Below are 72,089 nucleotides of genomic sequence, written 5' to 3'. Positions count from 1 at the left end.
GAAGACTGGCACAGATGTTAGCTCAGGGCAAATCTTCCAACCAATTGGCAAGCTAAGAGAATCAGATAGAGACCACCAAGATCCTCATTCTGCAGTTTTGGGACATTCCTGGGTTTACGCATGCACCCTAATACCCAGAAGTTGTCTGAAGGTTACCCTAGCCCCATCAGCAGAATAAAAATCATACCCAGGGGTGGAGAGCTAGCATACTAATGATACATGCATCTCATGTAGTAGCATGCTACGTGACAGCACAGGCGCAAGCACAACCCCACCTCGACATGCCATGACAAGGCCCTCCTCCCCAGCCTTGGCCTAATAAAAGCCCCACAGTCCTATTCCCTAACTAGCTGGTCACCCCTTTCCTTTCCTCACTGGCTCCCTTGTGCCTCTCCTGTGAACAAGCTAACAAACTTTTACTTTTCTACTCCCCTTTGTTGCCTCTCTTGATTTCCATCCTGGGGACAACAAGAACCCAATGAGCAGGTAACAGAATGAATTATTGACACACACACAAAAAGATGAATCAAAATAATTACACCAAGTAAAAGAAAGCTACATAAAAAAGAGTACATGCTGTTTGATTCCATTTATACAAAAATTCAGAAAATGCATACCAATCTGTAGTGACAGAAAGCAGAATAATAGCTGCCTGTAGATGTACAGGAATGGAAGGAGGGGAGAGAGGGACAGATTTTAAAAGGGCACCAGGAACCATACAGAGGGTGATGGATATGGTCATTATCTTGATTGTGGTCATTGTTTCATGAGTCATATGACATGTGTCAAAATTTATCAAATTATACTGTTACTATATATATAGCTTATTATATGTCAATTATATCCCATAAAGCTGTTCTTTAAAAAATAGAAAGAAAGAGACCCTAGCCTCAGATATGTCCTGGTGAAACCAGATTGAAATTACAATTTGATAATGCAGCACAGAAAAAACTCAATAGCTATTTTGTAATCGTTATTTCAATGTAGCGTCACTGACTGTAACACATTCTGATTTTAGAAAACGCCTCCATTAGACCTCTTTCTGTAAAAGACTTTTTTGAAAATGGTTCTTCTTGCTTATATCTAGAGAGGTCAAGTTAAATTGAACTGAAACCAAAGGTTTCCATGTCTATCTTCAAACTCAGAATCAACCAGGTTATAATTGATCCCAGCCATTCTATTTCAGAGAAGTCACTTAGTCCCTCTGAAGCCTACTGAGATGCAAATTAACCAGCTCTTTTCAAGAGTGCTCATTATACTGGTTTGTCAGCTTCAGGTGCTTTATTAACAATTTCTTAGACTGACCCTTCTCAGGCTCCCAGAATCTAAGAGGAAAAAAATATAGAAATAAGAAAAGGATTTTAAATTTCTCATATCTCAGCGTCAATTAAGGAAAATGTCATGGTACTTAACTCTGAATGTTTTGAGAAGTCTTGAATAGATTCAGTATCAAAACAAATTATTAATTTGAAAGTAAAGAAATTCATGGGTATAAAATCATTGACAATTGCATTACGCTGTTTACACACTGCTCTTGTGTTTCGTCCCTTATTCCTCCATCTGGTCCTTTTTACACTATCCTCACAACCCTATCCCATTACACGATTCTCTGCTGTGGTCACAATCATGGTTCAAAACAACGTGAACTCCACTATCCCCCAAGGCATAGACTGTCAAATCCTGCTGAAGAAGAAAGTCTGGAAAAGACAGGTCAAATTGTTCAAGAAACGATACAGGAAAGGAGGGCATTTGTAATATTTGCAAAGATCTGATAAAATGTAATATTTATGTTATATAAAGTACTAATATTTGGAAGCAAATAGAAGATAGAGTATAACAATCTGTTCATGCATTGGTCAGGCAAATTATTCACTTTCAATAGACAAAGTCCTTTGCCTATTCAAAAAGCAGATTGACAGAAAAATCAATGCTTGCAATTCAGAATGTCTGTCCATGGGATTTTTATCTCATATTTTGTCTAATATTTTATTTTATTTTATTTTGGGGGAGATTAGCCCTGAGCTAACATCTGCCGCCAATCCTCCTCTTTTTGCTGAGGAAGACTGGCCCTGAGCTAACATCCATGCCCATCTTCCTCTACTTTATATGTGGGATGCCTACCACAGCATGGCTTGACAACGGTGCCATGTCTGCACCCAGGATCCGAACCAGCGAACCCCAGGCCACCAAAGTGGAACATGCGAACTTAACCACTGCACCACCAGGCCGGCCCCTTGAGATCTACCACTTTTATTAAACCAAAATCTAACAGCTGTCCTAGAATCTTCCCATTGTTAAAACACCCACATTCATTTTATGAGCAAGTTTTGCCAACTTTACGCCCACATTGTATCCCAAATCAATTGATTTTACTCCATCTTATTTCTACCACTCTGTCTAGGCCACTGTCATCAATCACATGGATTACTCTAGTAACTCTTTCCCACCCCAAATACTTTCTTCACCCAGGAGCCAAAGTAATCCGGCTAAATGTAAATCAGGTTACATCACTCACCTTTTTAAAGCTCTCTAGTATCTTAGAATAAACTCCAGTTTGTTATTCTCACTTAAAAAGAGAATCATGATCTGGTCTCTGTTTACCTCCTAGGACTTCCCTTTCTATCACATGCGCCAATCATACTGTTCTTTCTACTACCTACCACATAAAGTTTGCTCTCTCCATAGGGTCTTAATTTTTAACCAGAGAGAACAGGTCTACTAGCTGTTCTGTCTGATCAGAAACTTTTTATGCCTAATCTTTATATGTCAGGGTCTGCATGCCATTCAGATCTTAGCTTAAATATGACCTCTTCCAAGGGCCTTTGCTATCCTAGTCTCAAGGAGCCTCCAAACCACTGTCTATCACCCTATTTCAATTCTCTACACAGCACTCACAGTTGTCTAATATTTTTCTTGTTTATTTATCTTTATTTTCTGTTTCTTCTATTTGCCTACACATTCAATGAGAATTTGACTGTCTTGATGAATGGCATAACCTCAGAACATAGAACAGTCCAGAGTATAGAATGGTACTCAATAAATATTTATTGAATAAATGAGTGGTCAGCTGCTCTTCAGAATGATACTGCAGGATTCTTGAATGTATACAATAATCATCCAAAACACCCTACAACTTTGTCTCTGTAGCTGCTTTGAAGGTTCCCCAGATTAATCAAAGGAATGGACAAAGGCAATTGTGTGCAATTCTTTATTTCTTTTTACTCTTGAGTAAATGCTTTGCAACATACAAGAAGAGTATGTTTGATATTTGACCCTCAGGAGCACCTGATTAGAATCCACTACTATCTGACTCACTAACTTAGTCACTAATGGCTTTTGGCAACACAGCCAAGAGTCCTAAAAAATCAGGAAATTATCCCCATCACATTTGAATATTCATGAGCTGCTCATGGAAGGAACTATGAGTGGTGAATACCATTAAAAGAACTTTCTGTACAAAAACACAGGCAAGGACGGTAACAATTCCAAAATGGAATGAAAAGGTTTAACTATCCTGACTTCCTCCAACAGCCATTTCTCCTAGAATTTTTTGACTGTGATACTATATTAATAAGCTTGAGGTAAATGAGGGAACAAAAAACCAAAACCTCCCAGTTACACTGAATTCTACATAGTTGCATAGATTTGTTCATTTAGAAAACTACACGGAATCAGCAGATTTTTTTTTCCTGGGGATAAACTATGACAAATTTCAACAATGCAAAAGATAACAGTCATGCTACCCTCTCTGATAATCACTGAGCTCTTCTCAGGCTATGCAGACTATAAGGAAAACTTGGAAGACCAGGAAAGAATTAACCATTAATGTATTTGAACTACAAGATCTATAGTCATTCAAATTAGCAGGATATATCTTTTGAGGAACAGCTGGCAGTTTTTAACTGGGGATTAGTTCAGAAGTACAGAGTTGAATATACCTTAGTTTTATTGGTCCTTTTCTGATTGATAAATAATTTCCTATCTCTGGTCACTCCATTTTGTCTTGATGAAGGGCATCATGGGGTATTTTACTCCTAACTGAGTCACCATCTCAAGTAATAAAAGATTCTAGGATATTTATTTGTTTATAGGCTCAAATTATTATTTAAAGACTTTTTGCTTTCTCAGCCAGTCAGTTATTATTCGCTATCCTGCTGATGTTTTTGGAAATGAATCACTATTCTCTTTTGGCCTTCCTGTTTTATTCTTAGCCTCTCTCCCCCTCTACCTTGAACAGTGACTTCTTCCTTTTTCTAATTCTCCATTCCCCTCACCCACGGGTGCAGATCTTCTTTTGCCAGAAAATTTGTGTACTGAGTAGCATTCTTTGTTTGTCACACAACTGCCAAGAGAAGAATGGAAATTTATTGGCAAGAAAGAATGTTAAAGCATCAATTTCTTGGAGGTTCCTGGATTATAAAGCTTAAGATACATGTAAAAAAAATAATTTGTTGCAAATTACAGTTATTAATTTAATTCCATACTCAAAGAAAGCAGTTTGAAATTTATGAATGACATTGAGTTCTTTTGACTAATTATCCAGTTAGAAATTTGTTCCCGGAAGAGCACTCGTTGGGTTGCAAATTATATTTGGCTTTCAGAGAGTAACAGTGAGTGTGCGTAGTTACATGTTTAAGGAAAAAAGTGAGGCAGCTGGACCGCCTGCTACTTAACAATGGCCAGGCTCTGTGTCTCTATTCAAAAGCACTAGTTGACAGGAAAGGCCTCATTGTCACAATTGCTCATGGTTGGTAGTATTTTTCTAACAAAGTTAGCTTTTCACCTGAGGGTGTCTTATTTCACACAAAGAGCAATGACTCACAGGAACTGCGAAGAAAAGGAAAACTGACGAATTTCCTGAATGCCTCTGCCTATTGCTCATATAATTAGCATTCTGGTATATACATCCTTTTATTTTCAGATGACATTTTAGTGACAAGCATTATACAATGTTGGGTGGTCAAAAGGAGGTGGCTCTTAATCATGCTAAGAGTATAAGAGAATGAAATGCAAAGGCTTCGCAGTCAGTCTGGTTTGAAACTCAGCTCTGACCTATATTAACTATATGTGTAACTATATGTAGACATTTGGAAAATTACATAATCTGTGAGTTTTAGTTTCTTTATTAGTAAAACACGACTAGTAGTAAGAGTGTTTACTCTATTAGGTTCTTAGGATAAAATGAAATAATGCAAATAATCCATGTACGGCACTTTGCAGAGTTTTTAAATACATTACTACAACAATAAATTTTTTATATCATTATTATCTCCAAGAATGTTTACTAATAATTCAGCAAGCAACTTCATGCTATAAAAAAGGAAACTAAGTCCTAGAGGGTTAAATAATTTTCCCAGATAACATCTAGTTAGTAAGAATCAAGACCACAACCCACATTTCCAAATTCCAGAGCTGTATTCTTTTCATAGCTATGACTCCTCCCTTCTGTCATTGCTCCCATAAAGACAATTCTACTTCAGAGTTAGAATCATCATTTAATGACTACCTCATGTGGCTAGTGAAGGGGGATCATTCTGAGAAACAAAGAATGTGTTTACATATTGGAATCAGGAGACATAGATAATAAGTTTTGATGGTTAGAAGAACAGTTGTTCTAGAAAATCAAGATGATTTTAATGAGTCCCGTTCCTTTTTTGTTGTTGCTGTCTGTAAGGGAAGACGTGGAAATTGGAAATGGTTGTTATTTGTCACTGCAAGGATCAGATTTGTGAATACTTCTGGCATTATAGGAGATTGAGAATAAGAAGGAGTTTTGGTAGGATGAAAGAGTTCAGCTAGCTGGCAGTGTAGCTAGCAATAGTGTAATGTTGATTTAGTGATAATACACACAAAACTGAAAGGTCTAAATGGATGTTCCTGCAATGGTGTTCAAGCAAGTCAAGTAAAAACTGTAATGGATTTTATTGTGAGTGGCTTGATGTCAATGCGGTATCTTGAAGTGAAAGAAAGTAGAAGCAGCTCATAGACAGGGATATTGTTTATTGTCTTGTAGAGGGACATCTGTTAAGTTAATCTTTTCTCTTACCTCTCCTCACTTCCCCTTCCAACAAAAAAAAAAGAGTATTTCTAAAGGAAAGTCAAAGCACCTAGATTAGTATGGAGAAACAGTTCAAGTATAACCTGCCAACAGGAAAAATAACTGAGGAAACAACAGAAAAAGTAACCATCAGAAAGCCTTTGCAAGCAGCACAAAGAGATAGTATTTGAGTTTAGTGGTAGATAAAAAAGGAATCTGGTTAGAAAGCAAGAAAAACAAGCCATAGAGGCATGACAGGATAGTGAAGAGGAGAAAGTAAGGACTATGGAGAAAAAGTAAATCAAAAATAACTCTAGAGAGAAAGGAGAGTAGAAAGAAGCAGGAAAACACCCGGGTCAGGAGGCCATCCGTGAGTTCATCCTAGCGCGTCTTAACTCTAGTTATGGTAGCCCTCCTCCTACTAGGCAGCTTCTCTGCAAATACCCGAAATACCATGTAGCTATAACCTGTCTAACCGCTTGTTGTGGAGTTAACAAAATAGATGTTTTATTTATAAGAAAAATTACAACACTAAGTCAATAAATTTCATGTAGATGCTGAAATTCTTAATATCGCCCAAATCCCATTTTTTGGACATTATGAAAAAAGCAGAGGAGGAGAATTTTTCCGTATGGTCAGCTAAGCTATTCAGATCAACCATGTCACTTTACAGAAATACATAGATAGACCCCCCCCAAATTAATTACAAAAGAAAAACTTCCTAAAAGCGTTAAGAAATGACATGGCAGTCAGGAAGAACCAAGCCAAAAGTAAAGGGAAAACAAGGACCCAGACTGGTAAGCGAGCATTAAAGCCACTTTTGCCTGGAGAGTATTTGCTGGTACTATAAAATTAGATTCTTAATTGCCCCCATTTGATGAAGTGATAGAGGGAATTTAGAGTTTGGAACCAGCCCAAAGTGAGGAGTTTAACAGAGGGTCATCTCTATAATAAGCTGGGGCTCCCACAAAACTGCACCCTCAAGGTTGAGGAAAACCAGAAGCAAGAGAATTGTTACATGGAATTTGAGCCTAGGTTTGACTTTCTTGGATCAAGGAAGCTCAAAACGTAAACTTGGTTTAAATAGTTTCAAAGTGGTAATGCCCTCTGGTCCCTGACAGAAGCAAAGAATGTATTCTATGGAGGAAGCTCCCTTCATAATATACCTCAAATCGTTCTTGGATTTTTTCACACACAATATTTAACATTATTCAAAAATAATAGAGAAAACAGGAAACTTAAGTCCATAAGTTAAAACCAGAAGAAAACAGAAAGAGAAGTAGAACCAAAAAGACTTCAGACACTGGAATTATTAAAGACAGATGATAAAATAATCATGCATTAAGAAATGAATGTATTTGTTTAACAGTCTCCACATTCTAAGTAACTCATAACTATTATGAGAGCTCTTTTGTTTACCAAATTTAGGATAAAGGAAGAAGAAATTGACGAATCACAAAGGGAGATTCATCTTTCCTATGACAATCACATCTAAGTAGGATGTGTTAACATAAATGTATTTCAATGACTAAAACAATACTCTTGTTCCTGGACAAACATTGACACAGTAACTCAACAAATTAATTAGAAAAAAGCTTTGTATGATCAATAAGTTTCATTTATGGTATTTGTTGGGAGGAGGAGCTTTGAGGGTGTATTTATATAATGGATGAGCTTGGAAGAACGATCTCTGTTTCTATTAGTAAAAATTAATGATTGGTCAGATCCATATTGCTTAAGGCCAGCATGCTAGCAATGCCCTTCCCAGCCTACCTTAGTGAGTTTTCTAAGGGTCATCTTTAAAAAGTGCTTAAATAGAAACTGTAGGTAGGTATGGTAGGTATAGGGATCATCTTAGAATAAATACAGCACAGCTATAAGCATTTAGAGTTCCTCTTATTAAACAATGGATCTGACTATAAACATATAATGATAGCTCTCTCTGGGTTCATGCTTCTTATACTTTAATGTGCATATGAATCACCTGGTACCTTGTTAAACCACAGATTCTGATTCATCATGTCTGGGGTGGGCTTGACATTCTACATTATAACAAGCTCTGGGTGATGCTCATACTGGTGTTTTTGACTGAGAGGATCTAACGCAATGGTTCTTAAACTTAAGTATGCATTGAAGGAGGGCTTCTTAAAACACAGATTCCTGGACTCCACACCCAGAGTTCCTGATTCAGCAGTTCTAAGTTGGTGCCTGAAAATTTTCATTACTAAAAAATTCCCTGGTAATACTGATAATGCTGGTCCAGATGTTGGACTTTCAGAGACCCGCCAATCTAGTCTATAGGGTTTGGGAAAGGCAATAGAAAATGCCAAAGAACACAGGAGGAAAGAGCTTTGTTTATTTTGCAAGGCTTAAACCAATTAAGCTTCCCTGACAAGGCACCACAAAGAACCTGGACAAGAAAGCTCCTTTGGTTTTTTCTTAACAGCTAATTAGCTCTCTTGATTGCAAACATTCCATTGATACGGTGGGACTCAGCTTCTTGAACCCAGTTAGCAAAAGGATTCATCAGATGGGTATTGTCTGAAGTTTATCATTTTGTTATGACACACTAGGAACTTAATGTAATTCTATTCATATTATTTCAGATGAACAAAGAACTTAGAGGCATCTAGTAGCCATTTTTCAGAAAAGAAATTGAGAGCCAAGGAGGTTGCTCGAGATGACACAGTTACTGGCACAATTGAAATCAGAAAAGGCCTCTGACTCCAATGGTGTAAAATGGAATGTTACTCTCTAGTACATTATGATTCCACTCAAATTATTCCTCCTTGAAGAACATGTTCTTTGAGATGCAGGGAGACACTACGTGTTTGGGGGAGGAGAATTCGCTCAATGCTCTTTTGAATATAATCAGGCAGCAGATCAGGAATTATTTTCTGCCAGGGTATTTAACTCATCTCAACCAACAGCAAAAAAAAAGGTGAGGGAGGAAATTGGCTTTTACTGAGTGCCTATTATTTTCAGACACTGCTACATACTCTCTCACACATATTTATATTTTATCCTCATAATGTCCTTTAAAGATGAAGACCCTGGACCTCAAAATTAAAATCACTCTTCCAAACTTAAATACCTAAGAAATAGTGGAATTATTTATTCTATCTCTAAGGGCCAAGCTTTACCCACTGTGACACTCTCTTGGCAAGCAGAATATTGGAGGAGATAATGAAGTGATGCCAGAATAGAGAAGGGGTCCAATAATTTAGAAGAAAGATTGAGTTAGTTCATTTTATAGGATATACCACATAATGGTCTGCATCTTTATACTGCACCTGGGTTCATGTATTCAACTACCCACTAGATTGTCCTATGTGGACGCGCCACAGGCATGCTGAACCCAAAATGTATAAGCTGACACGATCTTTCCTTCAAAACTTGTTCCTTCTCTCTTAAGCCTTATTTTAGTAAATGGCAATATCCTTTTATGCAAGGCTGAAACCTGGGAGTCATCTTGATGCTTCCTTCTCCCACACCACTATATCCTCATCTAATGCTTTTCAATCTCTGCTTCTCACTACATCTTAAAAGATCTATTTCTGTCCATCTTACTTCCTTCACCAGAGTTCAGAAGTAATTAACTACCTGTCACCATGAATACTAGAATATTTTGCTAACTGACCTCTGGTTTCTAGTCTCACCTTCCTCTACAGTAATATGGGAATAGTTTCCCAAAAGTCACATGATCCCCTGTACCCCCGCCCCCACTTCTGCCCGAGGAGCATCTGATCACATTTCAAACACCGTCCAGAACACATTCCTCTTTTCACGGTCTTGTCGTTGCCTTTTTTCTCAGCCTTGTCTCTTCGCCACCAAGCTTACTGAACCACATGAGTGTCCTGAACACAACATGCTACTTCATGCTTTTGTACCTTGCCCAGGCTGCCTGAAAAAAATATGAAGTGTAATTTATAAGTCCTGGGCAAATGGCCTGTTACCCTCTGGAATAAATGGACACTAATCAGATGCAACATCAGAATCACTTGAAAGATTTCTTAAGAAAACTTTTAGTCTCCAATTGCCGCAAACTCTGGTCATGAATCCAAGCAGAAGTTCCCTAAGTGTCAGTTCTTTTATTTTTTTTTCCTTTCTCCTTTTTCTCTAATTAGGAAGATATCTGCAGCTGTGTCCTCAGACCTGGAACTGATACTAGGATTTCAATAGTTTAGAAGATCCTCAAAATCTGTGAGGATAGAAAATAAACACATATCAAGTGCCTACTATGGGCCAGGTACTCTAAATGCACAAAATCTAAAGGAGTACTTTGCAAATTTTTATACGCATGTGAATCACCTTCAGTCAGTTTGTGGTGGAGCTCAGATTTGGCTTTTCTATGACCTCCCAGATGATGTTATTGGTGCTGGTCCACAGAGTACAATTCAAGTAGCAAGATTCTGGTCTATTACAGCACATTTCCTGTTGATATGGCATTATGTTTGAAATCCCCACAATTATTATTCCTCTGCAAACACCCTGTGCAAGAGCTGAGCTGCAGCAGATGGCATGTTATGTCGCGTTTAGAGGTGAATCACTTACCAATTCAAGCACTGAGTAGAGACTAGGGCAAGCATTAATGGGATATGCACACTTTGATTGGAGGTGATAGGATGACAAAGTTGGTTCTCAGAGACAACAAGGAGGGCCTCAGATACAGACGCCTCATTCTGGGAGTCTGAGTCAAGGAAAAAGGGCCAGGAGCACCAAAAACCAACATCTTCACGGTCTTCATAAGTATATTTCGTGAACATTCATTACATGCCTCCAGATGCACTTTGCATTCAGTTAATAATGCACATACATCTTAGAAAATAACTACGTTGTCTATTTTTTAATGAGTCCAGGACAGGCTTTGACTAAAACATAGACGAATCATTTCCCTTTTCTGCTTCTATTTGGCACAGAAAACATTTATGATGCAAGATATTTACACAAAAAACAAACAAAAAGTATTCCCTGTCTACTAAGGTTGAGCCACTGACATAAGATATCTTTCTGCTTCAGGAATGCCTTTCATTCACTGAGCTGAGTCTAAGCCTGATGTGCTCCTTCCCAGACTTGCTGGATCAGGACTCCCCAGAGCAGACGGGTTGGCGATTTTTGCCCAAAGGCTAACATACTCTGATCCCAAGGAGACACCTTGTGCTTGAATGGCCTTTCATCTGAACTCAGAGTGGCCCGAGGCTGAGCTCTTTCTTCAGATGGCACTCTGCACTCCTCATTTTCAGTGAAACAGAAGAGCTGTGATGTGTGTGCCCCAGTCTAACAAAGACCACTATAAAGATGAATACATTCTAGGCCCTGCTATTTTTAAAAAGCATATGTAGACACGCTCAACATCCTTGTTAAGAGTTTCCAGAAAACTTCCTGGAAAATCAAAGACCACTGACAGGTACAGAGCCCTGGAGAAAAGCAATAAATTAATCTAGTGGCAGAGTGTCTTCTAAATGCATTTCCTGCCCTTTCAGCTACTCAACAAATATTCACCAAAGTCTAAGCCTGTGTAAGACACAAAATCTTTATTCGCATATTCATTTGCATACATCTCTCTCTAAAATCACAAAGTCTATATTTCTAACAATGCGTGCTCCTCTGTGTAGCATGTTTTATATTGAAAGACATAAGGATACCCATTAAAATTGAATTATTTGAAAACTACAAGATGAAATCAGCATTTTTAGTCTATGTTATATGACTAGAGACTGTCTCTTTGCAATCCAATTCTGGCTTCCCTGTCAGAACTCATATCTCAACGTGCATACTAACCCCTCCTATGATGTTGCAGCAATATTGAACTATCTGTTGTTTCTTGAGCATTTCAGGCAATTTTATACCTCTTTCCTTTTCGTACAACTCATTCCTTCTGCTTGGAATGTCTTTCTACATCATTTTCTCCTACTGAACTCCTATTCATCCTTCAAAGTCCAGTTCAAATATCACTTCCTCCTGGTACCTGTTTCTCCTCCAGAATTAATCACTTCATATTTGATCATAATGCTATACATTGTATGAGTTTTCTTTATAATATTTAACATACCTTACAATGTAGTTATTTGTTTGTTTTTTGAGTAACCATGGGTAGCTTATTTCTTTCATCTTTTTAACTTTCATGCCTAACAGAGTACTCAAAAAATGCTTGTAAAATTTTGAAATTGAATTGAAGGACCTAGTGGAAGCATCAGTAGAATTAGAGTGGAAAGAGATTTTAGCAATCTTGTAGTTCAATAGTTTAATTATACAGATAAGGAAACCAAGGTTTGGTGACTTGCTAACATCCATAGCTGGTTAGTGGCATAGTAAGAATTAGAATTTACTTCTAGGCCATCCCAGTGCAGCCACAAGTATTTTTTGAGCATGTAAACAAATGCAGGACTATCTATCTGTGAATCTATCTTATGAAGTGCCCCACAATTTCATGGATTTGGTGCTGTAATTAGTATCTTGCCTTATGTAAGCAATGATGTCCAAATTTTTCCCCATGTAACAAGAAGATGGCAACACTGATCTTAGTTTTCTCTTGAACAAATAGTGCCAGAAGTATATTCTATTGTACACCATGTCCCCACCTGATTTAAAGTGGCAAAACCCATAAACCCATGCATATATTCATTATGGACAATATTTTCCCTCTCTTTTTCAGTGCTGTGTAATTTGTCAATTCCATTTATCATAGGGTGACAAAATTTGCCCACATTGTAATTCCTAAGCTGTAGGGGTTTACAATAATGTTCCACTCGTAGTCCCTGACTCAGTGCCAGCAGAGCATGAAGAGAGGGATGATGCCAAAGGGCCACAGTCAGCAACGTTTTCCCTTTCCTTAAAGAGCCACAAGAGAGTAAAATGAAAGGGAAGTAAAGACAGAAGAGAGTAAAACGAAAGAGAAGAAGCTGGCAGCACACTTCCATTTGTTCTCCACTCCCCTCAGCAGAGGCAACATGGGACAACGATAAGCTACAACAGGCTGATAATCTAAAAAAATCAGAACACTGGCGCCCATACCTAGACTCTCTAGTCATGCACACAAGGCAGCTCCATGATTTTCCATTTTTCTCACTTATAAAATAGGAAAGTTGGACAATAATAATTCTAAAAGGCAGTGGAGTATGTAAGAGGCATTGTGCTAGGAGCTTTATACCTATTATTTCATTTAAAATAAAACCACCTGAGCCAGCCCTGATGGCCTAGTGGTTAAAGTTCTGCACTCTCACCATTTCAGCCACCCAGGCTCAGCTCATGGTTGTGGAACCTGTAGGGGAGGAAGACATTTCCTCTACCCGCTATGGGTTTTTCTGGCTGGAGCACGAATTAAATTCACATGAGACAGAATAACAGGAGAAAATTAAACAAAGCTTTATAGCGTGTATACATGGGAGAGGCTCAGGCAACCTGAGCAAAATGGCCGAAACCACCACCTTAAATATCATCTTCAGCTAAAGACAAAGGAGGATGTTGGGGGTGGGGGGAGTCAGTTACAAGAGGTTACCACACAAGTACAGTAAACAACATGCAGATTTAAGTCCTTGCCCTCTGCATTGATAAGAGTTTCTAGAAATAAGGTCATCCTCTCTTCTTCCTGTACAGAGAGGGAGACACCTTTACAAATGGAGATTTCCTTTACAATGTAAATGTCTCTTAACAAAGAGTAAGTAAATTCTACTTTTCAGAGTTGCTTTCCTGTCTGCAGTTTATTAAGCAACCAGCCCAAAATAATCCTCATGCCAAAGAGACATATCTTGGGGTGGCCAATTCTAGTCCCCCACACCTGGGTTCAGTTCCTGGTCGTGGAACCATCCCACCCATCTGTCAGTTGCCATGCTGTGGTGGCAGCTCACATAAAAGGAATAGGAGGACTCACAGCTATGATATATAACCACACACTGGGGCTTTGGGAGAAAAAAAAAGAAGGAAAAAAAGCAGAAGACTGTCAACAGATGTTAACTCAGAGTGAATATCTCCCTGCCAAAAAAAAAAGAATATATATATATATATATATATATATAACAACCTCCAGGAGTTCATATTATTGTCCCCTTTTTACTCATGTATGCTAAAGAAGTGCTAGAGATAGCACAGGTTTGTCTAAGTCCAAAACCTACATTCTTAACCACTATGCTAATCTAGCTCCAAAACTGTGTGATTTAATGGAACTTTGCAATCAGCCTGAATGTGTATTGTGAGTGACACAACAAAGATACTCAAGGAGTAGTCACCTTCTGCCCAGTACACCAGGTTTATACAGATGACACCAGACAAACACACTAAGTACAATGCAGGAATATGCACTGCCCAGAGCTCCATTTAACAGCATCTGACTACTTCTGAGACAAAGAAATGAGCTCCAAGTCTCCAGCAGAAAGTCATGTACTATGCAGGTGCAGTCTTCAGATGTCCACTTTCCCTTCTGTAAATCCCAATTTCATTTCAGAAATCAAGACAATCTACATAGTTCTACTCCAACACAAAGACGGAAGGATAAACACAAGCAGGCATCATTGCATGCCATTCTCATATAGAAGATGTAACATTTAAATGAAGAAGTATACAGACAGGGGACATTAGCATGCATTAAGCCTAAGATTTAGAGAGAAAGGGTACAACCTGAGATTGGTTTGAGTTTTAAAGATTTATATGTTTATCCAAGAAGTTTCTGCTTCTTTTCTAGAAGTATCCTTTATTCAATTTACAGATGTAACCAGTTATGTCATAGGTAGAAAGGAAGGGGTAAAAAAATAAATAAATAAAAAGAAAGAAAATCGGGAATTGGGAGCTGAGAATTCTTTTCTCTATTTTTGCCCAGATTTTTGGCTTCTGTGTAACCTCAGTTAAACCGTGTCTTTTCTCTGGACTTCATTTTCATTTATAAAATGAGGACGTTAGATTGGATTATTTCTAAAGCCTTTTCGATTTGTGCTAAAAGCAAATGCTCCATTCATGTGTTCAACAAACGCACTGCTAAGTTTATAATACTCAAGGCTGCCCACATACAGTGATTTATTGACTTATTCATTCAACAAATACTTACTGAGAGCCTATAAAATGCCAGAAACTGTTCTATATGATCAGAATACATCAGAGAACAAAACAGATAACTTACGCTTTGCTTTATGTGACTAACCTTTACTTTCAAGTGATGCACAGATAAAAGAATCCATGTACGTTACTTTGGGGAATCAAAATGTAACAAGTAAATCAGATGCGTCCCAAAGTATCTGGCACATTCTATCTTAGGAAACTGGTTTCAGGCTTACTGCTCCTCAATCTCCTGTCAATACCATGCTGATAGTCATGCTGCAATGTGTACCATCCTCAGGAACAAAACTTTTCTAATTCCCCTATGTCAGTAGTGCTTGAGGGCCCACTGTCTTGTTTGTAGTAGCTTTCTTGTTCATTGGCTGGCTCTGGGGTCATCTCTACCAGGGTCGCTTTAGGTTCTTTCTTTGTCCACTGTTATGGCTTTAATCAAGGTTTCCCTGGAACTTTGACAGCTCTCCTTTAAAACATTCTGTTATCATTTCTGATCACGTGGAGAGATCATTTACATCAGTCACTAGCTATGCAGTAGGAAAGGGAACCTTACAGAAAAGAAGTGATACATACCCTACTTAAGGGATCTTCTTTTACTTGATTTGCAGGGATCTTCCATCAAGAAGCAGAGTCAGTAACTCAATGTAAAATTTAGTGGTAGGCAATATGATGGTGGAAAGATTGGCTGGGAGATGGCCACTTCCTCATTGTGTAAACTTGGACAGAGCACTCAATCTCTGAGCACTTATCATAATGTCCTCAAGGTTTATCCATGTTGTCACAAATGGCAAGATATCATTCCTATTTAAGGCTGCATGATATTCCATTGTGTGTATGTGTGTATATATGCATATACACACTACATCTTCTTTATCCATTCATCCATTAACAGACACTTAGGGTGTTTCCATATTTTGGTGAATAATGCTGCAATAAACATGGGAGTGCAGATGTTTCCTCAATATGTTGATTTTATTTCCTTTGGCTATAAACCCAGAAGTGGGATTGCTGGATCATGTAATAGTTCTACTTTTAATTTTTTGAGGAACCTCCATACTGTTGTCTATAGCAGCTGCACAATTATACATTCCCACCAACAGTGTATGAGTATTCCCTTTCCTCCACATCCTCACCAACACGTTACCTTTTCTCTTTTTGATAATAACCATTCGAACAGGTGCGAGATGATATCTCATTGAGGTTTTGATTTACTTTTCCCTGATGATTAGTGATGGTGAGCACCTTTTCATCTACCTGTTGGCCACTTATATGTCTTCTTTTAAGAAATATCTATTCAGATCTTTAGCCCACTTTTTAATAGAGTTATTGGTTTTTTGCTATTGTTTGATTTCCTTATATGTATTGTATATTAATGCCTAATTGAATAAATGATTTGCAAATATTTCTCCCATTCTGTAGGTTGCCTTTTCATTCCATTGATTATTTCCTTTGCTTTGCAGAAGCTTTTTGCTTTGGCACAATCCCACTTGTCTACTTTTGCTTTTGTTGCCTGTGCTTTGGGGATCATATTTAAAAAATCATTGCCTAGACCAATGTCAAGAAGTGTTTTCCGTACGTTTTCTTCTAGTAGTTTTATAGTTTCTGGTATTACATTTAAGTCTTTGATCCATTTTTATTATTTTTGTGTGTGGTATAAGATAAGGGTCCAATTTCGTTTGCCTGCATGTGTATATCCAGTTTTCCCGACACCATTTGTTAAAGAGACTATCCTTTCTTTATTGTGTGTTCTTGGTAGCCTTATAAAAGATTGGTTGACCATACATGTGTCAATTTATTTCTGGGCTTTCAATTTTGTTCCATTGGTCTAGAGGTCTGTTTTTATGCCAGCATCATACTCTACGTTCCTGTAGGCATCATACTGCTGAGTCTTGATTTTTGCATTTTCTTTTTAACCCATTCAGCTACTCTGTGTCTTCTGACTGGAGAATTTAATCTATTTACAGTGAAAGTAATTATTGATAGGTAAGGATTTACTATTGCCATTTTGTTAGTTGTTTTCTGTTTTATAGTTCCTTTGCTCCTTTCTTCCTCTCATGCTGTCTTCCTTTATGGTTTGATGATTTTTTGTAGTGGTATGCTTTCCTTCCTTTCTATTTCTCTTTTCTATAACTACTTGAGATATTTTCTTTTGGCTACCATATGGTTTATACGAAACATCTATAGCTATAACAGTGTGTGTTAAGCTGATAATAGCTTCAATAGCATAAAAAACTCTACAATTTTACTTTCCCCCCAAATTTTACGTTATTGATGTCACAATTTACAACCTTTTATATTGCATATCCATTAACAAATTATTGCATCTATAGTTATTTTTCATATTTTTGTCTTTTAACTTTTATACTAGAGTTATCAGCTATTTGAACACCACCATTATAATATTAGAGTATTCTGAATTTGAGTTTATATTTACCTTTACCAGTGAGTTTATACTTTCATGTGTCTTTGTGTTATTAATTAGTGTTTCTTTTCAACTTGAAGAACTCCCTTTAGCATTTGTGGTAAGACAGGTCTAGCATTGATGAACTCCTTCTGCTTTTGATTGTCTGAGAAAATCTATATCTCTCCTTCATTTCTGAAGGACAGCTTTGCTGGATATAGTATCTTTGATTGGCAGGTTTTTTCTTTTAGCATTTTCATAGAGCATAAATTTCAAAATACAGTAAACCACTCCTTCTTGTTGGCTTCTTCCACTTTCTGTCCTAGCACTTTGTAATTTCTGTTTTGCAATGTAGAGTTGATTCAATTGTGAAAAATGACAAGTATTTCCAGTGTTAGCATAGGAGAGAGACAAATATTCTCAGCCGATAATTCTGAGAGCTCTTCTTTTTACAAGTTCCTAAATGCTCCAGCTTCTTTGTCAGACCAGAAGTGTCTATTTTATTTTTTTCTGATTTCAGGTAAAAATTTAAGTGGCTGCTGAGCCAGATTATGGGGCAGCTAAGCTAGATACTCTCAAGGGTATATTCAATCTGTTAATTGAATATTAATTAATGGCCTACTAATTAATTGGCCACCAAACATCACTATAAATGTAATGAGATGGAGAAGAATACATTTATCAGAAATTCTCTGAGCATGTCCTAAGTGTGGTTGAATGCAATTCTTTTTTATTGCCACTTAAACTGGAAGGAAGACGTTGGGCTGTGAGGCATGAAAACGGGCCCTTTAATACTTTGTAAGGATGCTATTATCTAGAGTCATCATTTGAATGAGCTGGTCGTATTGGTTTCCTAATGTTACTGGAAAAATTACCACAAACTTAATGGATTAAAACTACATAAATGTACTATATCCTACAGTTTGGAAGGTCAGAAGTCTAAAATGGGTCTCACTGGGCTAAACTCAAGGATGTCTGCAGGATTTTATTCTTTCTGGGGACTTTAGGAAAGAATTTGTTTCCTTGTTCTTTCCAGTTTCTAGATACACCTGCATTACTTGGCTTGTTGTCCATTTCTCACATCACTCTGACCTCTGCTTCCATCATCACATTTCCTTCTCTCACTCTGTCCTTTCAAGAACCCCTCCATCTTATGGGAAACTTTGTGCCTGCTGTGTAATCCAAGATAATCTCCCCATTTTAAAATCCCTAACTAAATCACATCTGCAAAGTACCTTTATCCATGTAAGGTAACAGAGTAACAGTTTCAGGGATTAGGAAGTGGATATCTTTGGGAGAATCATTATTCTGCCTATGGCGTGAGGTATATTATTCTGGAGAGAAAGGTATGCAGATTTACACGTTGGATCCGTGATTTATTAGCCATAGGATTTCAAATAGGTTGCTAAAATTATAAGCTTCTGCTTCCAAAGCTTTAAAATTGTGATTATAGTTGCAGTTACCTCAAAGAATGTTTGTGGGAATAAAATAGGCAACATACATAAAGGTAGTTGGACAATGCTTGACACACTAACTACACATAATTTGCTAACTAGTGTTTCTAAAATTTGAGTGATTAATGATGCTTTTTCAAGGGAAAAAATGGTCTCCTCAGTATTGATAAAATGTGTAAATTACATTGTTATTTAAATAAGTGCATCATAAAACTGGATAAACACCCTATTTTTATAGCTTTTCTACAAATATACAAAGCAAATTTACAAATTGAATAATCCAAATAAAAAGTTCACATAATTCAACTTATTGATACTAATTTAATTTTGGAGCTAATGTTATTTTAGTAGAAATAAATCACTTCCTGTAACCTGAATTGCATACTTGCTGCTGTGTGTTGGACCTTTTCGGTAAGGCATTCTTATTTACTATAGCTTTGTGCTGCCTGAAAACTTCCACCATCTTTCAACATTTAAACTATTTGAAAACTTTCATTAATAGGATGGCAAACTGTTATCACTTAGTCTTCACATGGTCAAATCAGATTATAAACATAAAAGCAAATGTAAGAGCTTAGTTCAAATGGCAGTGTTCAACTCCGAGAGCATCTACAACTATACTTTCCAGTACAGTAGCCATTAGCCACATGTGAATATTTAAATTGTGATTTAAATTTCTTTAAATAAAATAAAATAAAATAAAAAGTCTCAGTCCATCAGCCACATTAGTCCCATTTTGATACTTAATAGCCACATGTGGCTCATGGTTACCATATTGGACAGCATAAAATTGAACATTTTCATTATCATAGGAAGTTCTCTTGGACAGCACTGGTTTAGAATATATTTATATTTCTCTCTTTAGGTTATCATTAAAATAAAAACACAAAATTTTAAAAATTGTATAGAGGACTCTGTATCGTTAGAAGGCATCCATGAACCCTTAAGGGTTGAAAGACGTTATGGTAGATGGTAAGAGACACTATAGTAGATGGTAGGCCATGAGTAAAAGAATTATTCCTTTCTTGTTAACTGCTTTTCCCCTAGTCTTAGTGCTTAATAAATACTTGTTGAAAGATTGAATCACCAATTTAAAATGAAAGCTGTGTACATAAGTTACATTTTAAAGCAAGTTTTGTGATGGAGTAAACATACTAGGGATAGGAGATTGGAGATATATATATATATCTTTTGTTTATCAAACATTACATTAACAGATTTAAAATAAATACTTTTCATGCAACTCACTATTCCACCACTATGTTTATTATAAATAATGCTAAACTTGAAGAAAATCTGCCCTCTTGTGTAACTGAGTTAACTTCTGCAAACTCCACTTTTATTTGTGACATCGTACCTCATATTATTGTTAAAAGCAACTATACAAGAAATCGTTATGTAAATTTGAAAGCAAATAAAATTTCAAATATTGGTATGCTATTAATAATGCCCATCAATTATTAAGTGAAGATTATTTTGATTTATTTTTGTTACTGAATGGGCACTGTCACAACAACAAACTTCAAGATATCTAGAACATCATCGAAGGTTCCAAACATGTTTGTTATTCATGCTGATGGCTTTACATAACTACTATCCTCACTGAGTCAATATGTTTCTGTAAAGTTATATACAAATTGAAACTTTAAAAATTAAATTTTTTAAAATTACACTAGGATATTTGCTACGTTAAGGAACCCTAACTCTCTTTTGTTGTTGTAGTTGTTTTGTTTTCACACAGTGAAATCATTATGTGATTTAAAAAATTATTCCCATGTTGTCTGTGTTGTAAATTCACTTTTTTTAAAAAAAAACTATTATCCCTAAGACTATATTGACAACAGTCTAAACATTTCACCTGTATCTTATTGAATAAGCTTCAAATGTTGGCATTTAAAAATCCTCCTGTAATAGAAACAACTCTGATAGATTATTGATGCCCTTGGTGGAAAAATGAAATAAGCTTATCAATAATGAAATAGATGCATGCATTCTATTTTATGGAAAATAAGGTATTTTATTACTTGGTTGTTTGATTTACAAAAGTTACAGATTTTATTGGAAGTCTCATGAATGCACCTAATGAAATATAATGGAATATTTATATTTCTCTTGAGAATCCTCTAATATAATACATTTGCTTTTCTCTGAATTTGAAGGGAACAGCCTAAACCTGTGTTCTACCAAAATGCAAATGTAACATCGTATTTCTAGGAACCTATTCTCTCCAGCAGGAAATATAGAGTACAATAATTTAATTCATGCCGGAAAAGGATGCTTTCCATTAGCACAGATTTACTTGCAAAAACAGAATAAAGTATGGACTTAGAAGTAGTATCACTTCTCATCTTTTAAAAGATTCAATTTTTCTTATTTAGGCTGCAAGCACTTCTAATCAGTATACAAGAAATAGCTCTATTTCTCTTAAATGTATCAATATTGGCCAGACATAGTTTGATGTGAATTATCTTGAAAGATCAGTAAAGTGGGCATGACTGTGGACAAGAGCACATGGAATATATAAATACTTTTGAGAAACAATGACTCTTGAAGAGCTGGTATCTCACTCATCTTGGAATCTGGAGTAATGTTGATGTCCTTCCACAAAATGATATATGAAAGCAGATGACTGGCTGCCATGGGGATTTAAACAGCCTATGATAAATAAATATATATGTTCATATTTATATTTCTCTACTCTATAGTTCTCTTCTGAAAACAGAATTTGAATGAAGTTCTTCAAATCTTTCATGTTTTCATACATACATCCTTACTTTCTCACATAGTGCTATCTCTGAAAGGAATGCTCTCCTTCCTTCCTTACTCTTTTTTTGACACCTATCTGAATTATATTTTTCTGTTTTTTAAGGCTGAGCATCTGTGGGAAGCTTTCTCTAATATGAGGAATAAATGAATCTGGTTTATGAGTATTTTTTCAGGTGCATCAGTTTTCTTAAAAATTTGTCAGACAAATGTTTTTATTTTCTATAGTTAATATTATCAATGACCTATTTTATTGAATGATTACATATCAAAGACTCTCAAAGATTTACGGGAAGGTTTTTTTTGTTTAATCAAGTGCAGCAAGCGCACTTTCTATAGCAATAAAGTAAGTGGTTGAAGTTTGGACTCGTCTATTTTATACTTGCAGTAATTCATTGATTTAGTAGCAAATATTGTGATGTTTTAGAATTTTCTTTATTAGCAGGTCAATGTAAAACCTAGAAGAACATTAATAAAAAAGACAAAATGCAGTTATAAGGTCTTCTTATAATAATAGTCATTAGTCCAGTTTAGACTAACAATTATTTTATGCTTGGGACAACTATAGCATCTAGAAAAACCTTCTGAGACACAAATAAAAGATGTCATGTAACATTTACTATTCTTCAAAAATTTCATATGTGAAGTAATTGACATATTACCTTCCTGCAGTACTGAAAAAAAGAAAATAGTAGCAGTCTCAAGAAGACCTATTTTATATCAAGTGTAACACTTCTGGATGTAGACGACTCACCCTACACACAGCGTTTAAAGTTGCTAAAAGAGAAAGGCAGTTATTTGGACTAAGGTCTTAGTGCTCCCATTTTCACAACGTGCTTTGAGATTTATCCTTACACATTAACAATATCTCCCAAAGCAGAGATTTAATTATACTTTCCAAACACAGAAATAAATTTGCAAGCATACCTAAAACTATCATAAATAATTAAAATTAAATTTTATCCTTCAAAATAAATGAAGGAAGCAAATTTGTGTTGCTGTGTCTTGATTTAGTAACATGGAATTTTTTAATCACTCATTTGCTAATCAAAGAAATATTATACTCTTTTATGGGATATCCTTGGGTTCTAGTTTATTTCCTTATTTTAATAAGACAGGGTACATTTTTCATGAAATGTGATTTAAAATGGCATTACAATCAACAGATATTTATCAACTATTTACTGGGAGCATATCAAGCACAAGACTCATTACTCAAGCTTTACCATACTGCTTTCTAGACTGAATTAGCATCAGAATCTTGGGTGAATGTCATTGCACAGAGTTGGGCAAATGACTTAACGATGTTTCCTAGGACCCAATCTATTCCCATCTCCTCAAGTAGTCCCTGATGATTTTATTTATTTATTTTTTTGCCTAGGTACAGAGTACTTTATTCAGGGTACACGATAAGGAGGGCCCCCTAAGTCCCTCCACTTCTTCAATTGGTCTGGGTTGGAAACTGTGTCAAGGATGGGAAATTCTCAGTGTGGTGGGGGATCAAGTTAAGGCAAAGTCTTCCTAACAGCTGAGGGCCTCTCTCTTTCTCCCTTGCTCTCGCTGCAGCTGGTGATCCAGGGAACTCTAACTTCTGGAGGCCGTTTGGACCATAAGGTCCACCACCCTGTTGCTCTAGCCAAATTCACCGTCATTCCAAGAAAAGAGCTTGACAAAGCGGTTGTTGAGGGCAATTTCAGCCCCAGTATCAAAGACAGAAGAGTGAGTGCCACTCTTAAAGTCACAGGAGACAATTCAGTCCTCAGTATAACCCAGGATGCCCTTCAGGTGGTCCTCCAATGCATGCTTCACCACCTTCTTGATGTTATTGTATTTGGCAGCTTTCTCCAAACTGCAGACCAGATCCACAACTGATGCATTGGAGGTGGGGAAACAGAAGGCCACTCCAGTGAGCTTCCCATTTAGCTCAGGGATGACCTTGCCCACAACCTTGGCAGTGCCAGTAGAAGCAGGGTAGCCCCATGGCCATCACACCACAGCTTCCCAGAGGGACCATCCACGGTCTTCTGGGTGGCAGTGATGGCATGGACTATGGTCACGAATCCCTCTATCACGCCAAAGTTGTCATGGATGACCTTGGCCAAGGGGGCCAAGCAGTTGGTAGTGGAGGAGGCACTGCTGACAACCTTGAGGGAGTTGTCATACTTCTCATAGTTCATGCCCATCACAAACATGGGGCATCAGCAGAAGAGGCAGAGATGATGACCCTTTTGGCTCCACCCTTCAAGTGGGCCCCAGCCTTCTCCAAGCTAGTGAAGACACCAGTGGATTCAACAATATATTCAGCACCAGCATCACCCCATTTGATATTGGCAGGATCTCACTCCTTGAAGATGGAGACAAGCTTTCCATTGATGACAGGCTTCCAGTTCTCAACTTTGACTGTGCCATTGAACTTGCCATGAGTGGAATCATTCTGGAACATGTAGACTATGTAGTTGAGGCTAATGAAGGAGTCGTTGATGGTGACAATATCGACTTTGCCAGTTAAAAGCAGCCCTGGTGACCAAGTGCCCAAAACAGCAAAATGCATTTACTTCAGCCTTCACCATCATATCTCAGGGAAGTGGCTTGCACTGCACAAGAAGATGCAGCTGCTTGTCAAACAGGGAGGAGCAAAGAGCCCCAGCGACTTTAATTACTTTTCTCCTTCCAAACAGACATAAGTGATATTAAATCCTATGATATCTCCCAGCTCTTTTTTATTTATTCATTGGTTAAATAATTATGGAGGGCTACTGTGTGTTTGACACCATGTAAGACACAGAACATGTGACCTGCTGTCAAGTGTTTACACTATAAATAGTTTTTCACTGATAAATAATTTTAGCAACATGATAAATGCACTATCTTAGGTAGATTTACAGCAGTAACAACCCCAAACAACGTTTATTTCTCATTCACATTATATGTAGACAGCTGTGGGTTGGCTGCTGTGACTCGACTCTATGTGTATTCCCATTCCAGAATCCAGGCTTAAGAAACAGTTCCTGCGTAGAACCTGACATTCTCATGGCAGAGGGAAAAGAGCGAGAGTTAGCTGGGCAGTAGCTTTGGATGCTTCTGCTTGAATGTGATATACAGCTGATTCCCATTATTCATGATGGTTACGTTCTACAAGGTCACTGCTAACACTGAATTAGCAAATACTAATTTGCTATTTGTCAACCAAAATGCCATTTGCGTTATATAGTTTTGTTTGCTAAAGTCCTTGTAAAATAAACCAGTCTTATTATTATCGAAAACTTGTTCTTCCACGTAACCTTATCCTGCATACTTCTTAGCATGAATTTAAAAAGTTTTATTGCACATCTTTCTGATCTGGAGCACCTGCCTTACCTGCAAGTTTATTTTTCAAGGTGTGCCACCTTTTGAAACGTATGAGCCAGACAGCACCAGCTGAGAAGGATTTAATGTTTTCCTGACCCTGGTTAAAATGTGCCCTTTAACAAAGGCGTCCCTAATGGGGAAAGGGTTCCTACATATAATTGAGCCAGAAGGGGGGTCAAAAATCCTTATTTCTTAGAGGCAACAGCTCTCTCTTTCTCAATGAAAAATATCCAGAGATTCAATCACCTAGAGAAGCTTCTTCTCTAATGAACAAGTGTAGCTGAAGATTTAACGAATTGATGAATTATTGGTGCCCTTAACCTGTCTCCCAGTAGCTTCATTGTCTGAATTCAGCACAGTAAGAGAGATCCGGTTGGGATGGAGGGAAGAATATATGCATTCATGTTATTCCAGGTTATAAATAGTAGCTAATTTTAATTGAAATAATACTTTTGGTATTCACAGGATATATAGGCTTCTGAATGCTGCCCTGGTAACTCATTTATTGTTAATATACATGTTATAAAAATTTTTTTGACATCTTAATACAAGCCAATAATAAGTTGGAAACCATTAGGTTTATTAATGATTGCTTACACCAGGGATTGGCAAACTATTATCCATGAGGCAAATCCTGCCTGCCACTTGCTTTTGTAAATAAATTTTTATTGGAATACAGCCATGCTTTTTTGTTTATGTATCATCTATGGCTGCTTTCACACCACAACAGCAGAGTTGAGAAACTGCAACAGAGACCATATGGCCCACACCGCTGAAAATAGTTACTATCTGGATCTTTACAGAAAATGTTCATCAACCTCAGCCCTATACTTATGGAAGACATATAAAAAAAAAAGACAGTGAAATTATGAGCAACGAGGTTGGAAAAACTAATATCCTTCCACAGAAATTCTCATATTTCCAGAGCTTGCCTAGGTCAGTGGCGTTGAATGTAAGTTGATTACAAAGCTGCACAAGCAACTGGTGAAGGGCATTTGGGAGAAGCGAACATTCTACATTAAGGAAAGCATGTAATATTTTAGTAAAGTACTTTATATCAAATTGAGAAATAATATGTTTATGATTAGGTTAAGTGGAATCAAAATATTTTGATCAATCATATAGCACATTAATTACCATTGGTTCAACTATTTGACTTTGGTTCATTAGCACATAAAAAGATTATCAAGAGACTTACATTTCTGCTCCTGGAGGATTATGTGTAGAATTGTACACCTAAAAGAAGTGAAGTGTATTGTGCACAAATTATGTCTCAACAAAACTAATTTATTTTCCAAAAAGGATCCTATATCTGCATAGACAGTTTAAAATATAGTAATTAACATCAGTTTTATAAATAAGTTCTTCAATTGCCAGTAATATTGCTGTTTAAGTTAAGTGATAACAGGACCCATGATACTAGAGGACCAGAAGTAAAGATTCAGTTTCTCTCCACTTCAAAAGCAAATGTTGCCTAAAGAGCTGGTTACAAGATTTGTCAGTTGCACTGTAAGAATATCGCCACACCGCTTGGGAACAAGACATGCAGGAAAGCGCTGGCGGGGATACCTACCACACAGCAGAGAGAAGGAACTCCTTCAACCTACACACAGATTTTGGGGCTGCTTCTGGCTCCTTTAAGCTAGGAGATGTCCATTTCCGAGGACCCGGTCAGGTTTCATTTTTACTGCAATGAACCATCTGCTAACGAGTTTGCAGAGGTGGAGAACTGGAAATCTCACCAGCCTCTGCCTCTATCGCAGAGTACTCACATTCACGAGAGAAAAAAAATTCTGCCACTCACCAAAAAGCCACATTAGTTTAGGCCAGCTTGATAAGGGATCTTCCACTCACGGAGCACTGAATTCTCAAAAACAAAAGAAAGAGCACATTTTAGATTGAGTGTTGAACATCATATTAAATGATGTTGGCCAAAGGGAAACAAGTGCTTAGATATTTATGACATTAAATTCTTAGGTTACCAGGTTAAAAATAAGTCACCTTATGCATTTTCTGGACATAACACAAAGGAGGTTTTACTTTGAGTTAAATTTTCATTTATTAAAAGGTAATAGAGTATTTTTCAAACTACATATGGCAAGAAAGTCAGTTCTTTTTAAATAATATTCCAATCTATTATGGATTGATAATTCTGTAAAATACAAATAAAAATGAATTACTAGAAGAGTGAAGTGAAAGAAAAAACAACAACATAAAATATAAGCCTGTTTTTTTAGTACGAAATTCTACAGACATAAAATTACTCTGTCATACTGCTAGAAAAATTTCTAAAAGCTTATCTTAATTTCTGTAATTACCTGGTCACAAACCAGTCATATGGCGTTCTGGATGGGCACTAGTCAATAGACGACATTTTTGAGCTAATACATTTTCAAAATAAAATAAACTCAAAAACTTACAAATTTTTCTTAAAAATGGGCACTATCCCTACCAATCTTTGATTCCTGTTCCCCAGATTTAATCATCTTCAACTCTCTAAGCTGTTCCTTCTGATACTGACATTTATAAATTAAAATAATAATATGTATACATTACTATTTCTTGATTTTTTAAATATTAGACACCCTCAATTAACTTCATACTGTGAAATATGAGGCTATAGTTTATTTGCATCCTCCAGTTATATTCTTCCCACACCCTTCAAGTAGAGGTCTAAAGGAATTTTGTTTAAAGTTATGGAATTGTTTAAATACAAGAACCTGACTGATACACTGAAAAGAAAAGAAGGATAACAAATACCCAATGTCGCAAACTAAAAGGGTAACTGAAATACTTTATATGGTAAAATTTCAATTCTCTCCCAAAATGGTTGTATAGATTCAAAATAATACTAATTAAAATAGCAACTGGCTTTTTTTGGTTGGATTAATAAAATGTAAATGGATATGCAATATCCAAGAATACCCAAGATACTCTCAAAGAAGAACATAGTGGAGAGACATGCTCTACCAGTTATCAAGATTCATTTTAAAGACACAATAAGACAGTGTGATATTATAACAACTACAGACAAATACAGCAATGGAATAGAACAGAAGGCCTAGAAAGAGACCCATGCAGATATCGGCCCTTGATTTCTTGATTTGACGTAAGTGGCACTGCAGAGCAGTGGCAATAAAATGGTCTTAAAAAATGTTGCTAGGACAATTGTTTATTTTCACGGAAAACAATTAACTAGATCCATTCCTTGCATGATGTACTAGAACCCATGAGAGCTGAATTGTAGAGCTAAATTTGAAAGGCAAATAATTGAAATTCTACAAAACACTATAGAAGTATGCTTCATAGAATTCCATAAAACACAAGGAGGATCTTCTTGACCCCAGCGTGTGGGGAAACTTCACAGATGGAACTTACCATCAAGGGAAATACTGAGAAATCTGAATACACAAATTTAGCAGTTTTCACAATTTTTTTAAAAAGTGAAAAAAGCTGGAGCCGGCCCAGTGGTGCAGTGGTTAAGTTTGCATGTTCTGCCTCGCCGGTCTGGGGTTCGCCAGCAAATCCCCAGTGTGGACCCATGCACCGCTTGTCAAGCCTTTGGCAGGCATCCCACATATAAAGTAGAGGAAGATGGGCATGGATGTTAGGTCAGGGCCAGCTTACCTCAGCAAAAAGAGGAGGATTGGTGGCAGATGTTAGCTCAGGGCTAATCTTCCTCAACAACAACAACAACAACAAAGGGAAAAAAGCCACAGAGAGTGGGAAAAGACATTTTCAAAACATCCAGACCAAAAAAAGGTTCGTATCAGGAATATAATAATAACTTTTATAAATCAAGAAGTGAGGCAATCAACTTAATAGAAAAATGGACAATTGACTTCATAAATGAGAATATTCAAACGATCAATAAACATATGAAAACATGCTCCTCTTCATTAGTCATCAGGGAAATGCAAAACAAAACTTCAATGAGACACCATTGCGTATGCACCAGAATGGATACAATAACAGCTGACTTTATTAAGGACTGACAAGAATACAAAATAAGAAAAGCCCTCACATACAGCTCAAAGAAGTGTCAATTGCTACAACCACTTTGGAAACCCTCTGCAATATTTAAACTAGAAAATATTGATGAGCCAGCAATTACAATCCTGGGTATATACTCTATAGAAATGTATGTTTGGGTTATATAATCAAGCCACATGCGTGCACACACACAAGGGTGCACCATGAACTGTAAACTCTAGTAGAGGTCTGCTTTTCCCTTGGGTGTCAAAGGTCTTCCCTCAGTGTTCCTGCTCCACCCTCAACTTTCAGCAGTCCTGCACCTCAGAGGCTTTTCTCTCCATGCTTTGGCCCCATCGCAGCAGTAGACCACTGGTCACTCAGTGCTAGGCCCACAGTGGGAGGTGAAAAGGTAGGTTCAGTGCTCCTGGTCCATCTGTGGGAGGCAGGCACTGCATGTCTGGGCACAAGGGGTGGGTTTTTACACTGTTCCTGTCCCTCCCAGCCAGGGTAGTCACACTCTGCCTTGCATCTGTGGCAGCGCCAGAGAGAGAGAGGATTTTCTTCCTCTCCCCTGGTGGCAGCAGCCCTCTGCTTTGAACTGGTGCAGTCTACTGGGCCCAAAGGCCTTCCTGCCCCTCCACTGGGGCACAAGGTTTTTACTTTCTTCTCTCCCCGCAAACCAATGAGCCTTTGTCTGGGGCCTGGGGTGGAAAATTCTCTCTCACCTTCCCCAGAGGACTAAGGCTTTCATGTCACTTGATTGAAGGGTCCAGGAAAGTGTGCAATGAGTTTCATTTGTCCCCAGGGCTGCCAATCACCCTCTGCACATCTGTCAGCCTCCCTCCAGTCTCTCACCTGTCCCCACTGTTTCTTGCATGATGACATGGCTGTTGTAAGAAATCTTCAATACAAAAAATAATAGTAATGACTTATTAATATTGAAAGTAATGAACTTTAAAAATTACAAACAGGCCATCCTGAGTGGCAGTCTTGTTAGGCAGATATTTGAGTGCTGATCAATAAACAAGGCTAGAACATCACTGGAATCAGGAGAGGAAAGATAACAAAGGGTCCTGATTCTGTGGAAGTTGTCAGCACCCTCTAGTGGAAATAACTTTTGGAAAACTTCCTTAATAACACAGACCCATCTCAAAAATTTTTCCCAGATGTATTATCAGTCATGGAACCCTGGCAGTTACAGACACTAAAATTTTGAGACAGTAATAAACAATGTAGTATTCCATTTTATTATATTAAATAATTGTAAATTGTTTAATAGAGTTTGCTCCCATTCATAAAAGCAATGCAAAACAAAACAAGACAAAAGGAAATTTGAAAGGAGAGAAGGGATCAAGGAACAGGAACTACCCCCACAATGTCTCCACTTCGCCTGGTGAAAATGAAATCTAAATGAGGGTTTCTGCATTTAAATTTCATTAATGAAAATTCAGGTTATCTCTATTCTCACTAAATTAATATTACACAAATAACTGAAGAACAACATTTTGCACGTATGCCAAACTTTCAACCAACGCAGAGAACCAAATGATTAGCCTGAGGATACCCTCACATCTTCTTCTAACTCTGCCTCTAAAACCAAAAGGAAATAAGAAAGCTGAAATGCTCTTTAGGATTTCAAATTAATTTAGATGAGCATTTATTTTCACTGTATCATAAACTTCAGTCCAAACTCTGAAATTTTAAAATTATTAAGATGATATTATTGTGTTTATTAAAAATGTAAAATTGTAAATTAAAATTAAATCAATGTCTTCCTTTCTAATTTTTCACTTTGGTTAACTTGACGGTGATGCAATTTCATCAATATAACAGTGCAATTCATTTCATAATCAATTTATGATTCTCTTAAATTTTATGTAGTTTAAGGGCAGAAGCCTTTGTGAAGTTCCTTTTCCCTGGAATGTTTCTCATTTAACTGGCAGCAATAGCTGTAGGACAATTGTTCCAGCTATTCGTTTTTTTCAAACAGCACTGTTCCTCTTGGCATACAAATTTTTTAAGAGAAAAATTAGATGTGTCTAACATGAAAAGACACTTAACATCACTCATCATCAGGGAAATGCAAATCAAAACTACACTAAAATACCACCTTACACCTGTTAAAATAGCTATTATCACTAAGACTAAAAATAACAAATGTTGGAGAGGGTGTGGAGAAAAGGGAACCCTCATACACTGCTGGTGGGAATGCAAACTGGTGCAGCCACTATGGAAAACAGTATGGAGATTCCTCAAAAAATTAAAAATAGAACTACCATACGACCCAGCTATCCCACTATTGGGTATCTACCCAAACAACTTGAAATCAACAATCCAAAGTAACATATGCACCCCATGTTCATTGCAGCACTATTCACAATAGCCAAGACATGGAAACAATCCAAGTACCCATCAGCCGATGACTGGATGAAGAAGATGTGGTATATACATACAATGGAATACTACTCAGCCAGAAGAAAAAGAGAAATTCATCCTATTTGCAATAACATGGAAGGACCTAGAGGGAATTATGCTAAGCGAAATAAGCCAGTCTGAGAATGACAAACACCAAATGATTTCACTCATATGTAGAAGATAAACAAACACATGGACAAAGAAAACAGTTCAGTGGTTACCAGGGGAAGGGCGGTGGGGGTGGGCACAGGGGGAGAAGGGGAGCACTTATGTGGTGACAGTCAAGAAATAATGTACAACTGAAATCTCATATTGATGTAAACTATTATGAACTCAATAAAAAAATTGAAAAAAATTAGATGTGTCTGAAGATGAATACATAAGATAGGAAAATATTAAATTGTAAGTATTGAAGTTCCTCCTCCCCACCTGCTGAGAAGGAAGGAGGTTCTACATTGCTTGGTGACAAACTTTGTGTTTCACAGTACGGTAAAGCCTGGAGACGAAGAATTGGAGAAGCCAAATTCCTCTCCATGAGAAAAAAAAAGATGAAAAAATACAAAGAAAAGATCTTAGAGGAAAAAGCAGCATGGGTGGCTAGAGAAGCAAGGGCAATGTGTAGGACTGCAGTGTTCTCAAACTTTGTTTTGGTTCAGAGGCAAGTGAAAGAGGGCTGAATAAGAGGAAGGGTGGTACTTGGACTATCACTTCAAAGCGAGAGCGTACTTAAGCAAATTTCTCAGTTACTCGAATTACATCCTTTAGGGAAACTCACTGTTCAGGCATGAGCGTTTCACACAGAGTTAAAGAAACATAGTGCTTTGTGAGTTCATCAAATTAGAAATGTCAGAATTCATCAGGATGGGCTAAGTTTAATGGCAGTCATAAATGCAAAATCTTAATGGCTTAAACCAAGAAAGATTTATTTCTTGTGCACACTATCTATCCTTAGAACTCCAAGAGATATGGCCCACTTTTGGCCATAATTTCTTAATTAATTAATTAATTAGGCCATAATATCATAATTCAAGTAGATAGCACAAAATAAAGGACTTAATTGATGTTCAATGATGATGGAATTGCTCATCCTAGTGATGACTCTTTTTCACAAAATAAACATTTATGGAAAATTGGAGTTGAAATTCTTAGCGGAGAATATAAAGTGAATATTAATAGTGATTCAGTTTTAGAAGATAAGCCTAATAAAATACAACTTACTTCATTAAAATACCCAGAGGTAGCTATTTTATTGGGAGGTCTTGATTTATTAGCAGGCCTTGCAAAAGCATTTATAGGTTATTGGAGATGGGGTAATCCCAAAGTAGACAAGTGACAACAACTTCATGAATTTGTAGATGGTAAAAGTAATTCGCCAACAACCTAGTGGAGTATTCTGTAAAGACCTGTATTGGGCCAATAGGATTTCTTAGCTTTCTTAGGTGACATATTTCACACTGATGGTTTCCAAATATGAAGATTATTCTTCAGTGGTTTGAGATGGCACCCTGGAATCTAGTTTTTTTTTTTTTTTTAAAGATTTTATTTTTTCCTTTTTCTCCCCAAAGCCCCCCAGTACATAGCTGTGTATTCTTTGTTTGGGTCCTTCTAGCTGCAGCACGTGGGACGCTGCCTCAGCGTGGTCTGATGAGCAGTGCCATGTCCGCGCCCAGGATTCGAACCAACGAAACACTGGGCTGCCTACAGCGGAGCGCGCGAACCCAACCACTCGGCCACGGGGCCAGCCCCTGGAATCTAGTTTTTTACAAAGTTCCCCAGCAGATTTTGATACAATTAGTCTGCAATGTGGACACTTAAAAAAAAAAAATGAAACCTGTATTTTCAATTTGGTGCATGGAAACATAAAGGGGTAGAATGTAAATATAAAGTTATTGGGACTAATGAGCAATCAGTTCAGTATAAATTGAAGATTATTTTAAACCATAAGGCTATGAGGTTATTTTATTACTCTTGGATTGATGTTCTAATTTCTACCCATGGTTCTGTCACTAATTTCCTACGTGATTTCAGGTATATCACTTACTTTTACTTCAGCTTCTTCTGACAAACGAAATCAGGTAGATTATTAATGAAGATCCCTAGCAGTTCTAAAACCCCATGTTTCCCTGAAACTTTCCAATTACCTTAAAGGGGTGGTGGGGTATATATAGGGGTCAGATATTTGATGTAAGCTCTTGGTGGCAATTATTATGAAAAGAAATGTGGAGCATGAATGTCTGGCTTTGTTCTCTTACCTTCAAAAAATGCCAACTATTTCCAGGGAAGGAAGTAGGCTGCCGGGTATGGACGAGGGCGGGGTCGGAGGGAGACTGTTCAGGACATGCTAGCCCAAAATAAGGCACCTTGGCATACTGGGTATTTCAGGCTGAAGGAATGTGAGAAATGGATGTGCAGGAAGGATTTTCTGATCTTTCCCTGAAGCAGGTCATAAAACCCTCATGCGAGAGGTGCCCTCCCTGTACCCAGAGGAAAGAAGCATCACTATTTCTGAAGTGGAAGGGACACAGAGGAATCTGAACGAACAGGCCTCGCTAAGTTTCCTCCAGTTTGCTACTTACCTCATACCCTTTGTCCTATCTTACCCTTCCATTACTTTCCACTCTTCAACAAACCTAGCATAAAAACACTCAGACTGCACCATTTCTCCAGGTCATCATTTCCTTATGAAAGCTCCTGTGTCACATAAAACTTATATTAAATAAATTTTTATAATTTTCTTTTTGTTAATCTGTCTTTTGCTACAGAGGTTCCAGTTGAGAACTTAGAAGGGTAGAGGAAAATGATATTTTTTTCTCCCCTACAGTATGTGTATCACAGTTGAGAAAGTCATGGGGTCTGTGGCCAATTACTCGTAGATCATATCAACCTCTTGAAAAATGAATTATCCGAACATGACCTCAAACAGATAAGCACAGTGTTGACTCAATAATAAAATGGGAGATAATAAGGAAAACAAAACTAAGCATCACATCTAAGTAGGTTCCAGACATAATTTTTATACCAGCAGTTTAAATACCTTCCCATCCCACCCTTATTTATCTTGTATCCCTCTTATTAACGAGCAAATAGCAGAAATTGAATAGGGAGGCATCAGTTTAATTTGACAAACTTGCCTAAATTGAGAGAGTCTGAACTAGCTTTGACCCAGAGAAAGAGCTGAACTGAGAACCCTGAGGTTTGCAAGTCTAAACAAATCCTAACTGCTTTCTGACGTATTTCTGCCAAAGACAACTTGACTGAGGTTACAGAGAGATGGTTTTTCTACAAAACATTGCCAACTATGCTCAAGGCAAAATTACAAGACAGAATTTATTTTCGGCCTTCTTCCAATGCTTTCTCCCACCTCCTGCCCCTAACCCTCAATACAGGAAATGTGCAAAGGCTACACAGCGCATAAAAGTCTACAGATTTACGGGCTTAATATGTGAAAGCCATTTTGGGGAACTACAAATATACGTGATACATAGTGTCATCCATTAAGATGCCCATGTGTATGATTTAGTGGGGAAGATAGAATGCTGCAATGGAGATATTAACAGGAACAATCAAACTCACAGGCACAGAGAAGCCTTCCTTACCCCAAACACCCCAAATTCTAAAACAATCGCTTTCCCCAACTCCCGCAGAGTACTGTGATCTGGCTATCACAGTGCACTGTTACTGTCGATTTAACTAAATCCCTTTTGAGAGTATCAACATTTTGAAAGAGTTCCCTTTTAGCCTAAAAAATGTTCTAATTAGTGAAGTTCATTCAGCAGTGAAGGGTCTCTCTGGAGCTTCAAGTTTTAATCTGAAAGTCTCAATCTAAGCTTCCACCACCAACGCTCCCCTCCCACCCTTCAAAGTTGATGAAATCAAACGCCTTGAATGGAAGGTTTTAGTAATTCAGATCACTTGAGAAAAAAACAGAAGTAACGGTGGGGTGGGGGGAATGCGCTAATTTTTAGAGCTTGGGGATTGTAAACGTGGAGAAATGACGCCACCTCCTGGTAAAGCTCGGGAACGAGCAGTCGAAAAGCCGCCTGCTACGGTCCCGCTAAACCGCTGCTTTCATTTCAAAGCATCAAGCCACGCATCTCCGGCGCCCGCAGAGCCCCGAGACCCGCCCCTGTCAGCCGCTCTGACCACTCAGTGCGTCCCGTGTAACGTGATTGACAGGGCAACAGCCCGGTCCGTTACCTATATTCGTCCCTTCGGAAACAGGGACCCGGTCCTTCCGGAAGCTCAGGGTCCGCGCTCTCCCAGCATCCTTTGCCTTCCGGCTTTGCTCGGTCCCGGCCGGCCAGTCCCGCCTTGCGCGCCCATTTCGAGCCCGAGTTTCAAGCTCGACTTTCCAGGCTCGGGAGCCCGGCGCAGATTTTCGGGGACGGGCTTCTTGGGCAGGGGCTATGGGGGCGGGCATGGCGCAGCTCGAGGGTTACTACTTCTCGGCTGCCCTGAGCTGCACCTTTTTAGTGTCCTGCCTCCTCTTCTCCGCCTTCAGCCGGGCGCTGCGAGAGCCCTACATGGACGAGATCTTCCACCTGCCGCAGGCGCAGCGCTACTGTGAGGGCCATTTCTCCCTCTCGCAGGTGCGGTCCCCAACCTGTCCCCACCCTAGGACCGGCCAGAGAGGGCCGCCCCCGCCCCAGCGCTAGTTTCTCCCCACCCTTAACCTTAGTTCCCTCCGCTCCACCCTCCCAGCCTCGGACTGTGAAAGGAACTGGGTGATCTCTTGTTCCTGTCTCACATCTGTGAAGTACCTGTTAAATGAATGAATAAGCAGCAGATCTGGCTCCTAGGAAGATATTAACTGTTGCTCTGGGAAATATATTAATGGGGAATTGAATTCCTGCCCCTCTTCTTGGCAACTGATGAGAGCTATCTGTTTTTCATCCCCGATCCCAGGATTAGAGGCATTGGGCTGATCCCTGGAAATGTCAGAAACCCTCACTTTAGCTCACCGGTCAGGCGCTTGACCATGTATTTTGGAGGTGGGACAGACAGGTGGGGAGGGAGGGATGTTCGCCACCAAGAAGTGACAGATTGCATAAATTCCATCTTTGGTGTTTTTAGGAACGTTCTATTAACTGGATAAACTGGCAACCAGTGAAGTGGCATCATGTTTGAATATATAATTGACTACGTAAATATATGGATACAAAAATAAAGTAGACATATTTTCTTTCCTCTTCTAGCGAGGCAATATGGAGTAGTGATTAGAAATAGAAGGTCTATAGTTAGAGGAAGACCTAATTTTAAATCCTCGCGCTGTTATTTACTAGTTATGTGACCTTGGAAATTTTCTGAGTTTCAGGTTACTCATCTGAAAATGACAGTAATAATGGTATCTACCGTAGGGCGTGTTGCAGGATTAAATACAGAGGGTTTAGCCCAATTTCTGGCTCGGTACACGTTAGCTGTCATTATGGAGCTTGTGGTTTAATCTCTTTAAACATTTCTTTCTCTCCAGACCCATCAGAGTTCCAGGCGATGTTTCCATGCTTTTTAAAACTGGCGCTTTTGCAATGTAATCACCAAAATACAGGCTCTCTAAAGAGTTGATCTTGGAAAATAGAAACCCATTTTAAGTTGTTGTGGTCTACTGGTTGTTGATAGCTTAACAATCACAAAGCAGGTGCAGGGGCAAAAATATAAACACAACTTTTCTTTAGAGCAGACATCGCTACTTCTCAAAAAGCCTCATTGTTGGTAAAGATGTTTTGAGCTTGACATCTTTGTGTCAGTATTACGTCTTGCTTTTGCTTCATTGTCGGCCTTTGATTTTTAAGTGGGATCCCAAGATTACTACATTACCTGGTTTATACCTGCTGTCAGTTGGAGTGGTCAAACCTGCCACCTGGATCTTTGGATGGTCTGAACATGTTGTCTGCTCCATTGGGATGCTCAGATTTGTTAATCTTCTCTTCAGTGTTGGCAACTTCTATTTACTATATTTGCTTTTCCGCAAGGTACAACCTAGACACAAGGTACGTTTTCAAAATACTTTATTATAAGCTTATGTGCAGTTAGGTCCATAATTTTGATGACTTGGTTTTCTGAGATTTGGTGAAGAATGTCTTTAACACTTAGTTTCTGTGTATATTTTGTAAAGATAAAGTAAGTCCCCCACCCCCATTTTAGAAGAAACTTGTAAATACTTGAATAACTTATTTGTTTGTAAAATCTAAAGTAAATATGTGTTTACGAATCAAACAAGTTCAGTAAATATTTATTGAGTTTATTCCGTGTGCTAGGCACTGAGACTAGAGAGGTAAATAAGGGTTTTTTTTTCTTATGGAACTTTTATCTTCGTTAGGGAAAACAGACTTTACCTGAGGAATTTTGAGGTGATTTAAGAATGCAGGCCCTGGAGGTGGGTTGCCTGGGTTTGAAGTCTGTCCATTTCCCAGTTGTGTTGCGCTGAGCAGGTTACCCCTTACTGACTCCATGGCTTCATCTGTTAGATGGGAATGATGCAGAATCTACGTCAGAGGACTATTATACAGAGTAAAGGGGCTTAGTGAATGGAAGGTGCTTAGCATAGTGCCTGATATAATAGTAAAGACTCAATAAATATTATCATAATTATTTTTAACTTAAAGAAATAATTTCAGTAGTGTAAATTATGGGACAATGATAGGTCTATCACGCTACAAGGATGCAGAGAAGGCACAGAGGAGCACCTGCTACAGCCTGCCTGGGAGGAAGGTGTTGGGTAAGGCATTGCAGAGAAGGTGGTCCCTGAGCTGAATCTTGATGAACAGATAGGGCTTTTGAGTGGAGAATGAATCCTGGCAGGAGAAAAAGCATAAGCAAAGATGGAAAGGCGTTGAGCAACAAGATGCAGGAAATTGCTATTTGGAATCACAAGATTATAAAGTACAGGGACGGGAGGCTGGAGAAGTAGGTATGGGTGAAGTCGTGAACGTCCTTGTGTGTCATGGGAAGTCTTTTGAGCTTCATCTAGTAGGTGATGGACAGCCTTTAATTTTAATGAAGGGAATGGCATGGTCTGATTTGGTGATTTAGATTAAGTGGAGGATGCCATTCAAGGAGGTAAGAATACTTTCATTCTGAAAGTCAGAAAGGCCAAAGGAAGATAATTAACTTTAGATGGGGCTACTGAATTCAGGAAAATCCCTGTAATTTCTTCATGAAATAGTAAGATCACTGGGTGTGGTAGTATAAATGCTAGATACGTGTTTACATTCTCTGTAGTGTAGAGTTCTGAAGGGCTATCTTTAAAAGAAATTGGTGATGATGGGCAAGCGAATGATTATTGAAGGTGCTAAGACTTAAGCTCGGGGAAATGGAACTACCTGCCCTGTGTCCCATTTATCTCCATGTTCCCCATAGAATTTAGGTCAATGTCTTAAACACAATAACTTTTTACCTATTCGTTGAATGATTCAAAGTATTTTAGGCCGTGGAAGCTTTGGCACACACATGTATTGTCTTAATGACTTCCAAACTGATAGATGTAAGTAATAAGTACCGGAAAGTGTCCTTATAAATGTATACAGTCCTGTGTTGCTTAACGTCGGGGATATGTTCTGAGAAATACCTCGTTAGGCGATTTCATTGTTGTGTGAACATGATAGAGTGTACTTACACAAACCCAGATGGAATAGTGTACTACACACCTAGGCCGTATAGTACTGATGTTATGGGACCACTATGGTATATGTGGTCTGTCGTTGACCGAAATGTCATTTTGCAGTGCATGACTGTATTGTGTTTTTGCAAAGCCAGAAATAAGATTAATATTGAATAATTTTATTTAAATAAGATTCAGGTCGTTTTTTGTTTTTTAATAAATCTCTTCATTATCTCAGCAGAAATAGCTTGTTTTACCATGAAAACAATTTTAACTGTGTTTTATCTTCCTCCTAGGCTGCCTCAAGTATCCAGAGAATCTTGTCAACATTAACATTAGCAGTATTTCCCACACTCTATTTTTTTAACTTCCTGTATTATACAGAAGCAGGATCCCTGTTTTTTACTCTTTTTTCCTATTTGATGTGTCTTTATGGCAATCATAAGACTTCAGCCTTGCTGGGATTTTGTGGCTTTATGTTTCGCCAAACGAATATCATCTGGGCCGTCTTCTGCGCAGGGAACGTCATTGCACAGAAGTTAACTGAAGCTTGGAAAACTGAGCTACAAAAGAAGAAGGAAGAGAGGCTTCCCCCTGTCAAAGGACCGTTTTCAGAATTCAGGAAAATTCTTCAGTTTCTTTTGGCTTATTCCATGTCCTGGAAGAACTTGAGTATGCTTTTTCTTTTGACTTGGCCCTACCTCCTCCTAGCGTTCATGTTTTGTGTTTTTGTGATAGTTAATGGTGGAATTGTCATTGGCGATCGGAGTAGTCATGAAGCCTGTCTACATTTTCCTCAGCTATTCTACTTTTTCTCTTTTACTCTGTTTTTTTCCTTTCCTCACTTACTTTCTCCTAGCAAAGTTAAGACTTTTCTTCGCTTAGTTTGGAAACGTAGAATTCACTTTTTTGTGATTACGTTAGTCTCTGTATTTTTAGTTTGGAAATTCACTTATGTTCATCAATACTTACTAGCAGATAATAGACATTACACGTTCTATGTGTGGAAGAGAGTTTTTCAAAGATATGAAATTGTGAGATATTTGTTAGTTCCAGTCTATATATTTGCTGCTTGGAGTATAGCTGACTCATTGAAATCAAAGTCGATTTTCTGGAATTTAATGTTTTTCGTATGCTTGTTTACTGTTACAGTACCTCAGAAACTGCTGGAATTTCGTTACTTCATTTTACCTTATGTTATTTATAGGCTTAACATTCCTCTGCCGCCCACATCCAAACTTCTTTGTGAACTGGGTTGCTATGCAATTGTTAATTTCCTAACTTTTTATATTTTTCTGAACAAGACTTTTCAGTGGTCAGATAGTCAGGACATTCAGAGGTTTATGTGGTAGTATCAGGGATATCTTGAACTCTAAAAATAGACTTATTATTTAGATTCTTTCTACAATGAAGAACTGAGCAGGTTAAAATTATGAACTTTCTTTTAGGTGCAATGATGATCCTCAGATCACATCAGATTTTTTTGTGTTATAAACATCAGATATATGTGCTTTAAACATATATAACAAATCCAAGGAAGTTAAGTGGGAAAGAACTGAGACAAGTTTAAGACTTGCTCTATAAGCTTAAATAATGGAAAGGAAAATTGTTTACAGTTATCTCATGATATCTCTTTGATACTGCTGGCCACTCAAAAGCTTAAAAACTTTTTATAGATGCAAGTTTAAGAAAACTGGGCATGCTTTATTGTACTGGAACTTATTTATTCTCTTCAGAAAGCAATGGCAGACAAAGTATTTGAAAAATATTTACAAATGATCAGGTAATATTCTTGATTGAAAATTTGCTTAACATTTCAGTAAATATAATTTTAATCATAAGGCAAAATAGGCTCACATAGTAAATGTTATAAATTAGAGACTCATCTGCATTTGTCTAGGAATCAAGTTGTTGATTTTTGTTAAAAATCTAGTAATAATGCTCTTTCACTAATTCCTAATATGAAATATATGATGGCCAAAGATTAATCGTGTTGAGGATAATACTTTTTAAAAGAGATTTTCTTTCTAAAATATGTTGCTGTATTAGTTTCTATGGCTGCCGTAACAAATTACCACTAACTACTTGGTAAAAAAAAAAAATTCTTTCACAGTTCCAGAGGGCAAAAATCTAAAATTAAGGTGTCGGCGGGGTTGGTTCCTTCTAGAGGCACTGAGTGAGAATCCATCTCCTGCCTCTCTCCTTGCTTCTGGTGGCTGTCACTGCAATCCTTAGTGTTCCTTGCTTTACAGACGCATCATTCCAGTCTCTGCCTCTGTTTTCACATGGCCTTTCCGTCTGTCCTCTCTTCTTTCTCTTATAAGGACAATGTCATTGGATTTAGGACCCACCCTAAATCCTAATCCAGGATGGACTGGTGTTGGGATCCTTAATTATATCTACAAAGACCCTTTTTCCAAACAAGTTTGCATTTACAGGATTCAAGTAGACACATCTTTTTGTGGGACACTTTTCAACTCGCTAAAAGTTACCAAAGGAGATTTTAGGATAAAACTTATAGGAAATAATTTCTTTGCTGGTATATTTTAAAGAAAATTATATCTTTACTGAGAGGATAAAAACAAATGACTTCGAAGGTCACATAATCTAAAACTAAAGGTAACTGGCGTTTGATTTCATTATCCAAAAAAAGTTAGAATTGAAAGGAAGTTTAGAAATCATTTGATCTAGTGTTATTTTGTTGATTAGGCAATAACTACTCGGGTAGGAATTGTTTGTGTTGGTTTGTGGATTCTGTGTCTGCTATTTAAGTGCGTTCGTTGGGTTATCCTTCCATCACAGAAGAGTATTATTTGCACATGTTAACTTTGACAAATAACAGAACTGCCAATAGAATTCATCTTTTAATCTAATTTTATGTTTGTAAACTTTTTAAAATACCTGTGAACAAATTACTTTGTCTTCATTGTTGGATTGTGTGTTCTCTGAATTTTAAATAATGAGTGGATTTGGAAGGTATTCTGCATTTGGAAATATAAAATTGTGTACAGGTGAAAATTACAAGTATAGTCTTGAGTAATAAATAGAGAGCAGTCTCTTGTACTGCGGTCAGTACTTAGAAGGAGATTGACTCTTTAGTTAGAACAGTGATTGTAGGACGTTTTTACCCAAACTTTTTTTTTTTTAATTAGTCAAGAAAGCACACTCAAGGAAATTATTTTATAATGGAGATCTGAGTTCCAAGAAGTCAAAATTGAAAAAATTGTGTAGTCTAGGGAAAACAACTTTCTTGTCTGATACTATTAAATGCAAGGCTTTTGTGTTTAGGAATATTTCTGAGACAAAAAACTTTTTCTCTCTACTCTAATCTGGTAAAATTGAGGACACCATTCCACCCTATAGCTTGGGGGAAATCGCTGTTCCAATTCATTTTTAAGTTTTGAGTCCCTGCTATTTTAAGAGATGTTTTAGAGAAAGTCTGCATTCAGAGGGAACCAGGTTAGTCTTCCATGTTGTCCACGGAGCACATGAAATGCAGTATTTAACATTTTAGAAAAGAATGCTGTGAATTAAAAGGTGCTATAGAGTGTTGCTTTTAGAAACATCCTACATTCTATTTGTGTTTTGAATATTTTTCAAGAGTTATCAAATAGATACTTTTGGCATGAATTTTTAAAAAATTAGTTTAATTTGTTGATTAAAAGGTGATCATAAAAAAAGGTTAACAACCTAGAGACCCTGTGGAACCTTGCAATTATTGTTATTAAAGTCTGTCAGCAGGATTATTTTCAAAAGTATCATAAAAAGATTTAGTCCATAAACTTTATAGGCCCAGTAATAAGTCTTTTTGAACTTTTCTGCTATCAATATAGAGTATTATCTAGTTTGAATTTAACTGCCATCTGGGCTTGACTTTATTTTTTCTTTATAATTGTCTGAAGACAGGAGAGGAGAAGAAAAGAGATCCTCAGTTTTTATTTATACCCTCTAAATAGTGGACTGTTATTTTAGACTGACTTTTAAGCGAAATAGTCATATAAAGAAATAAATTCATGTTCATTAACTTAGCATTGTCTTTGAAGCAATTAGAATTTCCTTAGAAAGTGAAACAAGCAAAGTGTCATGCAAATAATATGAAAAAGTTTTTTCTAATGGAAATTTAAATATGACTTAGGAACCATGAGATTGTAGAAAAAGCATTTAACATGAGAGTTAGGATTTCTGTATTTGATTGTGGTTCTAGAATCGATAAGGCAAGTGGTTAAATCTTGGGTTCTCATTTCAAATGAGAATGGTATTTGTCCTGCAGATACTAGTCAGTGCCTGACACATGTCTGACTTATTTCAAAAAGAATTCAGGGCCTGCCATATATCCATAAAGTTCATAAAAATATAATAAATATTGGGTAGGTGTATACCGAATGAAGTTTTTACTATAGAATTAAGAGCATATCCTAGAAAAAAAATACTAAATGGTCATAAGCTAATTTTAGGAAATCATGTTTCATAATGAGAACCCTTCTAACCCTGTTCTGCCTAAATTTTCTAACCTAGTTTTTAAAATTTTTATTTACTACAGTGTTTAATACTTACACATATATTTACTTGTAAATATGTTATAAGTTGTTTTATAATAGGATGTGATTTCAAAATTATTGCTGTTTATTTAAAATAAGAAAAATAAGTAATCTTTAACCATTAAATTCTAATAGTAGTAGAACTCTTGATGGTTATTATACTTTTAAGGGAAAAGAGATTTCAACCAATTATGAGTATTTTCTGTTATTTTAGTTAGGCTGCATTTTGCTACTTTAGGGATAAATAATCTTTTGTTTAGGGTACTTTCTATGTATTTAAATGTTGACAGTAAGACAAACATTTCTGATATGCTAAAACTTGTATAGCTGAAAAAATTATATTAAAAATTGACAGATTGAAGATATAGTTTTTACACATATCTGTGAATCCAACTCTAAATTCTTCAACATTGGGAAACAGTTATTTCTTGGGTAAGAAATTTTGTCACAGTGCAGTAATACAGTAATATCTTTATATCGTGCTTTTTTGAAAATGTGCATTTGGTGAATTTAATGTTAATTTGAGCTCAGTGTATCACCATCAGACCAAAAAAGATCATGGTATTTTGTTGACCGGAGAACGATCAAACATTATGTTGATTTTTCACCCCGACTGAAACTTAAGTGGATTTAGTTCAGGTGAACTAGGTGTGTGTGTGGCACATATGAAATGAGGGGGAGAGGGTGGAAAGGCAATAGTAACGATAATGATTGCTATCATTTATTGAGCACCTGTGATATTCTAGGCATTATATTGGCTGATTTACAAATATTGTCTCATTTGATCCTACTCATATTCCTATGAGGCAGGTGTTGATTTCTATTTGCTGGAGAAGCTGGAGGTCAAGGTCGGGTAACTTGCCCGAAGTCAACACTGTCACTTAACATAGATTGATCTGACTCTGAGTTTTTGACTGCTACTTCACCTCACAGTAAAAGTCTTTCATTAAGAGAAGTAGAATATGGAGAGAGAAGTGATAATCTGTCTTTACTCTGCATTAGCCAGACTATTCATGGCATATTATTTTTTGCATTGGGTATAGTCATTTTTAGAAATACTAGAAACTGTTCAAAGGAGCGTGAAAGGATAATGAGTATTTATAATTGTGTTGCAAGAGAAATGGCGAAAAGAATAGATAGGATGTTTCACCTGGAGAAGCAGAGATCCTGTAAGTTGGTAAGTTCTCATAATTGAAGAATAATTTTTTGGAAGAAGGATTGCACTATTCTATATGCCTTGAAGTATAAATCCAGGGCCAGCAGATTTCAACTCATTTTCTAATTGTTTAGTCTGCAGGGTAATGGACCCAGAAGAAAAATAAGTTTGCCTGCTCCCTGGAGGCAAGATTTCTAGCATCTGGGATGCTTCAGAGGAGATTCAGATAGCAAGTAGGTAGTCAGAGTAAAATGGCTTTTTAAGATGCCTCACAACCCTAGGATTTGAAATTCATAAGTTTGTTACACCTAATATTTTTTGCATTAATTTATAAGCCATGGTGAAGTATTTCTGGCGACTTGCATGCTGTCTTCAGTATATTTTAAATTTCTGAACAAAAACTGCTTGAACTCTGTTACCTTGTTTGAGAAACAAATTTGAGATACACAACTTAGTAGGCGGTATTTTTAGCTATAGTGTTTGAGAGTACTGCTAATATAGTATTTAATTTGTTTTCTGGTTTTTTAATCCCCTTTACATTAGTCAAGAGAATGTGCTTCTATTTGAAAACATTTTTTCCCTTAAAGATAAATAGCGTAAGCACTATCTATAAAATTTTTTTAAATACGGTATCCACTAGGTGGTGATAATGTGCTACATTTCCAAGTGTTCTTGTAATCAAACTTTCTTATTAGTCTGAGTTGACTTTTTTATACTTTTAAGTTTTGAACCACAAAGTAATTTATAGCATCTATGTCTATTTATTATAATGTTATTAAAAATGGCTCCTGTTGTATGAAGCTAAGATAAATGTAAAAAACGTCATTTTTGTGTTTTGTAATCATATGTTAGGTGATTCAACCTACTATATCTTCCTATATGACATTCTTTACTTCATATGGCACAGTCAGGATCTTTTTCCACAAACAGTGAGTGATGATAATGACAAATTTGGGAATTTCTATAGCATTGTACCAGCCACTGTTTTAAGTGCTTTGCCCACGTTATTCATGCTCTTAGCTACCCTATGGCATCAGTACTGTTGTTAATATCTCCACTCTCCTGAGTAAGGAAACTGCATGTAGAGAGGTTCTATGTTTTGCTCAAGATTACAAGATAACTGGCTGAGCTGGTGTTCAACTCTAGTGAGGCTGACACCAGAATCCGTGTTAACTATTAGCAATTGGTGAGGAGAAGTAAGCGCACAAAGTCTACCTTCAAATTTGTAGAATGTTTTAGAAAGAAATGTTTTAGCAAGAAAAATAATCATGGAGAGTGTGGTTATACTCTGTTTTTACACGTTGGAAAAATGAGGCCCACACTAATTTTGGCTCTTGCAGAGGCAGATAATCTTTCATCTGCCATTGAGTCTTCCATTTCGGTTTTTGTGATGGTGTCTCAAAGTGCTGTGTGTGTCCGTATGGAAATGAAGGAGAAGAAAACAAAACAACTCAGGATTAGAGTTTTTAGCCATATTAATTTACATTGAAATAAAGACCTTTGTTTTAATTAGAATGATTCCAGCTATCAAATGGGGAGGAGCATAGTTGTTTGAAAATTATAACTTAGTTTCTCCAAAGAGACCCCAATTTGGAAGCAAATTGTCAGTTAAAAATGACAAACTTTGTAATTTTTTTTTAAATTTTGACTGGAAAACTTAATCTTTTAAAAGATCTATAAATATAAGTTCTAGATGCTTTTAAGTTTTATATTTTCTTAGATACTGTTCTGTAAAAAGGAGAGGTTTATTTGACTTCTAAATTGTGAGTTCATGTCATTTTAAAACTGATTTTTAAGTAAACCTATTCTTTCTAAGAATAAAAGGTAGAAATTTTTCCTTTTTAAAAAATTTGTTCAAATATCATGGTTCCATTTTGTTTGTAAATAAATTCATGTTTTATAGTATTTTGTAATTTGCCGTGTCTATTTAACACATTCTCTTGTTCTAAACTGGATGCTAGTGGCTTTTTCTTTCACTCACACTGTACTAGTAACCATTTTTCCCTGTCTACCACTTACCCATTCCTACACTTTATTAGTCTTCTTGAAATAATAGAACTGAATAATGCTTTTAAATGTCTGTAATAAGTGCCCATCATTAGCCTGGATGACTAACTTCATTTTATTCTCATAATAGCGGAAGGCAGTTAAATTACTGGCTGATCACCTTCAACTTGTGGAGGCTTGGTTTCTTTGTTAGGTCAGGTCTGTAGAGAGTCCACAGTGTTTTCCAAACAGCTTTAACTTGGCAGGAATCAAACCCCAAATTTTGATCGTGTGATAAGGAGAAGAGATCCGTGCTCTGCGTTTCCAGACTCCCAGCTCTTGCTTTCCACTGGGCTTCTTGGAGTTTCCCATGCTGATGTGCAGCTCAGAGGTCAGCCAGAGACTTACACACAGATTTGGAGGTTCCTCCTCTGTGACTTCCTCATTTCTGGGACTTCCTGTCTTAGTTTATAGGCACTGTGGCAGCCCTTGACTCCATCCTCTCACACCTCAAGCCAATGATAGTGCAGCTTTCTGACTCGAGTGTGTCTTCGGGAAAAGGCATATAACAGGAGTGTCACCCACTGCCATCTTGCAATGATCAAATCCTGTCCTGTTCCTGCCTACATTTGGTTATACTTCAGGGCCTTCAAATAGATCTTTTTTTTTCCTTTTTAAGTTAGTCAATCTATGGAAGAGTTAATAGGATAAAAGTTCCTCTGCCATTTCCTGCTCAGCAGCTTTGTCTCGATGAGAGTTGTCATGTATTGTGTGCAGTCTTTTTGTTTATGTATGAGAAAGTTGGAATTGTTACTTTTGCTTTGAAGAACTAAAAAGGAGAGTTCCTGAAAATAGTTTAGGCAGGGACAGTAAGTTTTTGGAATATTGACTTCAAATATGGCAGGAAATCATAATAACATTTGTAATTAAATCCATTGACCATTTGAAGGTCATTTATGTGAAAATGTTATCAAGAATTACAAAAGTGACTGTCACCTCCAGACAAGAGGAACTCGCCTAATTGGGGGCTAAGTAATGTAAAGCATAATATGATGACGACTAAGGAGGAATATGAGTTAGAGTGTTTACATGGAAATAGAAATTATATCTGACTGAAGGGACAAGGAAATATTTCACGGGAAAATTGGCATCTGAGATTATACTTGATGGAGATCTGTGACGGTGCTGTGAAAACATTCCAGGTAGAATAAACTGGTGTGAACAGAGATTGCACAGTGAAGGTATCATACACTTAAGCAGTAGGTGACAATGACAGTGGCCAACATTTATGGAGTGCTTGCCATATGCTAGGCGAGTCTTAGACTATGTCTTAAATATAGATTAATTTCTCTAAGCCTCATAATATCTCTATAATGCAACTACTATTATTATTGCCATTGTACTGCTGAGGAAATTGAGGCGCAGGGAATTGAAACCATTTGCAAGCTGAGGGGTGTGGCTCCAGGACCTGCCCTCTTAGGCAGGGCACTAGACTGACACTAAACTTGTATACTCTGACAGCCTGTGCTTCAAAGGAGCTGAGGTTATTTTTAGGTAGAAAAAGAACAGTGTTCCACTACGTGCAATGAGGAACAAGGAGAACACACCTCCCACACACATACCCTATGGTAAGTGGAGTTGGAAAAAATAGCTATTATTTGAGAGAGGATAACCAGGTTTCCATTAAAAAGATAAGGGAATTGGTCTGTGACCACCCCCCACCCCCACCGCCTTAAATCCTGTTGTAGGTGGTGCAGGGACCAGGGAGAAGGGCATTCCTAGTAAGGAACATTAAGGGTTTGGGGGGCCACCCTAAAACACTTGGTCTGAAAGGTTTTGAAGCCAGGAGGAGAGATGTCGTCTTCTCAGGGGAGACGTTTTTTGAGAGGAAGCACGTATCATGTCAGTCTTCCTCAGCAGGTACTGTTATATGTAATTTTTATGGTTTCTTTTACTGTCAGTCTCTAAAAATATGATGAAAGAACCGAATTTAGATGAAGAAACCTGGCCTCACTTGGAATAGTAACTCCAGTGATGCCTCTCTGCGTGTTTGGTCTTCTGGCTGGGTGACCAAAAATACTGCAGTTTCAGAAGTGTGAGGAGCCCTGGCCTAGGGAGGGCCACAGGAAGGAGAAACCTTCCTGACCTAGGACAATGATTATTAATGAACCCCACCTAGAAATCTGTCTTAGTCACAGATTTTATGCCTTTTGAAATGCAGGGGAAAGTACCACATTAAGGCTAATCAGGCATTAACATTTTAGTATCGTATGACAACATCTGTGGGTGTTCCCTCCAATCACCAGCACCTCCACCGCACCCACCCCCCACCCGCCATCCCTGCCCTCCTACATAAGTGCAAGTACTTCTGGGGTGATGGGCATGAAAACTTTAGGAACATTGCTGGGAAAAGCAGGAAGAAAATGAAGCAGCAAGACTGAAGACAGAAAGGGCCAAGAAGAAAGGGGGGCCTGGAGAGGAAACGTGTCTTCATCTGTCGGGGACTCAGAATCACTCTCTTTATTGAAATATTTCATTCAGCAGGCTCATTTCTTACAGAATGCATACCGAACACCGATATGAAAAGAAAGAAGAATGTAATAGGATGTGGGTTGAAAGACCATGCTGATCTCTTGGCTTGCACAGCAAAAATTCAGAGTGGCGTTAATTCTTTAGGGAGAATAACTGTCGGGCAACTTTCAACCCCTTTCTGTTAATCTTGTTTTCAAAATGCAGTATCCTAAATTTCACGCAAGGTGGCAATCTTGGACATCTTTTCCAGTTGTTAGTCTGACAGGAACTTTATACCATTTTATTTACCTTCATATTGTCAAAAGCACTAACAATTTTTTCAGTGTTTTTTGAGAGACATTGTTTGAATGTGTTTAGCTTTCAGCAAATATATTTGTTTATTTTTGTCACGGAGCATTTTGAAATGTGACCAGTGGAAACTTCAATCAGATAATTACAACTGCATTCCATCCGCTATTAAGAATGTGTGGAAACCTTTATATTTTCTGCTTTTTTTTCCTGTTGGAAAACGAGTCAAACCTGGAATTTATAAATGCAGTTTTAATCCAAGTGGATTTTATTATGTGTATATAATGACTAAATGTTTCCAAAAAGCTTCTCTTGATGGTAAATTCCTGTTTCCCTTCTATCTGGCCATTAGACAAGGAGTCAGCCATTCTCTGACAGCTGTGCTATAGGGCAGGTTACTTGATACGGACAGAAAGCAGAGTAATTTTATTTACAATGCTGAGTGACATAGGAAGTGAATTTTTAAAATATTTATTTTAGCTGGAATAAATGCAATTTGGAAGTTTCTGCAAGTCTTCAAATGGTTTTCAGTTCCATATTATGTGACTTGCCATGTGGCCTTTGTGTGTTTGAATTCTGTGTAGCTAGAAACTTGTTTATGGGTCTTCTATCTTTTATAATGTTTGATATATAGCACATCTTTCCCTGTGTTAATTTTTCCTTTTTTATATGTATATGAAAAAATCTATGGACTATTGGTCATCCAGTGATATTTTCTAAGTCTCAAGAGAGAATTCAGTTTGGAAGATCATAAATGTATTAGCATGTAATCTATGAATCTCTAGATGTACTCTTATTTTTTTCATAAATTCCTAGTTAAATGTCATTAAAATGAAGGGATTAGTATATTTTTACTTTCTTCCTAATCCAGTTTTCCTCTATCAGGAGCAGATTCTTATCAAATTGAAATAATGGTAGTTTTCTGGAATAAAAGTACCTCATTATGAGAAATAATTGGCAAGCATCCAAGAAAAAAATTCTGATCAAATTTGGCCATCGTATTTCTTAATGGTTTGGTAATTTGGGCTTAATATTTGATAAAAGTAAATTAACCATGATCAAGATTAGACTTTAAAATGTTGTAGTTTATAATTCCATTTTGTAATTATTAAAATAACTTCTCTCTAATAAATATGGGAGAAAGGGATTGAAGAAAATAAAAATAAATCAACTTCCTATTTACTGTACACTAAATTCTGATAGACTGTCTTTTGTCTAAAATAGTAAGGCAGCTGTAAAATACAGAACACTTGAGCTGGCATCAGAAGACCTGGATTCGGGTCCTGGCTCTGCCATTAACATGCTGTGTGATCCTAGATAAGAGAACCTGCCAAGAGCAAATGAGAAAAGAAAATACACATGAAAAATATCTGATAGCTGTAATCAGACACCACATAAGGAATATGTGTTGTTTATTAAATGTGACTCAGGCTGTGCTCCAAGTAGTTTGATTAACTTTTATCATAATTTTTATGTAATGTTAAATAGTATTACATAATTGAATCATTATTTACCATCTACAAGAGCGTTATGAAATGGTTTTTGACATTATCTAAAATGGAATTTCTTTAACTGGAAAAGACATGGATTTTAGTAAGCTTTTTGTGAATTTTTTGTATACTTGCTAATTATTACAGTTCATGAGCTTTTCTTCTAAAAACATAGAGATGTTTCAATTTGGTGTTTTAAAAAAATGTTACATGTGGTACATTATTTAGAATTACATTAGTTGGGCTTTTTAATGATGCAAGATAAGGGAAGTCATAGAGAAAGAAACATGAGTTAGGAAAGGATATTGTCTCCCCATCCAAGTTGTCTTTCACTGTAGGTGCATATAGGACTGGAATATATAGGAAGTCTCATGGAAAAATGAGACAATAGCTCACTGAGTTCAAAATATCCACCTTTTCTTTCGTCTTAAATCTCTCCTTATACCGAAACTCACAGAGGTTCTAATTGGATCGGTTCACTTCCACTCCCACTCCCACCAGACAAAATAGGCAGGCTTTTATGAGTCACGCTAGAACTCAGTCAATATAATCCATCTTCTCCTTTGACTCAGATACCAATTGGTCCGATCAGTTTTGGCCAACATGGCAGGGTTGGTTACATTGAGAGCATAAGTCACATGCTGCACCAACTTTATTCAGAAACAATCCTCTTAACATCCATGGATTCATCCAATATAGGAATATACCACTCTTTATAACAAACAAACATTTTTAACATAATAAATTTAGATATGTAAGTGTGATTTTATTTTTCAAATTTTCTTAGAGCCCCCATAAAAATATAATTACTGGATCAATCAATGGTTATTTGCTAAGTACCCAAAGTTCTTCATTTGCTGTAAAAGTATGTATAATTTAATATCAAATGAGAAGACAAGATATCAGGGGATATATTCAGGAAGACCTCCATGACATTGCTCTCCTCATAAGTGAGTATTTTTTCTCTACTCATAGTCTTCATCACACCATGGGATTGCCAGCTTCCTTGTCTATATTCCATACTAGACTATACGCTTCAAGTAGTCAAGGACTGTGTCTGTTATATTCACAAATGCCAGGCACATAAACAGTGAATGTGCAGTTAATGGTTTTTGACTGACTGCTTGAATGAATGAGTATGAATAACTAAATACCTAAGGATGCCAAACTAGCACACCTTCATATTCCTTAAATATAGAACTCTAGTCAAATTTAAGTCTAGGAACCGTCTATAGAATTTTCATTTCTTATTCTTTCATCTGAGATTCAACTACCTTAATGCTCAGAGGCCAATATATTTTTCTAGTGGAGTGCCTCCTTAGTTTAAAATGAAAATCACATATAATTTTCTCTAACAGAAATTCAGTTTATAGCACTATTTATATTATTAATGCTTAGAATATCCCTTTTATATTAATGTGTTGAAATATTTATTTAGAAATATATCTATATATGTATTATTTAGAAGCTTTGACATTTATTTAGAAATAAGTAATATTCTAGATAAACATTTGCTTAGAAATATGTGTGTTTGTGTGTGTGTGTAGTAGGTATAAAAAGAAAATCCTGTTTTTATATTTTTATATTTTTGATAATTAGTTACAGTATCAGTCTGGCGATTCACTGTGATAGAAACATTTGATGCATATCTCCGGTGAATGTCTGTCTGATAGTATTTAAAATTAAAACATTCTTGCATGTAAATGTATATAGGAAAATCAAGACACTCAAAGGAAATTGAGGCTAAAGATAAAAAGGCATTGCTCTTTGCAACATTAGCTGTTGTATTTGCAGCTCATTTCTCTTTTGCCATTTACCCCAATTTAAAACAATATCCTTTGTCTTGCAATTACGTAGATAAATTCTTCGGTAGCCACTTCCACAGCTGCTCTCTGAAAATGTTGGAGCTCTGAGTCGCTGAGGGTTAGTTTGAATATTACACGTTTGATATTACGTTGATAGTTTTTAAACAGTGGACCGTCACGCTAAATATTTCTCTTTCAAAATCCAGGCATATCAAATAAAAGTAAAAATGTAGTATTAGTTTTCTTCTCATTTGTTTGCATGATGATCTTATACTGCTTAAATATGAATGCAGTGTTTTTGCTGTTATTTTTACTGGTGTTGGGGGAGGGATGCTTTTTATCCACATAAATAAATAGGGCTGTTATTGGATGCCATCTTCCCACAGTGGTGTTCTGACAAAAAAAATACAGTCAACTCAGTTAACTATACAGTTAAAGTCATAATAGTTAAAACAACAACTGTTTGTTTAGCTCTTGATTCTGGTGGATCAGCAGTGCAGACTGGGTTCAACTGGGTGATTTTCTGCTGGTCTCAGACTCACAGGTTCAGCTAAACCATTTTGACAAGGAAGGTAGCTAGCAGTTGACGAGTGGTCAGGACGACTGGGCCATATGTCTCCAACAGGCTAGCCTGGGCTACTTCACATGGTGGCATTGTCAGGGCTGCCAAGAGTAGTAAGACAGGGCAAGCCACGATCTAGAAGCAATTTTTAACTCTTCTTGTTTTATGTTTGCTACTGTTTCGTTGGACAGAGCAAATCACAAAGCAGAGTCACCATGAAAGGGAATTACCAAAGGACTTGGATGAAAGGGAGAAAAGAATTTGCGGTCACTTTTTAAATTAGTCACAGATGGATTTTTGGAAAACTGATTTATATACTCCTATGTTGCTTTTTTTTTTAAAGTATTAATTTATTTGTAAATACAATTGCTATAAAACACCAAGTTGTTGGCGGGTTAACCAACAAATGTTTCTCCTCCCTTATGCTGCCAAATTTAGCAATTAAGCTCACCTCCATGATGTTAAAATACTTTGTAATACATGAACTACATATTCTAAACTTTTCATTGTCAGTTTATGTACTATTTTTTGGTTCAAAGACTGAGAACTCATTAGACATTTTTTAAGCATTTGGCTCAGATGGTGCTATATAACATTGAATTATGAGATTCTAAATCCCTCAAGTTTAAAAAAAAGTAAAATATCAGCAATAAGTCTTGACCTTTATTCTGAAAGAGTAGGTTGCTGCTGTCACCAGAACCCCCAATTTTCCTCTTGGGATATTTCAAATGATTCGTTACACTGACCTTCTTCATAAAGCTGATGTTATACATATCTAAGTAAATATCCAAAATAGTCCCCTTGTGGATCTACCTTTATTGACATGATTAATCTGTGTTATAAATATTTTGTAGTCGAATTCTTTGGAATTATTTTCAGAATACTGCAGTCACACATTAAAAAAAAAAAAAAAAGCTTTGTCTTTATCCTAGAGCCGTAGACTACCTATGTTTTGTTTTTCTTGGTTCCTTCTCTTCCTACTTCACTTTCCTGAGCTCACTCAGTGCTGTCCTTCTGTCCCTGAAGCTAGTGTCAAAGGATCCTCAGCACAAGGCCTGGTGGAAATGGACTCTGGAGGGAGACTGAAGCCCAAGAGTCTGACAAGCCGTAAACGAGCTTTCGATCTTTCTGCCCGCTTCTTTCAGTGTCATTAACTAAGTGCCACGATCCAGTGAGGCTCTATCAGTTGTACAAAACAGAAAACTACCCAAACTTCAGCAAAAACAAAAAGGAATTAATTGGAAGATCGAAGAAAGAGCTACAAGAATCTGAACCCTTACTAGAACCTCACAGTTAGAACTGGCCCTTAGAATTTTTTTTCCCATCTTTGTCTCTCGTCTCCATTTCTCTCCCTGTTGACTTATTCTCTCCTCCTGTAGCCAGATTTCTCCACTCAGCCAGGAAGAATGACCGACAGGACCCCGGTGTTCGTATCATATCAGCTTAGAAATTACAGAGGAAGGAAGTATTTGGACTGAAATTTCTTCTATCCATTACCTTTCATTACTCTGGCTCCAGAGCTGGAGAAGCTTATTATCATCATTAAATGCAAATTATTGAATTTTACTGCATGCCAGGTACTGTTGTATGAGCTCTCCATGATTAACTAATTTAATCCTCACAGGAACTATTGGAGACAAGCATATGAAGTAGATATAATTCCATACTATGTGAGCTTCACAAATGAAGAAATTGAAGAATGAAAAGATTCAATAACTTTTCCAAAGTCGCACGACTAGTAAGTGGCAGAGCCATGATTCAGTATGAGGAAGGCTGCTCTGGGGTGATGCTCTAGTCAATCCGCCATGATTTGGATGTTCTGGGCAAATAGTGGTCGAATGTTTCCCGAATTTCCACATAGACACCTCCCAGGACAATGCAATTCATGTTCTAAAATAGGTCTATATAACCAACAATGAATCTTCTTTTAAAAAACTGAATTTGAAATATATTTATAGGTTTATTTTTCTTTTCTTTTCTTTTCTTTTTTTTTGGCAATATGCAATTCAGGACTCTTAGACTCAGAAAACAATTAACCTCAGGTTTTATCTGGATAGCTGGGGAGTAAAAGGACTAAGTATATGTTTGACTAGAGAGTAAATGATTATATAAAGCAAAGACGTCACAAAATCTCATATTGGGTCCGTTGCATCTTCACTGTGGTTAGCCCTGTTTGAGCTTCGCATTATTTCTTCTTCTTTATGTGGATGTTAGTTACCAACTTTATAAAAAATATTTCTTTTACTAGAATTTTATGAAGAGAGAGTACAAGTAGTTTGCGCTACTGGATATAAGTAAAACACTCATAAGCAGTGAAACGACTTATAGTAATTTGGAAACTAAAGCTCCATATCGTAGGACAAATTCCTTAAATTGTAGAGCAAAAGGATTCTGTACATTTTGAAATGTGGTATTGTGGAGTGAGCTAAGTTTCCATAAACAATGGAGTTTATTTTATTTTTTTATTTATTTTTAAGATTTTATTTTTCCTTTTTCTCCCCAAAGCTCACTGGCACATAGCCATATATATTTTAGTTGTGAGTCCTTCCATTTGTGGCATGTGGGATGCCACCCCAGCACGGCCCAATGAGCGGTGCCATGTCTGCACCCAGGATCTGAACCGGTGAAACCCTGGGCCACGGCGGTGGAGCAGGCAAACCCAACCACTCGGCCACGGGGCCGGCCCTAACAATGGAGTTTATTTTTATGTCAACTCTTTCTTACCTTTGATTTTTTATCAACAGATATGTAGCTTCTTCATTTTATTTGAGCTGCGCAGAATATCGTAGGCTCCTCATTCTGAAAACTCATGTTGTCAGTGAAGAGGCTGGAAAGAGGTTGTGCAGGTTAACGACTGTCTCACCTTTTCACCTGTTTCAAGTCCAGGGGCAATTCCATTTTTGTTTATTTTATTTTATTTATTTTTTACCATTGTCGTTAGCAAAGAGGAAAAGAAAAGCCCTTTAGAAACTAGTCATTGCTCTTAAGACACCATAAACAAAGGTAAAGAAGCAAACTCTGATTATTCGGAGGTGAATTTTTGGCTGTAGACATTACTTGTCTGTAACCTCCAGAGACATTTTTATCCAACTTTATATAAAGATGGCGTTGGGAATGCCAGATGGGTTCACATTCAGAAGAGAACATTTTTTGTGAACTAAAAGAGCCACACATAGAGGTTTGTGTAAGTCAATGTTTATACAGGATACCAAAGGACATGTTTTTAGGAATGTGTCTAGAGGTTCTTACAGTACAGAAATTTCCCCTGTATTTCCCCAAATTACTCATTGACCATGTACTATATGCTGTGAACCATGTTAAATATTGGCCCTGCCCTCAGGAGGAGGAAGAAAATGAACACTTCTTGAATTACCTCTGTGGGCTAGAAACTGTCATTCATTCATTCAACACACTTACTTTTCAGGGCAGGGGACAGAGCAGTGAACTAAGCAGGCAAGGTCCCTGGTTTCAAAGAGATTACACTCTAGTAGAAGAGGCAGATCTTAATCAAGGAAATAAGATAATTTCAGATAATAGTAAGTGCTATGAAGAAAATTTTAAAAGGGTGATGTGACAGAGAGGCGTAAGGAAGGGGACGCTTGAAATAAATCAGGGCATTTCTGAGAAGGAAATATTTGTGTTGAATCCTAAATATTAAGAAGGAAACAACTAAGGAAAGTGTTGGGAGAAGAGTATTTCAATAAGAGACACGGGTAAAAGCCTTGAGTTCTATGCACATATTATCTCCTTTAATCCTCACTAGGTTTCTGGGAGGCGAGTGGTATTAGCCGACATTTATAGAGGGCAAAGAAGCACAGAAGTGACTCATGGAAGGTCACTCACTCAGCATGTAAGCACGATGCCAGGCTACGAGCTCAGGATTGTCCTTCTCTTTCTGATACCCAGCCTGCTTCATCGGATCTAAAGCACAGATTAAACACATCTAACAGGAATTCCAAAAAAAGAGAGATTCCTGTTCTAAAGATAGGAAAATATCCTAGATGGTCCTGATTCTTCATCTTCTTTTTACCAGGAAATATACACGGAGACTTATATTTATCCATTATTGATTCATTCGTTCAATTGATATTTTTGAGCGTCTACAGTATGAATACAGCATTTGTGTTAAGAGTCTGGAGAATGAACTACTTTCAGGGAGATGAAAGTGGCTTTTTAACATATCATTTGGAAATTCTACAAGTATAATCTGTTCTGCCAAAAGTTACATGGAAGGATATAAATCATTAGAATCTCAGAGTCTTCTCATCAGTTGGCTGGAAACTCTCTCTGGCATTTAATATGTGACTCAGTATTTGGGGAAAAATGAAGCCAATCTTCTTTTTATCCCTCTTTTGGGTGTGATGAGAAAGGTATGGTTGGAATCTTTTCATTGATTTGTAGAACAAAACAGCACTTCATAAGGCTGTGATTTTTATATATGCATATATATGATTTATAAGACATTGAATTATTCCGTTACTGAGACTATCTCTGAACTCTGAGAAATTCCAAAGAAAAGACTCAAACTTCCTCAGTTCAGCCGTGTTTAGATCTACTACTTTCAATTAATTTTTCTTCTTCTTCTGTGGTTTCTGGCTTATTCTCTTATTGTCTAATGGCTAGATAAGAAAATGATACAACAAAAATAATGAATGTATTCCTATCCATTTCCCGTGAATATCTGAATGCCCCTGTGAAAGGAAATCTATGGTTATTTAAGCCAAAGCCTGTACTTAGTGTTTAATCATAACTGTCCTCATACCTGGAGTCTAAGGAAGTAGCAATAGTAATCTGCGTGCACATACTAATATTTAATATGTCTCAGTGGAAAGATCAATGCTGCCGCATATTGTCTGTTTAATTTTTTTATGGTCTTTGCTATCTAACGTTATATTAAATTTTAATTTATTATTATGCTGTGTCTCTAAGAAGTAAGGAGCTACATCATGTAAGCCGTGTGGTCTTGTAAGGACTTTGGCTTTTACTCAAAAGGGGATAAGAAACTATTAGAGGGTTTTGAGCAGGAGCGCCCTGATCTGACCGATGTTTGTAACAGAAAAGTCTGCCTTCTGTTTTGAGTACAGGCTGAAGGGTGGATGAGTGGAAGCAAGGATGAGACAGCAGGCATAGCAATAATCTGGGTGAGTGACAATTGTGCCTGTGTTTGGGGTGATAGGATGTGCCAGGGACTAGAATATAGGTGTCAAGCTGGCAAGAACTTGATTTTTTCATATCCGCAGGGTCTGGAATCATTTTTTGGGTATAGCAGGAACTCGATACTTCTTGTTGAAGGAATGGATGGATGGATAGATGGTAAAACAGACATTCATTTTTACAGCTTCCATCTTCTCCCCAACTCTTTATTACCTAGTTTTAAGATCTAAGCTACTTTCCTTATCCTCTCATTTGAAAAATTAAAATAAAAGAAACAAAAGCAAAGTAGCCAAGTTTCTTCTTAAATTTAATTGAATTCAACAATTTTTTTTACAGTACTTTTATGTGATGACTTCTTTGGAATATTAAGGACATCAAATGCCAACGGAATGTTCCAAGACAGTGAGATGAGATTATTGCTTAGGGTCAGGGCTATGCCACAGCACCAGAATTTACTTTAAAATTAAAATTGCTACGTAGATTTAATTTCCTCCTCAGAAGGGCAGTAACCTTTCGGTGAATCAGACTTGGTTTTTTCTGCTTACTATAAATGGGACCATGTGACTGTAACATTACCAAGTGCCTAAATGGCAGACTATATTAGAAAAGTTTGGGGATAAGGGGCACAAGAGTGTATTTAGTATGGAACTGTTTGTGTGTGTGAAGAAGCCGAGGATGAGAAGACACACACTCACACAGGTAAGTGTTTGAATATACATAAAGAAGCACTGAATAGATACAGAAGCAACCAATGCCTGGTTGTCTACAGGAGGCAGGAGATAAACACGACAGACAGCACACTTTTCAATGGATTTTTTTTTACATCATTTTGATCATTGATCATATGAATTATTACCTAGTCAATGAGCAAATGAGTAAATAAGCATCTTTTAGAAAGCTGTGGGGAGAAAAGAAGAGCTTACAGAGACTTAAAGTGAAACAAGAAATTGTCTCAAAAGTGCTCATTTTGTCACTTTCCCAGCCTTCATAAACTGCATTTTGAGCTCAGAATTCTCAGATGATGAAGTGTATGTGTGAAGTGTATTAGTGAATAATAGCTGATCGTGTTGTGTTCATCTTTTTTCCCTAAGACGTGAAGAAGTCCTAGTCTGCAAGGCTGTTGATGCTTGAAGGATAAGAAAGTCCACTTGAAGAAGTAACTGGAATAACTTGAAGGATAAGAAAGGCCAGTTGGGAGGCTGCCTGGAAGTTCTTTGGTCCTTTCAGAGTCTAAAAGAAGTAAAATTCTGCTATGGAAATTGCTTTCAGGAGGGGTGTCAAGAATCTGAGGTTTTGCCACATCCCTGTCCTTGCCCTGTGTGCACTGCTGAAAAGGCTCGGGCACCCAAGCCATCGCTAGCACCGTCCCTCTTAGCGGTAGTTGAGTGTGAAGCTCCTCAAGCCTGCCAGGCTCAGCCTGCAGCAGCCTGTATCCGTGCTACAGCAGCACACTGACTCTCCACGCTTGTCCGTAACAGCTGTGACATCTGCTCCTGGTCTCCTCTTTAGGTAAGAAATGTCATCAATCAAAATCACACCTGGCCCCTGAACAGAGTTCTGTATTCTTCAAAATGTTTTCACCTGTGTTATTTCATCTGCTGGATTCATAGAAGCTGAAAGCCGGAAGAGATCTCAGAGGCTATGACCCCCATGTAACAGAGGGAGAAACGGCATCCAAGAGAAGAGGCCACTTTACCTAAAATCAAACAGCTATTTAGCAGCAGAGCGGAAATTATATGCAGTTCTGCTGACTCCTGACCCGGGGGTTTTTCTCTTACTATTACATAGCAACCTCTGGGGTCTCCCCGGATCTGGTCCATCTTTTTATTCTTCCTATTTTATTCTTCTTCTTGACTTATCTATCTTAATGTTTTTTTTCTTTTATGCATTAAGGTGACCTACTTACATCAAAATTTAATAATTTCTTCTTATTCTTGTTGATGCTTTCAAAAATTGCCTGAAAACTGATTTTTTGCCAGCAAGCACTTATACTTTTCTTGTTAGGTTCCCTATCTCACAGACTGAAAAATTAAGCATAAGTAGAAATGTTCATTAGAGTTGTTTTCCTTATCGGGGCTGTGATTTATACTTGAGTTGTTTCCTATCAGATTTACCACAAGCTGGAATCTTCTAAGCAAGTCCTCCCTTATATATATTCTCTATCAGTGGACAGAGGCTAATGAAGGCTCTGGCAAAAATCTGGCGAGAAAATGTTTCTTAAAGTCACAGCTGACACCAGACACTAACTGCATCAGGTTTTCTATTCCGTGGTGGGGGAAAAAAGTGTTTATGTCTAAATTCAATTTTAGTAAAAGGGAAAAAATTATATCCAGGTCAAATTTGAATCCAATAAGTTTTGAATCTATTGAGATATATTTTCAGAATTCAGTGCATGGCATGCTTAACACTCAGAGACGTTAAGTAGTTAAAACAGCATTGCACAGAGTTGGAATGAAATTGCTTTGCAAAGGTGCACATTTTCAAAGGATACTGATTCCATTCTGACCGCCTTCCTCACTCAACATTTGTAGGCGCCACAGTTACCAAAAGTTTGGAGACATGAGTGGAAGTCATATTACAGAGGGCTTTGCACACCAACCAAAAACCTTTTACAGTTTGTCAACATGGGCACAGAAGGGTGTAGAAGAGGTAAAATGTGACAAGGGTTTTAGGACTATTAATGTGGTACTTGTATGAAGGAAGAAAACCATAGTAGTTAACAGATGACTTCAGATTCCTATCTCTCTCGGTTGGAATCCTGGCTCTGTGTAACCATCAGCAAGTTACTAAAACTCCTTAAGCTCCAGTTTCCTCATAAGACTTTATGAAAATCAAAAGATATATTTATATACTGCACTTGGCACAGTGCTTGGCTCAGTAACCAGAAATTTGAAAAAATGCTTTGCGAAGAAAGGATTCCAGTGAAGAAGAGGCCAAGATTTGAGACACCATTTGAAAGACCATTAAAATAGTTTAAGGACATGTCAAGGAGAATAAAATTGAAGAAAATGAATGCAGGAAGTAATAGGACTTAATAACCAACTAAAATCATGTAAAAACATTTGAGTTAAAGTTAACTAAAATGTCAAATCTGAAGCTGCCTCTTTATTTCCCATATTACTCTGAATTTTAGGCCACTGTTAACACATTATACTGTTGTTTGTTTTGTCTTATAGTATAGACTTGATATCTTTGGTAATATTGTTACCGAGCAGGGGCTCTCTCCACCCATGTGTGCAGAAACTGATACTGTGTGCACTAGTCTTTGAGGGAAGAAAGTTTATTCTCAGTCAATTGGCAAGGAGGCGGGAGGTCAGGCTCTCAAATCCGTCTCCTCCATGCAGGGTATGGGAGAAGGTTTACGGGATCAGGGAGGGCAAGCTGGTATGTGGAAGCACTGGTGGGATGAGTTTCGATTGGCAGATCAAAATTTTCTCTTCTGCACATACTCCTGGCTGGCTGTAGTCCCTGAAAAGTAGCTTTAACATTCTGTTGTTAGGATGAGGTCAGCACAGTAAACAAGGGTAAAGTTGCTATGCAGATTTAAATCAATGCCTTCTCTATTGATAAGAGTTCTGGAGATTTAGTCATCTTCTCCTTCCTGGCACAGAGAGGGAGGTACACTTACAAACGTAGATCTCTCTTTCAAATGTAAATTTCCCTTACAAATGGGCAACTTCCACTAGGTTTTCAGAACTTTTCCCTGCATCTGCCATTTCTTAAAAATAAGCAGCCAAAAATAATTCTTATGCCAAAAAGAAGTATATTTTGGGGTAACAAATTCTGTTCCTGATCTGTGATTACAATATTCAGTTGACAATTTTGACAGATTTTCTGTATGTCTGAAATTTGGACTGTTTAAGACGAGCCATGGTTTAACTAGAAGAGGATAAAGAGAAAGGCAAAGCTGATGTTTTCATGTAGTTGGCTCTTTTGTGACTGAAATAAAAGAATAGGGCAGAATAGGGTGGAGTGACTCGAGAAAGAAAGAAAGAAGAAGATGATATTGATAGCCAACATTTTTTGAGTACTTACACTGTGTCACACCCTGTGATATCACATTATAGCCTTAACAATAACTGGAGAGATCAACCCTATACGTGACTTGCCCAAGACCACACAGCTTAAAAATGACAAAGCTGTGGTTCAACTAAGTAAAATTGAAGAAAGGAGAAGCTTCCTTTTGAAAGAGCGGTGGGCAACAGAAGATAACCATAGGAATTACCCTTCAAGGTTTGTGGTCGGTTAGTGCTTACAGCCCTACCAAGTCCTCTATCAAATTAGAAAATTCGAAAAAGAAAAAGAAATCGAAAAGAAAAAGCATAAGCCAAACATCTGAAAAACCTCCCTGCATTTCTATTTGCACAAGAACATAGAGCTATCATCTAGTAAGGAACTCTGAAATAGGAATCTGAAGACGTAATTTTAGTTTTCACTCTGCCAGTTTCTACCTACATATTTTCATGAACTTGAGGAAGGTATTTTGCCTTTATGAGTTTAAGTTTTCTAATGTGTAAAGTGGAGATATCTATTCTACATATTTTACCCAGTTAAAGATGAATGATGTTATGAATGCACACTGTTTTTGTAACCTATAGAAAGTAATTCATGTATACATTATCATAATTATACATATTGAGACTGTATAAGATAGTATTTTTAGGCAATGAAAGTGAAAATGGAATGCATTTAAATTCCATAAAAGTAGCAAAAAGAGCTAGGAATCGTGCTTCTGAATGTTAACAATTGCTTCAACATTCAAACAATCACTTTGGACCATTCTCATCATTGTGATACTCAAAATGACACCAGAGTCACTTGATACCCAAGCTTGTCCTGGTGTCACATTCAGAGAATGATCACTCCAGCATCAAAAAAGAATTGAAAGGAATTTCATGTTTGTATTGCTTTCTCTTAAAAAATCATAGGGTTATATTCATAGCGTACAAGCGAACTTCTGGAATTCTTCACTCTCACCTCTTTCCCTTTATTCTCCGCATTCAATATCTCATAGGCATTTCATCAAAAGATAGAGATTCTTTCCTTCTCTACTTCAAGTTTCTAAAAGTTGTCTCAATCTCGGTCCACAAATGTTCTTTATCTTCCCAACTCATCCTAATTTTCCCTTTTCCATATAAATTCTTATGTCTTTCCTTGTTGAGTAGTTTTGGACCTCTTGCCAAGAGAATGTAAATAGACTCTATAGGCTCTTCTCTTCTCTCTTTCACTACGTGCCTGATGTGCATAATTAAAACCTAGTAGCCAACACAGGATCCTTCTTAATAAGCACAAAACGGCAAGAGGCTATGGATACTAATAGATTAATATCTTTCTCCTCAATGCAGCTGCTATGACCAAAGCACCACCTAGATATTGTAGGAGATTTTTTTGGAGGGCGGGGAGGAGAAGAAGATTGTCCCTGAGCTAACATCTGTGCCAATCTTCCTCTATTTTATGTGTGGGATGCCACCACAACATGGCTTAATGAGCAGTGTATAAATCCACCCCCGAGATCCCAACCCATGAACCCTAGGCCACCAAAGTGGAGCACACAAACTTAACCACTAGGACACCAGGCCAGTCCCTATAGGAGATTTTAAAAAACAAAAAAACTAATGACAATGACAACAATCAACTTTAAGACTTGGCCCCAACTTTAAGGAATGTCTTCTAAGTAAATGGTAAAATCGCTCTGGAGATATTGCCCATTAGAGCCGTCAAGTGAGTGTGGTCCTTCCCTGTGTTTTCTTCATTATTGACTTATGCTTTCTACTACAATTTCATTTCACCAAAGGATTTAGAAGCTAAAAAAAAAATGTGCTGTATGTGATTGTTGCACAGGTTTTGACTTGAAAAATTTGGACAGAAAGAGACTGGATGTGGATGGCTTGAACCATGAATAAGACCTGAAGTAGGTTGACTATAGTCAGAATATGAGAGAAACTATAAGCAAATATAACTGCACGATACTATTTAGTAATTAGATGTCATGGACAACTTGGGAAGAATGAATCAAAAACTGAGTCCAGGTAGCACCACTGAAAAAAATGGGAAAGTTGTGGGAGGAACAAATCTTGGAGGCAAAGATTATGATAGGTTTGTTGTTGGATCAAGTGTACCTCTACTGAGGCATATGGGAGCTCTGGAAAGATAAGGAGACCAGCAAGGGATATTTGGAAGCCACTCACTTAGCAATGGCAGCAGAAAAAGAGTAGATAAAGAAAAAAAACTAATAAGGTTATGGTACATAATTTCCTATGAATTTTTTGAAATAAGATTATGAACTGCTTTCACAGTGAAGTACTTTTTATAAATGTTCATTGGCACTAAAAGTGGATGTCTTCATTTCTCTAAACCTCTAATTCTTAATACAAGATACTTTTTGCATCTTAAATTATTTTAGAGTGAATACTGAAGCATTTTTAATAAGCATTTTAAGATTTTTTTGAATAAAAATTGCTATATTAGTTATACCTTTTAAAATAATTTAACTTCCCCTGTGCTGATGTCACAGCAGTGACATGATCTGATATAGATTTTTTTTAAAAAAATGCCCCTGGCTACTGTGGGGGACTGGAATTGGCCACCCCAAGATATGTCTCTCTGGCATGAGGATTATTTGGGGCTGGTTACTTTTAAAAACTGCAGAAAGGAAAGAAACTCTGAAAAGTAGAATTTAGTTACCCTTTGTTAACAGATATTTACATTGTAAAGGAAGTCTCCATCTTTAAAGGTGTCTCCCTCTCCATACCAGGAAGGAGGGGGGGATGACCTTATCTCTAGAAACTCTTACCAATGTGGAAGGCAAGGACTTAAGTCTGCATAATAATCTTACTCTTGTTTACTGTACTTGTGTGGTAATCTCCCATGATCGACTCTCCCTACCCACAACATGCTCCTCTGTCTTTAGCTGAAGATGATATTTAAGGTGGTGGCTTCAGCCATTTTGACAAGTCACTCAGGTTGCCTGTGCCTCTCCCATGTATACATGTTATAAAGCTTTGTTTAATTTTCTCCTGTTATTCTGTCTCATGTGAATTTAATTTGTTCTCCAGCCAGAAGAACCCAGAGTGGGTAGAGGAAATGTCTTCCTCCCCTACACTACTATGGAGAATAAATTGAAGTGGCTATAAGATGATGTGCTAGGAATATATGGTGGGAACATGGGGAGATGTGATGGCAGTTTAGTCAATGGCATCAATGAATATGGAGAGAAACAGATGTGTTATGGGGGGCTAAATTGTGTCCCCCCCCCAAATTCATATGTTGAAGTCCTAACCTCTAATCCCTCAGAATGTGACTGTACTTGGAGATAGGATCTCTACAGGGGTAATTAGGTTAAGATGAGGTTGTATGGGTGGGCCCTAAACCAATGTGACAAGTGTCCTAACAACAAAAGGAGATTTAAGACACTGAGGCATGGAAGAATGACAACGCGAAGACAAAGGGAGAAGGCAGCCATCTGCAAGCCAAGGAGAGAGACCTCAGAATGAAAGGAACACTGCTGACATCTTGATCTTGGACTTCTGGCTTCTAGAACTGTGAGAAAATAAATCCCTCTTACTTAAGTCACCTAGTCTGTGATACTTTCTTATGGCAGCCTTAGCAAACAAATTCAGAATAGATTCAAGATGTATTTTGAATATAGAACTGCTATGATTTGGGGGTCAATTGGATGTTGAAGAGGATGAGTGTAAGGGATGCAAGTTAAGAATACATTTCCTAGTTTGAGCAATTGCCTAAAAGGTATCACAATCATTATACCTCTAAACTGAGGTATAGCTTCTCAAATTACCTCAGCTGGAAAAGGGGTGGAACCGGGATGTCTGACTCCAAAGCTGCAATCTTAATCTCTGTTTCTATACTCCTTACATTTTTAAAGTATTGTGTTTAGAGCTATAAAATTTTTAAAGCAAAAAGGAGCCACAGGCATGATTTAACTTCGCCCATTCATTTTATAGTTAGAAAACTGAGGCCAGAGAGAAGTGACAGACCTCTCTATTTTAGAAGAATAATTTCTTGTCTTTGTATGATAAGAGGAACCACAATAAGCATTTAGGAACAGAACAAATTTTCATTGCTGATTAAGGGTGCCCCTTTGAATAGTGAAAATCAAAATCATTAGCATTTCAAATAATAGATTTAGCTAAACTTCTCCTCATCTGGTGAATTTTGTTTAATGAAACACTACAAAGCATGAAACTACACATAACTGGCGTTAGCTGAATTTAACTTTAAATCTTGACTGACATTTAATTGTAGAACACTGTAACTTAGACTAGTGGTTGCCAGGCTTATGGTTTTTTTCTTCCTTATAAAATCTCATTCCCATTCCCCTAAGCCTCTTTCTTATTTTCAGGAATTTTCTTATCTGTACACCTATAGAACACAACACACTCATAAACAGACAAACATCTCAAACTCGGAAACGACTGCCAATGTCCAAACCCTGTTTGGAACTCCGTCAACCAAGGTGAAGATCAGAAGAAATCTTAAATTCTGAGAAAGAAGGGGCCACATTGAGAGGAACGAGGAAGAATGGCTTCCTTCTGTGCCCTCCCCTCCCCATCACCAACAGCATCATCACTACCACCATCACGTCCTCCTCCACCAGCAGAAAAACACAAGATCTCAGTCATAATTCCAGTCTTCAGGCCCTGTTATAAGGCACTATGATAGGATGCAGAACATGCAGAGTTAGTGAGAAACATCATCTTATGTTATTTCCAGTGGAAATCCCATTGGGTTGTTAGTCTAGAAATCAGAATTTTAGTAATAAACAACATTAATCAATCATCTGGCTTTAGTCAGCTCATAGGTATCTCTAATCTTCAATTTTCTTATCTATAAAATGAGAGAAATTATTTCTAAAGGATACACCACAGGATATTGGGGAAAACTCAGCCTTTAAAGTTAAACAGATTTGACTCAAATCCCAGCTCTGCCAGTGTTACCTACTTAAGCTTCTCTGAACTTGTTTCATCACCTATAAAATGAGCCTGACATTGCTTCAATAAGCCTTTGTGAAAGGATTTAGTGGGATAACACATATAAAGTACTGGCTACTGGGTAGTGTCTCAATAAATATTCATTCTATCGAAGTCTTCCCAAGTTCCATGAACTTAAATCAGATTTGAATGAACAATCAGGAAAAATCCTGGAAGATAAGAGAAAAGAAAAAGGCAGTTCTTGCCTTTTTGCTTTAGTAGTGGTGATGATGGTGATGGTGGTAAAACTTCACAGTTGATTAATTGAAAAGACATTTATTGAGTGCTGGACGTTTTGCTTGACATTAGGATACAAAGGTGCCTGCTCTCAAGGAACTCCCAGTCTACTCCAGGAGTTGAACACATATCAAACACTATAAAGCAGTGTGATAAGATCAGTGATAAAGCTCATTACAGGATATTACAGGCACATCGAGGAGACGTGTTACCCAACCTAGGGTGGATTCAATGCACAGGAATCTCTCGTCTCTTCTTAGCGTTGTAGGGGAGGAAGAGAATTCCTCTCCTCTCTAGGTCTTTCTGGCTGGCCTACGAATTAAATAGCATCTTTAGCTAAAGACAAAGTAGGATGTTGGGGATAGGGGTTTGGGGCTTCAAAGGTGAGGAAGGCTATTCATGTGCAAATGGAAAAGTAAATGTTTGGTAGATAGAACTTTGATAAGATAGAACTTGGATAAGAATCCCAGTCTAAGGACACCTGATACCCAGAGTTATCTATGGTGATGGCTTGTCCTGGGGACAGGCCTTTTATCTTAAATTTCTTCTAGGCAGTTAGGCAAGGAGGTCAAAGTTTCTTTCAGGGACTTTTGTTCTGAAAAATAAACAAACCACAGGGGCCAGCCCAGTTGCACAATGGTTAAGTTCGCATGTTCCGCTTTGGAGGCCCGGGGTTCGCATGTTTGGATCCGGGTGCAGACTACGCATCACTTGTCAAGCCATGCTGTGGCAGGTGTCCCACATATAAAGTAGAGGAAGAAGGGCATGAATGTTAGCTCAGGGCCAGTCTTCCTCAGCAAAAAGAGGAGGATTGGTGGCAGATGTTAGCTCAGGGCTAATCTTCCTCAAAAAATAAATAAATAAAAAATAATCAAGCCAAAGAGACACATTTTGGGGTGGCTGATTCTGATTCCCCACACCATCATCTGATAGAATGACTTCCCCTCTTGGAAGCTATGAAGTGATGAGTGCCTTACTGAACCATGACAGCTCCCCATCTGAAAAAATAAGATACCCAGAAATGATCTCGATTTGCAAAGGATATTCTTGGAATGTTTTGATATTTAGCTCTGTTTTTGGAACCCTGATTTCGAGAATTGCATTCTTTGTAATTGACAAAGATTTTATTTTCATCTTGTAGAAGGTCTTCTTGAAGACTACATTACAACATCACCTTACAAATTTCCTTAACAAACATAAGGCTCCGTTGTACCTCGTAAAAATGGCTTTAATTCTTATTATACTACAATGCAAGGGATCTTATGCTGACTTAAGAAAAGGGCCAGAATGTGGCAAGACTTCGACCTCTCCATGGTCTTAAGGGATGCTCTACACTGAGAGTCATTTAAGCAGCGAGAGATGACTGGTTCCTGCCCTGGAGCTCCTTCCCTGTTTAAATTTCTCTGTCCGTTCTAAAGTAGTACATCTCTGAGATGATAGCTTTGTTCTTTCTCCTTGATCTTCCCCATTCCAGAAAGGAAGGGACTGAAAAGAAAAGAAATCTTTTTCCTGGCCTGTGCTACAGTATGAGGAATTTGCATTGTATTTTCAGAAAAAGTAAAATATCTGAACTGTAATTAGGCCAGTCAATACCGTGAGATACTTGGGATTGTTAAACTGGAAAACTGAAAGTTATAGAATGTATCTTGGTAAACAAATTAATGAAACATTTGAGTGGCTACACTTATGTAGAAAAACCCGGTCGTAAAATATTCTGGGGATATTTTTATTGAAAGTGGCATAAAATTTCTAAGGAGATGAGTCTCTCGTATTAGAAAAATCTGTGAACATGTATAACAGGAATATATTAAAGTTTTCTTGTCATAATACTTCTCAACCCAATTTAAAGGAAAACGAATTTGTCATCATTTTTTTATTGCAAGTGTGTGTGTGTGTGTTTATGGAGAGAGAGAGACCTGCAAAAAAGAAATTCATCAGTTCTTGGTTATTGAATGTCAACCACAGGAACTCCACAGTAGAGAGAAAATGAATAGGAGATGCCCACCATCAGGGGTGGTTAATTCCCAGTGGATTAATTTTTGGTGTGAAGTGATAAGAGATGAAACCTTAAGCTTTTAGCATCCAATCGGGTATCTGTAGCTCTCCCAAGGCTTCACAGAATACCCATCTCAGCTGAGATTCAGCAGAGCCTGTGGAATGGAAGTGTCAAATGCTGCACAGAGCCTGGGGTAGCAGGGTCTCCCTCTCTTTTTAAGACATCATAACATACGTTAAGAATAGACATAATGATTTGTCTCTCAAAATCATTACTTCCTTTACCTTAATGTCAATTATATTCACTATAGAAAATAGGTCTCAGTTTTCCAATGTGTGGTAAAGAGTGTTAATAGATCTTATAAAAAATATCCTAATCATAAAAGTTTGGGAAACCCTATATTAAACAAAGGCAAGCAGGTTTATTTACTGCATGGATTTTCAACGCTATTAACATGCATCACCAGACCCTAAGGTGGCAAGGAGGAGAATACAGTGCTTCTTATTTTTAGTTGGCTACAGAATCAGTAGCAAAATAAGAGAAAACAGAGCATCTAACAATTAGCCTCCATTCCCCTTAAGACAAAAAGCACTTTCTGTCTTTCTCTTGGCAGACACTTGAAGTGGATTTGACTAAGGGAGGTTTAGATTGTTGAGTGCGAGGATGTTTTAAGAACTTTATAGCCTTGGCACTTTTTGGAGGCACCATTTCATATCTGATCAAAATTTTTTAAAGTAATCAAATTTGCCATGTTAAATAAAATAATTTTGCTGTAGACATAACTTTAAAACATTTCAGAAGATTGCTTTTCTGACAGCAACATGATAGATTTAAGAAATAAACAAAGGCAAGGCAAAATGTGAAAAATGAAGGGCCTATCATAAAGTGAGTTGGCCAGCAGTGGAAACCTTAAAAAAATGATGTCAAGGAAAAGAGATTGGCAGTGCACATTAAAATAGCATTTAGGGAAAAGAGTTTCCATCTTGATGCCTGTTGCACAACTCCAGGGGGCATCATTTACATAGACTGTCATGTGAATGATACTTGCTAAAATTGTACTACATGGCAGCTCTGCCACTGTTTGGTTCAGGAACAGACTAGTCTTGTTCAAGAGGCAGGTGCACTGTGGAAATGAGCACATCCACTTGTCAAAACTGGAGGCCATTAAGCACTGCAATCCAAAGCACCAACTACCTCTGCTCCGATTCCAGGATCGCTAGGCAATCTTCTGATTATAATTTGACTTCCCACGCAGCTTCCCACAGAGGAAGAATATGGTGGTCAGAGAAATGAGTATCTATCCCCCTTCGCAATTATTTTTCTCATTGTAATGAAATCACACTCTGGTATTATCTATTAGTCCTCTGTAATCTTTGCTGTAGTGAATAAACATCCCAAGTTGGATCTAGTGTAAGAGACAGACTAGATCAAATTTTGAGTGAAAATATGAAGATCAGAGTCTAGCCTACCATGATTTTGCAAATGTAGTACAATTTTATAATGCTTCTTAAGGACAGTCAGTGGGCCAAAACTGGCACTTCAGAGGCTCAGACACCTATGCATTTGAACCTAAAATATTGTGAGATCTTGGGTAATAAATAAGACTATTGTCAAGCAGAATCTGAGAAATAAAGACAATTGATAAAGGAAAAAATCAATATCAACTGCACATACAAAATGCTTGCAATTACAAAATGCTTGTAATTATGTAAGTTAAATCTTAAAACCTTGTGAGATTGGGGCTGGCCCCGTGGCCGAGTGATTAAGTTCTCGCGCTCCGCTGCAGGCGGCCCAGTGTTTCGTTGGTTCGAATCCTGGGCGCGGACATGGCACTGCTCATCGAACCATGCTGAGGCAGCGTCCCACATGCCACAACTAGAAGGACCCACAACGAAGAATAGACAACTATGCACTGGGGGGCTTTGGGGAGAAAATGGGAAAAAAAATAAAATCTTTAAAAAAAAAAAAAACCTTGTGAGATAAGTTAATGTTGTCCCCAATTTAATGAAGAGAGAATGAATACTCATGAGATTCATATCTGTTTAAGGCCACACAGCAACTGGAAGGAGCCAAAACTGATCACAGAATTACTGGTTTTTAATTGCACGTGTGTAGTACAACATCATGTAAGTAAAGTGACTCGATGACGTTGACTAACAAGACTGATCGGAGAATGGGGAAATATCTGAAAAAAAAGAGAACTGGAGAATATTCAAAAAGGTAGGTTTTGCTGAGGAGGATACTGATATAATTAGTGAGGAGTTTAGACTATAACGGTATTAATGAATGGTAATAAATGGTGAGTAGCGTAACAAAAATAATGTTCTCC

General features: G+C 37.4%; 1 protein-coding gene and 1 pseudogene across 1 annotated transcript; one reads left to right on the top strand and one right to left on the bottom strand.

The window, feature by feature from the left end:
• Positions 1 to 23,278: 23,278 nt before the first annotated feature.
• On the bottom strand, positions 23,279 to 24,264 carry LOC124240280 (glyceraldehyde-3-phosphate dehydrogenase-like; annotated as a pseudogene).
• Positions 24,265 to 35,727: 11,463 nt separating this feature from the next.
• LOC124250749 (dol-P-Glc:Glc(2)Man(9)GlcNAc(2)-PP-Dol alpha-1,2-glucosyltransferase) lies at positions 35,728 to 46,621 on the top strand. The gene is made up of 3 exons (XM_046682918.1): positions 35,728 to 36,021; positions 37,222 to 37,419; positions 39,326 to 46,621. Exons 1-3 carry the CDS (start codon positions 35,839 to 35,841, stop codon positions 40,379 to 40,381), a joined length of 1,437 nt encoding a protein of 478 aa, XP_046538874.1. The 5' UTR covers positions 35,728 to 35,838; the 3' UTR covers positions 40,382 to 46,621.
• Positions 46,622 to 72,089: the final 25,468 nt, after the last annotated feature.

The sequence above is a fragment of the Equus quagga genome, chromosome 1 (genome assembly GCF_021613505.1).
Source record: "Equus quagga isolate Etosha38 chromosome 1, UCLA_HA_Equagga_1.0, whole genome shotgun sequence".
NCBI classification, from domain to species: domain Eukaryota; kingdom Metazoa; phylum Chordata; class Mammalia; order Perissodactyla; family Equidae; genus Equus; species Equus quagga.
The sequence above is the reverse complement of the archived record's forward strand: the minus strand, read 5'-3'. Positions and strand labels throughout refer to the sequence as shown.

Coding starts and splice junctions, on each gene's coding strand:
- LOC124250749 (XM_046682918.1), top strand. CDS start 35,839: ATGGGGGCGGGCATGGCGCAGCTCGAGGGTTACTACTTCTCGGCTGCC. Junction 36,022..37,221: donor GCCATTTCTCCCTCTCGCAG/GTGCGGTCCCCA, acceptor TTGATTTTTAAG/TGGGATCCCAAGATTACTAC. Junction 37,420..39,325: donor AGGTACAACCTAGACACAAG/GTACGTTTTCAA, acceptor TCTTCCTCCTAG/GCTGCCTCAAGTATCCAGAG.